This window comes from Sceloporus occidentalis, unplaced genomic scaffold, assembly GCF_023333645.1.
Source record: "Sceloporus occidentalis isolate IW3139 unplaced genomic scaffold, rSceOcc1.0.p SCAF_374, whole genome shotgun sequence".
NCBI classification, from domain to species: Eukaryota; Metazoa; Chordata; class Lepidosauria; order Squamata; family Phrynosomatidae; genus Sceloporus; species Sceloporus occidentalis.
Window position 1 is genome coordinate 112851 of NW_028317354.1, and position 72089 is coordinate 184939.

General features: G+C 40.3%; 1 protein-coding gene across 1 annotated transcript; it reads right to left on the minus strand.

The window, feature by feature from the left end:
- Positions 1–22533: 22533 nt before the first annotated feature.
- MCHR2 (melanin concentrating hormone receptor 2) lies at positions 22534–57816 on the minus strand. Its single transcript, XM_089506276.1, has 6 exons — positions 57661–57816; positions 48423–48628; positions 46437–46646; positions 30563–30757; positions 26088–26207; positions 22534–22858 (listed from the first exon to the last, which is right to left on the minus strand). Exons 1-6 carry the CDS (start codon positions 57814–57816, stop codon positions 22534–22536), a joined length of 1212 nt encoding a protein of 403 aa, XP_089362402.1.
- Between the last annotated feature and the right edge of the window lie 14273 nt (positions 57817–72089).

Here is a 72089-nt window from a genome sequence, read left to right on the forward strand (position 1 = left end):
AATATGACCACTCACAAACCAAAAAATGCTTATTGTATGTTTATGTCTGTCTGTCTATCATTAATAAATCCTTATTCAGGCTTATCAATGTTTACTAAAACCTCCAGCAGCAAATAAATGGTTAACATCAGAAAACAAAGAACCAATAAGAAACAACTCTCCACTTCCTTTACTTTGCTGCTAGCCTCCAGGTGAGCACCCTCTTTACTAGTGTGCTACGCACTGTGTTTATAATTTTTAATTATTATTATGTGTTTTGCCTATTTTATTATTACATTAAGTTTATTTATAAAAAAACGGCAGATTCCGCAGCGCTGTTACAGTCAGTAGAGCAAATTTCACATACAAAAACACATACAATAACAAACTGGCGCAAAGGAGAGGAGGGCCCTGCTCTTAAGAGCTTACAATCTAGTCGGTGGTTGAGGGGGAAGAATTGATTTCCAATGAGGTCTTGAAGCCGCTTTCTGCTGTGCTACTTGGTATGTCGTTTCCTCCCGTTTAACTCCAGTGTAACTCTTAACTATCCACTTATGAGGAGGCCACTGGGGAAGAGGCCACAGCAGCTACGTTTCCGAGGGAGGCCTAGGAATTTATAGGGCTGCCACACAAGTGGTCAGATAAGGTGATTGCATACAGGAGGCAGATGTTTTATACATCAGCATGGAGACATGCAGGATAAAGACATGGGTTACAGCAGGAGATGAGGGGTTCAGACAAAATATGGGATAGTCATACCAAGTGGAAACAGGGGTTACAGCAGGAGATGAGGGGTTCAGACGAAATATGGGATAGTCATACCAAGTGGAAACGGGTTACAGCAGGAGATGAGGGGTGTGTTGGGTGTCAGTGTGGCAGAGCCTGTCCTGATGTGTGTGTTTGGGTGTCGGTGTGGCAGAGCCTGTCCTGGTGTGTGTGTGTTTGGGTTTGGCAGAGCCTGTCCTGATGTGTGTGTTTGGGTGTGGCAGACACCCAAACGCACAGCCGACACTCCCCGCTGCAAGAGTTAAAGGTCCGTACGAGCGACTCTATTGGCAGCCGGCAGGGAGCTCCTCTGGCAGTGTGTGTGGTGTGTGTGTTTGGGTTTGGTGTACCAGAGCCTGTCCTGGTGAATGTGTGTTTGGGCGCCAGTGTGGCAGACCCTGTCCCGGTGTGGGTGTCGGTGTGACAGAGCCTGTCCTCGTGTGTGTTCGGGTTTCGGTGTGGCAGAGCCTGTCCTGGTGTGTATTTGGTCATCTGTTTCCTGGCACCTTACTTACTTACTGCTGGGATAAATTTACATTTAATTTTTACTTATCCAGAGATAAAACACCCTACTGAATTTGTAGTCTCTTCAGAAGACAAAACTTTCTAGGCCCAGAATTCAGTGCCAGGATTTTAAAGGTCCGTATGAGCAACTCTATTGGTCACCGGCAGGGGCCTCCTCTGCAATCAACCAATAAAGTATAGCTGCTCATACGGACTTTTAAAATTCTGGTGCTGAAACATTGTGTAAAAAAACACCAAAATTTCTACCACAAAGTTTGACAAAGGCTGGCATTAGAATTAGTGCATGAAAAGAGTTAAAATACTAGCATTTGAAATATCCTGGGGTGTCTGGTTTTCAAAAATATGTGGTTCGATGGGGGTAAATTGAACTGACCGGCTTCAAAGGTGTCTCAAACATAGCACGTGGGGGCAGAATGAACAGGTTGTTTTTTTTTAGAAGAATTATTGCCCTATAACTTGCAAAATAGCATAACAGCACTGGATATTTCTAAACTCAGGACAAATAGTAGAATCTATTAATCCCATGTTTCATTAGCTTTTGTAGAAGAGTAAAATATTTTTCAAATAAAAGTAAGAAGTGCTTTTTTTCATTTTTCACTATATTTTATCATTTGGTTGGGTAAAGTAGATGATATGATCAATATAATGATATCTAAATAAAGCCCTTGCCCTGGAAAAATACCCAAAACAATATATAACTTGTGTGGGTACAGTAATGGAGTAAGGAGAAAATTACAGCTAAGCACAGCAGAAATGTTAAAATAGCTATTGTCACAAAGGGTACAAAATAAAATCAGCTATTGTAACAAAGGGGTTAATAGTTGCAGTGTTTTTTTTATTCAAAACAATTGTTCTTCCTGTTAGTACTCATGGAGCAAGTGGTAGGCCTCCTAGTTTACCAAACTTCCAACAGAGGATAATACTACAGAAGAGACAGAGGATTGCATTCATTATTTTAAGAACAAGTGAAAATAAATATCAAAATGTCAGATGCTGCAAATAAAAAGGCGTTACAGTGTTCCTGACATTGTTGAGCACCCAATATCAGTCCAAGGGTCTATCATTTAAATGGGAAATTATTTAATAGCTGCGCGTTATACTTCTTAGTTTGAGAAACTAACCAGTTGGGGGAGCTCTATAGTTGGAAATGTCATGTTTCCCTAAATAAAAAGTACAAAACATCTATGGAGGTTTATTTTTGGCATGCAATTTGTCAGGAAGCCATCTTATGTCACTAGTAAATAAGCATTTATTCATAGCACTCGCTTTAACTTTAACTTCCAAGTGTTAGTTTGAAGTATAGTTACTTTTATTTATTTATTATCAACTGCAAGATAGCTATAAATCAGGGGTGGCCAAGTTTTTTCTGCAGTGCGCCACTTCATCAGAATTGTATACGTGCGAGGGCCGCACTCATTTTTCATTTAAATATGGCCTTTAATAAAATATGCAGATTAAAATAAAGTAAATGACACAAAACCTTTACTTTTCCTCTCACTGATTTCTGGGCCTAGAAAGTTTTGTGACTACAAATTCAGGATTCTGGATAATTAAAAATGAAATAGTTCTTTTTATTTTAGGGATACACCGAAATGAAAATTTTGGACCAAAACCGGAAATTCAGGGTTCACTTAGCCAAAACCGAAAATGACCCCCCCCCCCACATACTTTTAATAAAAGTTAAAAAAAATTATATATTATGATTGTTAACAGCAATCTCAGGCATACCCAGATTCCAGTATGTACTGGTTGGCTGGGCACTGTACCAGTAATTTTATAGCAAGACAGGAGGCTTCGTATTTTGCATTAACCTTCTTTACTGTTAACCTCCAGCAGCAAAACAGTTAACAGAAACAATAAAAACAACCAATAAGAACACAGTAACAAGTCTATAAAAGTCTGCACATCTTGGCACTCCTCCTCTTTCTTTGCTGCTTAACCTCCAGGTGAGAACATTCCAGTATCTTCTATTTACATTACTTAGTTGTTTTTTTCTTATCGCCACTACCCTTATCCTTATTATTATTGTTTTTTATATTTCCATTACCTGCGCTTGTGTTTCTCGCGTTTGTTCCTCCTCCCTGCCCTGGTGCGTCGGCCTTTTGTTGGCCACGTGCCCCAGGGCTCCTTTACTCCCGGGCGGATCTCTGCCCGTGGGTTATTTATCTGCCTGCCGCGAGGTGGTTCTTCCCCTCGCGAGCGGTGTGCTGCCGCGTTTCAACCGCGCGGCGGCCCGCCATTTTCGGCTGCGTTCGTCCTCTTACCTGTGGCGGTTCGACTCCTTCCGTTGCGGCGGGCTCGCCCCCTGTGGCGGCTGGTCGTCCTTTCCGCGGCGGTTTTATTTTACCGCGCTCTGTCCCGCCTCTTGGCGCCGCAGTCCTCGCGGCTCTTTCGCCCCGCGGCCGGTCTCCGTCGCCGTGCCAGGGGAGCTCGGGCCGCGTTGCGGCCCATCTCGTCTCCATTCCGCGGCCTTCATTCTTGCCGTGGGACGTCCTATTTTTCTTTGAACGGCGGCCTCGTTCATCGCGGGGCCTCTGTTCCCGGTGTCCCGCGGCGTGGTGGCGGCTCTGGTGTTTTCCGGCGGCCTTCACCACGCTGCGCATCCTTTATTCATTATTTCTTTTGTATTTGGGCCTTGTCGGCCGCATTGTGTGCAAATTTTCTTTTCCTACAGGTGTAGCTTCACACCACAGATTTCTTTTAAAGTCGTTTTTCTTTTATTGTGGCCCAATACTCCCACGTTGGATTTTAACCCTTCAGTATTTCTGGGTGAACCCCCTGCTGCCTAGGGCCTCCTCATTGCCCTCTATTTGCCATAGGGTAACCCCCTTTCGGCCTTACGGTGACCCCACCGCTTATATCAAGGGTAAACCCCTGCGGTTATCATTTGTGGTGAACCCCACTCTGCCACCACGTTACGGACTGTATTCAGCCTCTCCCAGGGGTGACCCCCTGTTCAGCGCTTACTGCCATATTGGGTGAACCCCAGTTTACTGCCGACATCCGAACTCGGATTTTACTCACTCCTGTTATTTTTTGTGTTCCCATAGACACATTTGGAGTGCAATGGCTGACGAATCTCAAACTCAAATTCCTGCCGCTGTCCAAGCCTGGCTTCGCTCCGCCCTGGCTGCGTCTTTCCCTACTGCGTTGGAGGAACGCCATTCTGCTCGCCCTTCCTCGCCTCCCGCTTCCCCTGTTGAGGTGGACAGTGGCGGCCTTGCATCCCCCTGCGGCTACGGCAGTTTCTCACAAGCGCACTTGGGACGAATTGCCCTCCACATCTGGGAAGGGAAAAGCTCCGCTGAAGAAACCCCGCAGTTCAACCTTTCCTATGGTTTCCCCTACTGAAGACCTCACCGACTATGAGGTTCTAGATGAATATTGTGCTGGCTCCTCCGGTCCGGCCTCCCCATTGCGGAACCAGGACTTCGCTCCAGATCCTCCGAAGGTCTCTTTCAACCCGTCTCACGCTCCGGATCAACCTTTTGAGGTCACGGATGATCTGGGTACCCCGCTGTTCGACCCCAGGGCTCTGCGCCATCCTCGTTCCTCGGAATGGACACCATCTGCCCACATTGCAGAGTTCCTGAGGTTCTGGATTCGTCGCCCCCTGGATAAAGAGGTGCGCCAGAGGCTCCGCTCGGAATGTCCTAGACCCACGGTCCGGGACAAAGTTCTCAATACGCCCGAGTTTGATCAGACCTTTGTGACTTTTCTAACCAAGAATGGCAAAGACCCTCGTAAGGGCATTGAACTGGGCTTGCGCTCGGCACAGGATAAGCTCCTCGACGTAGCGGGCCCCTTGACCCAGGTGTTCCAAATGGCCGACGAGGCCATCTCTGACGGCTCTCCCCTGGATCCCCATCTGGTCCGTGACTGGACCCAGAGAGCTTTATGTTTGCTGGGCAACGCCAACTGTGCGATATCGTCTGAACGACGTAAGGCAGCCCTATTTAAATTGGATGCCAAGTTGGCCGAATTAGGTCCCAAGGAACTGGGCGCTGACGCCAAGGGTCTACTCTTCGGTGAGAAGTTCATCAAGGACCTCAGTCAGCACGTCAATCTGTTCACCTCGCTCAACAAGGCCCAGAGTAACATGAGACGTGTCTTTCGCACGGGAACTCGTTTTTCCCCCAGTGCTGGTCGGCAGAGGGGTCGTGCCGCCAGCAGAACGGCCTCGCTGGCCTCTAGACCCCGCTTTCCAGACGCCTCCACCACCTACCGTTCCCAGTTTCGAGTCCCATTCTCCAGAGGTGGATACCGAGGCAGAGGCTACACGTCCACCAGAGGAAGATCAGCCTCAGGTAAGACTGATTCATATATTTCCTCATATTCCTGTCGGGGGTCGGCTCGCCCATTTTTTCCATGCTTGGTCTCGCCTTACGTCAGATCCCTGGGTCCTTCAAACTGTAGTGGGTTTTCGTCTGGAGTTCCTTTCCACTCCTTGTCAGAGTTCTCCACCTCCACTCCCCAGGTTGTCTCTCGATGCGGCCTCCTTGGTCCACGCCGAGCTCTCTTCCCTTCTAGGGAAGGGTGCCATAGAACGGGCGCTCTCCCCTCCGTGTTTCGTCAGCAATATCTTCCTGGTGCGCAAGAAATCGGGGGAGTTCCGCCCCGTCATCAACCTTCGGTCTCTCAACAGACATGTGATGTATCGTCACTTCAAGATGGAGGGTATTCATCTCCTCCGCGACCTGCTAAGGGAGAACGACTGGTTCTCCCGCCTCGACCTCAAGGATGCCTACCTTTCTGTCCCTATCCATCTCGACGATCGGAGATTTCTTCAATTTCGCTGGCAAGGCCTCCTCTGGCAATTCACCTGCCTTCCGTTCGGACTCAGCTCCGCCCCATGGTGCTTCACCAAACTCCTGAAGCCCGTCATGGAGTTCCTTCGAGCGCGCGGGATTCGCTCCATAATTTACTTGGACGACATCCTTCTCATGGCCCAGGACGTCGAGTCCCTTCGTCGCGATACCTACCTTGCGGTTCATCTGCTTCAGGACTTGGGCTTCGTTATCAACGAGGCCAAGTCGGTCTTGGTTCCGACACAGTCTATCCAGTTCCTCGGTTTTTCTCTCGACTCGGTGGCGGCGGTCCTCAGGCTCCCTCGCGACAAGGTCCTGGTCATAAAGAAGGAGATTCGCAGGCTCCTTCGTGGCGGCCTGGTTTCTCTTCGAAATCTCGCCAGAGTCATTGGCTTGCTCTCGGCTTCCATTCAGGCCATCTTTCCGGGCCCGCTCCACTACAGGGCCCTCCAGCGACTGAAGACGCGGCATCTTCGCGAGTCGGCCTCCTACGACGCGATGATCTCCTTGTCAGACGATGCTCGGCTGGAGCTCCACTGGTGGTTGGTCCACATGGATGCGTGGAACGGTCGTGCCATTTTCGGGTCAAGCCCGGATTTCGTCCTGGACTCGGACGCAAGCCTCTCTGGTTGGGGGGCCGTTTGCGGCGACGTGGCTACCGGGGGTCCGTGGACTTCGGGGGAACGCGACCTTCATATCAACTGTTTGGAGCTCATCGCGGGCTCGTTCGCGGTTTGCAGTTTCCTGAAGGGGGTTACTCACTGTTCCCTAGTGTTGCGCATGGACAACGTCTCCGCCGTCCGCTACATCAACAGGCTGGGGGGCTCGAGATCCAGGCTCCTCACAGAGCTCACCAAGCAGCTCTATCAGTTCTGCCTGGACAACCACTTGTCCATCCGCGCGGAGTACCTGCCGGGCAAGGAGAACCTCGTGGCCGACTGGTTCTCCCGGCATTGGAGGGACGTGAGCGATTGGCATCTCCTTCCAAGCGTGTTCCACTCTCTCCACCTTTGTCGCGGTCCCCTCCATCTGGATCTGTTCGCGTCCAGAGCAAATTGTCAGACAGACGCGTTCTTCAGTTGGCTCCCGGATCCGCTATCCTTGGCGGTAGATGCCTTCCTGCAGTCGTGGCCGCTCCAGGGAGCGTATGCCTTTTCCCCCGTTCAACATGATCCTCCGGACTCTCCACTCCGTCAGGCGTCAGGATGTCTCAATCCTTTTGATAGCACCCCTGTGGAGGACACAGCCGTGGTTCCCGTTGCTTCTGGAACTGTCGTGTGCGGATCCCCTGATCCTTCCCTCGTCTTGGGATCTGCTTCGGGATCCGGAGGGGAACCCTCACCCTCTCATCCTCGAGGATCGGTTGACTCTCGTGGCCTGGTCGGTTTCCGGGGATCCTGGCATGTGCCGGGCTTATCGGAGTCGGCTCGAGATCTGCTCTGGGGATCCTGGGCTCCGGGTACCAGACGTTCCTACCTCCAGGCTTGGCATGCCTGGGGTAGCTGGTGTTTGGCTCGACACCTTGATCCCCTTACAGCTCCTGTGACGGCGGTTCTTAATTTTTTGGCCCATCTTTTTTCCCTGGGTCGGTCTTACCGCACCATTAACTTGTTTCGTTCGGCCATCTCGGCAGCTCACGTTCCGGTTCAGGGCTTGGGTGTCGGTAAGGATCCAGCGGTCTGCCGTCTTCTCAGAGGTGTTCGTCTTTCTAGGCCCCCTAGGCCTCGTTATGAGTCCTTTTGGGATGTCTCCCGGGTGCTTTGTTTTTTGGAGAGTTGGCCGGACAACGACGGTTTGTCCTTTCGCCAGCTTTCCGCCAAGACTGCTCTGTTGTTGTGCCTCGTCTCTTTCCGTCGGGTGTCTGACGTTCGGGCTTTTGATGTATCCTCGTTTGTTTTTTCTCCTGACGGGGTATCGGTCTCCGTTTTTCGTAGAACTAAATCCAGTTCTACTTCTGTCTCTTACCCTTATTTTCCTGACCGGCCGCGCCTTTGCGTGGCTCGCTGTGTTCAGGCTTATTTGGCCCGTTCGGCCCCGTTTCGGTCTTCCTCTTCTGGTCCGTTTTTCATCTCCTACGTGCGTCCTTTTCGGCCTGTCTCTGTTCCCACTCTCTCCAGGTGGATCCGGTGCATTCTCGTTTTGGCCGGTATTGATAGTTCCTTTGGGGCTCATTCGGTCCGCGGTGCCGCTGCCTCCGCGGCTTTCTCCGCGGGCTGTTCCCTTTCCGACCTTTTGTCAGCGGCGGATTGGTCACGGGAATCTACTTTTCGGACTTTTTATTTTCGGGCCCCGGCTCACGCCGCTTTGGCGTTGGTTTCGGGGCGTTAAAATTGCAAAATACGAAGCCTCCTGTCTTGCTATAAAATTAGGGATTAATCTAGCCTTGGTGCAGTATTAATCTAAATTTTATTAAAGACAGGAGGCGAGTATTTTCCCGCCCTGCCCTCCCCTGCTGTCTTGGGGTTTTGTTGGGGGGTTGTTGTCGGGCTGTTGTTAGTATATTGTCTCATTACCGTGCCTGGTGTTTTTTCTGTCATGTTTGGCTTATGGTTGCATGGTACTTTCACGATTCTTTGTTTTTCCAGGTCGTCCTCCGGTTGTCTGAGGTTTTTGACGCTGCTGTGGTTCTTCTCAGCGTGGTTTTGTGTTCCTGAGTTCTTCCGGGCTGTTCCTGACTGTCGGTTCAGCTTCTGCGCAAAGAAAGAGGAGGAGTGCCAAGATGTGCAGACTTTTATAGACTTGTTACTGTGTTCTTATTGGTTGTTTTTATTGTTTCTGTTAACTGTTTTGCTGCTGGAGGTTAACAGTAAAGAAGGTTAATGCAAAATACTCGCCTCCTGTCTTTAATAAAATTTAGATTAATACTGCACCAAGGCTAGATTAATCCCTAATTTTTGTCCAATTTTAGTGTGTAACCACACTTTTATTAAAAGTAACACACCACAATTGGACAAAAAAAATCAACAATATGATTTGGCATGATAGGAGTGGGATTGCTAACAGCAAACACACTCTTTTCATACCCAGGCAACCAGTAAATGCTGGAACCTAGGCATGATGGGACTGTGATTGCTGTTAGCAATCACACTCCTATCATACCAAGTCAGCCAGTACATGCTGGTACAGGGTGGCTGTAAGTGCAGACCCCATACTGCTGGCAGCATCAATACACAAGGGGGGCAGCTAGCCAGGTTTCAGCATGTACTGGCTGACTTGGCATGATAGGAGTGTGATTGCTAACAGCAAACACACTCTTTTCATACCCAGGCAACCAGTAAATGCTGGAACCTGATGATGGGACTGTGATTGCTGTTAGCAGATTGCTGTTAGCAATCACACTCCTATCATGCCAAGTCAGCCAGTACATGCTGGTACAGGGTGGCTGTAAGTGCAGACCCCATACTGCTGGCAGCATCAATACACAAGGGGGACAGCTAGCCAGGTTTCAGCATGTACTGGCTGACTTAGCATGATAGGAGTGTGATTGCTAACAGCAATCACAGTCCCATCATGCCTAGGTTCCAGCACTTACACATCCATGCTATCACACACACACTCATTCATTCATATATTCATTCATTCACACATTCATTCCCTCACAGGCATACTCATTCAAACAACCTCCCCCACCCCCTTACCTACTACAGCTTTCGATGCCGCTCACAGACTTCATCAGGGGGCGCGGCCTCCCTCGTTCTCCCCACAGAGGAGGCAGGACTAGAGCAGAGAATAGACCCTCCCACAAGTAAGAAGCAGGGCTTGTGATCCTGGCTGCCGATGTCACGCGGGCCGCACCTAGAGCTCACGCGGGCCGCATTTGGCCCGCAGGCCGCATGTTGGATGCCCCTGCTATAAATAATAGTTATGGTACGAGCCAAAAGGTAGGAATGGCAGAAAAGTTGATCTGAAGGGTGCCAAAATCGATGTACCAGGTAGGCCTAGAAGAGGGCACTCATGAGTAAAGAAAGAAAAGGAAAGATACAGATAAAAAGAGAAAAGGAAATGAAAGAAGGCAGACAAGGGAGAGAAATAAGATGTTGCAGCAATGCTGTGGGAGAGGGATACTTTGCATATAAAGCCAGACTAAATTAGCCTTAAGATTTGTAGTAGGCAAATGAGTAGGAATGGAGAGGCTAACAAAAGTAGTAAATAAAGCCTATGAGATGATGTCATGGACTCAAAACCACAGTAAGTTTCCTCATAAATAACCTTCACTAAATACTAACTCCCCTAAATGACAATAATAGTTGACATGGTGGAATGAATAGAATGGCCAACTAATATGGAAAAGAAAACATGACCGTCTATGTTAGACAAGATCAAAACAGATAACTGTAATCACCCCAAGAGAGATTGTACTTGAGCAACTAAAGGAGAATGTGCAGACCTAAAGGACATATAGCATATTACACACAACATGAAACCAGCCCTAAATATGTCAGTTAAAACTTTTCCAATACAATTCATAACTGATAAATAAGTGCACATCTACCAATAATATGAAACATACCCTAAATAGAAGCTAATATAAGAATGAATGCATACAGGAAAAATCCTCAATCCCAATAAAACAGAAATCTGAGCAGGGGTGTAACTAGAAACCACTGGGCCCTGGTGCTAAAATTGTCCTGGGGTCCCCCAACTTCAATCATCATTGTGCCATCATTGCCCCAAACAACTGTGCTTTCTTTTACCCCCCCCTTCCAACATACACTCTTGCGCGCATATGTAAACACACTTACACAAATTATACACACTTATTTCATCTCACCCCGCTTACACATACATGCTTACACACAAACACCTACGCATACATGCTCTCACACACATAATTACACATTCATGCTCACAAACACAATTGCACATACATGCTCAGACACATACACACAATTACACATTCATGCACACACATAATTACATATCTATGCTCACACACACAATTAAACATCCATGCTCACACACACAGTTACCCATCCATGCTCATACAAACAATTACACATCCATGCTTACACACGCAATTACGCATCCATGCTCACACACAATTACACATCCATGCACACACATAATTACACATCCATACACACACAAATACATATCTATGCTCACACACACAAATGTACATCCATACATATATACAAACACATATACATACATCCATACATACACCTTCCCTCGGTTTCACAGCAGGGTCATGTGACGTAACATGACCCTGATACGTTCCTGTCTCCCTGTGCTGGTTCAAAATAGTTTAGAAAGGACCCTTCCGACCTGGACCTTTGTGCAGCGTTTCAAGACACCACCTGTTAGAGACATGCTGCCTCTAACAAGATGGCGGCACCTATTCAAAATAAAAGAGTTCTCTTTCCAGACACTCCTGGCTGACTACAGGTACTGCAGCAAACCATGCAGGTCAATGGAGCCCAGCTCACAAATCAGTATGTAATCAGTAAAATAAAATAAAATACTAAAAAATGTAAAATAGTTACAAAAATAAATAAAAATAACATTTAAAAATAAAAAAAAGACCTCAGTGATGTCACCATGAAAATAAAATACATATACAAATAATTTTTTTACGAACAAGTCACAAAATTGGCGCTATATCTTCCAAAAAGTCCTGGCGTGGAAAAATATCAGCATCTGAAATACGCTAGGGTGTCTAGGTTTAAAAAATATATGTTTTGAATAGGTAAACTGAATTGGTCGGGTTCAAAGATGTCCCAAATAGGTCATAGTTACAAACTGACCAGATGTCAAAATTACGAGAGAAAGGGTAATGCCAGGGAAGGTCAGAACACAGCAGAAGTATTGGGGTAAGTGACTGGACGGGAAAGGGAGTTTAGATAGAAAAGGGTGATCCACGTGTGGCATGGGGTAGTTGTTTGAACACCACAGTAGAAAGTTCCATGCCCCCCCATTTTGCCCTTTGTCATATTTTTGCCTTTCTTTGCAGGGTGTTTTTTCTTTGGTGACGGCGGACGAGTCCCTTGAAAGTGGCAAGTTGAGTTGTTTGGTTAGAGGTTAGAGTTTAGAGGTAATACCCTCCCTTAGTAAGGGTTACGGTGAGTCTGAAGACAGGTGGTATTCAGCGAAAGGGGGTGGAGTGCTGTCACTATCTTTGGTTTAAAGATTGGAAACCCAGTTGGGATTAGTATGCAGATTTGCATAAGATTGGATAGATTGGTATACAGTGGGTTTATTCAAAGTGTGTCTTGAGAAGAACTCGTTATACAAAATGTTTAAATAAAGTTATGTTGTGACATTTGCTAAAGAAAAAATTCTAAATACAATCCTGTTTGTGTCTTGTGTCATTATTGTGGGTATAGGGATCAAATTGGGTGACCTCCCGGACATAGGTAGTGCAAGGGTCATGAAATTGACTTATGTATAAGGGAAAAGCTTCTAACAAAAACCAGAAGCAGATTCTGCATGCAGAGCATAAGCGCACTGACAGGGGGAACATTGAATAGCAAATACACAGAATACACAATCTTACACAAAAATTAGGATTTGAAGAGAGAGACAATTTATATAGTGCATGCCACATACACCCTATGGGTGCATAGGAAAGCTGGAGACTGCCTGGAACGCACAATGCACAGGATGACACAATGGCCATGTAGCACACATTGGAAGCAGTGTAAGGGTAATTAAGCATTAAGAGTAACACATTGGACACAGAGTAATACACACAAAAAAAACACACAGCGGAAACCCCCAACACACAGTCTAAACACACTGTCTAAACACACAGGACACAGTGTAACACACACTGGTATAACACAGTGTATCACATAAGGATGCAACATAACTCAGCGTAACACACAAAAAGGTCCTTACACAGATGAACACACATACGGCCTAGTGCGACGCATACAGGATACCACATTACACACAGTGTAAAGCACTCAGGACACAGCATAACACGCAGGAAACAGAATACTGCACACAGGACACGCCTGACACAATGTTAGTTCCGGATTCAAAGTGATGTAATTTCAGTGTCAGTGTCTAACCAAGAAGACACTGCAGCGATGTTGTGTGAGAGAGGCATTGGTTGTAACTCCACAACTACATGCTAATTAATCCCTTAATGACAATTAATGTGCCAGGCATGTCACAGAAATTCATGTAGCCCATGACAATTGACGTGCTTGTCATGTCATGGAATAAAACACGCTCGGCCGGTGCCTCGATATCAAGGCATTCAGTAATAACAACAACAAAAATCCCTGCCTAATTGCTCTCAGGAGCGATCATGTTCACTGTCGGTGCCTCTCTGCAGTAATGAGTTTAGGAAACGATCAACAATTGCCTCAAAAGCTCAGCCGGTGTTGCTGAAATGCTCTAAATCTAGAGATTAAGCAGGGGATGAACGGACAGATACTCATCACAGCTAAGAGAGAGACGACACTTATTAGGGTTCTGGTGACATGGTTTGGGTAGGAGGAGGATCTGGAAGGCAATTCTTGACCTTTTAAAGCTATGTTTGAAATAACTGAAATATAAGTAACATCCCATAATATTTGGGGAAAAAACTGACTAGGCGGTATCTCTCTCAGTAGCTGCTGTAAAGGGGGCAACCTGCAACTTAGTCCTAAAACTATCTATAACTATATAATCAAGAGCGTAAGGACATTATGCATCCCTTCACATACCTATTAATCAGGCGCTAAAAAGATTTTAAATGCTCTAAAGCGGGGCATTTCAGAACCTCCGCTATGGGCTACAATCTCAATGGTTGTTTTTATGAGCTGTCCGAGATTGGGCAAGGTTTGGCCAGAGACTCTTGGATAGTATAGGTCAGGGCCTTCCCTAGTGCAGAGTCTTCTTGCAGCAAATCACAGTTCCCAAAATAGGGAATGTATGTAGCACACCAAAATTTTAAAACCCCTGACCATAAACAGCTCACGCAGGCTCTTGAACATAAAAAAAATAGCATCCGATTGAGAAAATTAGGGTAGTACCTCCATCATCTGAAGATTGGATTAGGATACACATATTGATCCAAAATATATTACTTAAGATCTTTAGAGGGAGAGCATAACAAACCAGCTTAAAGGCCTCCTCTTTCCTTAAAAAAATCTGATTTTGCATGACCTCTTCTATCTCAAACCCCCATGAGGTGAACATCTGGGAGTTGAGCTTAGTTGCCACACTGGAGTTGATTAGGGTGGGATCCCGCTATCCTCAGTGTCCATATTGTTCCAATCCTTGTGGGCTGTCGTAAGAATGTTGAGGTCCACGCAAAAACAGGGTATATTGGCCAGAATCTTTGTAAAACATCTTCGTGTCCTGTGCCTCTGTCAGGCCTAAGATGTGCAAATTATTGTGGTGACCCCTAGCCATGCCATGAGGGCACATGATCTTGGAATTTTGTGGTAAATGCATTGTGTAGTGAAGCTTTGTCACTCTCGACCGTGTCTAATCTATGTGTAAAGTAAATCAAGTCTGCTTTTCTAGGTATGTCTTGGAGCATTTTTTTCATATATGTGTCTGATTTGATTCTCAGTTACCTAAAAGTCTATTTCAGATTTTTGTTGTCCATCGTGATAGAGATGTGTGTTGGAGGTAAATTTCTTATTGTTCTGGTGTTACATAGTTATATAGTTATATAAGCTGAAAAAAGACAGTTTGTGGCCTTTTCCAATTTTGCAACAAACCAGGGGGAAAAAAAATCCTTCTTGACCCCAGAATGGCAGTCAGATCTCTCCTTGCATCAAGAAATTGTTTCCCCATAATTTAAAAATTAGATCCCTGAATATTATGTTTTTGCAAGTATTCATCCAGTTCCTGTTTAAATGTCTGTACAGACTCTGATAAAACTACCTCTGCAGGCAGAGAATTCCACATCCTTATTGTCCTTACTGTAAAAAAACCCTTTCCTTTGCCTTAGACTAAATCTCCTTTCTTCTAGTCTAAATGCGTGACCGCGTGTCCTATGCATAGTCCTGTTTACGAATAGGTTTCCAGACAATGGTATGTATTGGCCCCGAATATATTTATGTAATGCTAGTGTTCTTTGTTCTCCTTCTGTTGCTGGCCCTCCTGCAGGTCCTTGCCATCTGTTGGCCTGTTGTCTGATGGCACTGCTGTCAGGATTAGTGCTAGGACTTGCAAGTAGCCGATAGCTGTCTTGGTGTGTTGGCAGTCTGAACAAGTCACCCTGTAAGCCCACTTCTGCTAATGAACACTTTATCCTGACAGACCGGTCTGGGTTATATTACCAGAACAGTGTACTGTTTTAGATATGTTCTCCACATCTCACCTCAGCTCATCAAATAGTCCAGACAGGGCCCTGATTAATCGCAATTATACTAGAGTGACCAGATGTCCCGGAATCACTGGCCTCCCCGATTGAAAAGGCGTCCTTTTTTTGACATGGAGGAGAGGGGCGCCAAGCGGTCGGTCATGAATATGATTTCAGCAACCGCTCGGCGCCCCTCATTCTCCTCCGCGAGGCCTCTAGCTCAGTCCTGGTGCCGGCATTTCTTCCTAAGCTCTGACATCATATTCCAGCGCTCAGCATAGATGTATAATTGATTTGTGGAAAGGCAAAGATGGCACAAGCAGGGTGTTTATGAGTCAAAGATGGTACAGGCCGGGCTGTTTGGGGACAAAGTTGACTCATGCTGGGCTGTTTGGGGACAAAGATGGCAAGTCCTATGTATGTTATCTGGGTGCTGGTCAGGTTTTATGTGGGCAGTGTGGATGCCAGGCTGGCTTTGGGGTGTGCAACCTATGATCTATGCCTGTAATTTAGGGGGGTTTATCTTTACTTTTTTAGTTTTTATGTGAATTCCAATTGATCTATACATGCAAAGCTATTTCCATGTGTTTATTTGATCTATACCCCAGTGCTGAATTTGCAGTGATTTCCAGTTGATCTATACCTGCAATGCTGGGCTTGTGTGTTCTGTTGATCTATGCCTACAAAGCTATGTTTCCATACATTATTATTGTATACCTGCAAACACAGAATTTGTATGTCTGATTCTATGCCTTCAGTGCTGAGTTCACATGGGAATTTCAATTGATCTATCCATGCAAAGCTGGGTTTGTGTGTTAATGTGTTGATCTATACCTTCTATGCTATGTCTCCATACATTATTTATGTATACCTGAAAATATAAGGTTTGTATGTCTTATTCAGTTGATCGATACATGCACATGCTGTTTTATGTGTTGTTTATTTGCTCTATACCTATTTTTTAGTGCGGGAGCTGAGGGAGTGATTGCATGCTAGGGAGTGTGGAGCAGGGCCCAAGGAAGATCCTGCTGCCATTCAATATAAAATGTATTGGCAGCAGGGTCTAACATTTATATATATTGGGAGCAGGGGCTAATAATATATATCGGCATATCGGCAGCAGGGTCTAATTTTTATATACATATTGGCAGCAGAATCTAATATATATATATATATATATATATATATATATATATATATATATATATATATATATATATATATATATGTAGGCAGCAGGGGCTAATAATAATATATATTGGCAGCAGGGGCTAATATTAAGGAAACTACCAGTTCAGCTCATGGTCTTTACTTCAAAGAGATAAGTACATATTATGTGGTTTAAAATGCAGGTCTAATGCATATATACCGTATTTGCTCGATTATAAGACGACCCCCCAAAATCTAAATATTAATTTAGGAAAAGAACAAAAAGCCTGAATATAAGACTACCCTATAGAAAAAAGTTTTACTAGTAAATATTAATGCATGTAAACAATTTTTTCATATCTAATAAAAGCTATGATTGAGAAAAATATATATTTTTTTTATTTCCTTTTATTTGCCAACCTGCCCCCCCAGTTATGCACATCTGCCCCCAGGGTTGCCACTCTGCCCCCAGAAATGCCTTATACCCCCTATTTGCCACTCTGCCCCATGATGTGCATTTTAGCCCTCTATATGCCAGAGTGGCATATAGGGGGTTAAAAGGCATTTGTGGAGGTATATATATATATATATATATATATATATATATATATATATATATATATATATAACTGCTAACAGCAATCACACTCCTATCAAGCCAAGGCAGCCAGTACATGCTGGAACCTGGGGATGATAGGAGTGTGAGTACAGCCTCCCTATGCCATGCTACCACCACCACCACCCACCTTACACATCCATGCTATCATACACACACTCATTCACAAACATTTAAATACTCATTCATTCCATTAATCACACATACTTCACACATTAATCATAAAAACCTTCCCCCACCCCCTTACCTGAACTGCAGATCTCTCACTCGAAGACTTCTGCAGGAGCCCGGCTGTGCCAGCAACTTCTCTGGCCCCGCCCCCAGAGGAAGGAGGGGGGAGGCAGAGTTATGTGTCATGATCCTACCCAGGCTGCGGAGCTGCATATCTCACTCTTGTTTCAGTTTCCCTGTTTTGCTTGAATCCATTCCTGGATTTCCTTTTGTACTGTTCTGTGCATTCCTTGCTTCGGCTTCAGCTCTTTGCTTTTGCTTTGTATCCTTTATAAGGTGTGCCCCACCCGTGTGTTCTGCAGTCTAAAGGTATGTTTCAGTGCTATGTGTTTGGTTTACATGTTTAGTTTGTTTCGTACCTTTGTCAGCAGGGATTAGCGTTAGGACCCACCGTCATTGGAGTACTTTGGCGTAGTGGTGGGCTAAGCATACTATGTCCATAAGATGTGACAGAATCTCCAATAGTTATCAAACAGTCCTAGGCTAGTTTCTGTATTTTTGTGTATCAGTCTGTCCCTTATCCCCGGTAGAGGGATGTCCTGTCCTGTTCATGTCTTGTTCCATGTAGTGCCCTGTATCATGTATATCTTGTCTAGTAATGTTTATTCCTTGTCTGGTTCACTGTCGTGCCCTGTAACATGTATGTCTTGTCTGGTTACGTTTCGTGCCTGGTCTCCCTCTCCCTTGCTTGTTATGTTTCTGCTATACCTTTTGCTTAGCTTCCATACTCCCAGCCTGCAGCATCCTGCACGTGATTCTAATGAAATGCTTCATGCCTGCTCCAGGGTGCCTGCAGGATACCACTTCACTTCATTCTGGACTGCATCCGCTGCCATATCAGGGCGCTGGTGTTTGGCTGCTCAACCCTAGGTGCTCAACACCTGGGTGAGTGTAGTCACCCTGCAACCAGGCCCTGTCCAACTCCACTACTGCACCATGACTCCTGCATACAATCTTCGGGCGTGCTGGGTCCTTTCAGTCATCTGTTTGGACCCAGTCCGTGACATTATGTGACACTCTTCTAGCTTCCTGTTCTCCTGCTGCTAGAAGAAGAGACGCTGCTCGCGACCAAAGCACCGGTAAGCAGCCTGGCAACCTGATTAGAAGACAACTTCGATTATAAGACGAGGGGTATTTTTCAGAGCATTTGCTCTGAAAAAAACCTTGTCTTATAATCGAGCAAATACGGTATATATATATATAGATATATATATATATACTAGGGCTGAAACAACGAATCGATAAAATCGATAACGGAAATCGTTGTCGACGATTTCCGTTATCGATTAATCGAGTGATCGATTCGTTGTTGGCTCCTTTTACTTACCTCCGCGAGCGTTCCCCGCTTCCGCTACACGCTCTGCTTTTAGTTGCGTGACGGATGTGACGCGTTCCGGAGGTAAGTATTCTTCATGTCTGTGCGAATCGCTCCGTTCGCACAGAGCGGTTCGCTCTGTGCGAGTGGCTCCATTCGCACAGAGCGATTGGTGGGGGTGGGGTTTCAGGGGATGCAGGGCAGAGTGGGGGTGGGGGGGCAGGGCAGAGTGGGGGTGGGGGGGCAGGGCAGGGTAGGAGACTGAGTGCAGGGCAGAGTGGGGGTGGGGATGCAGGGCAGGGTGTGAGTGTGGGGGCAGGGCAGGAGACTGGGTGCAGGGCAGAGTGGGGGTGGGGGTGCAGGGCAGAGTGGGAGACTGGGTGCAGGGCAGAGTGGGGGTGTGGATGCAGGGCAGGGTGTGAGTGTGGGTGCAGGGCAGAGTGGGTGCAGGGTGTGAGTGTGGGGGCAGGGTGTGAGTGTGGGGGCAGGGCAGAATGTGGGGGCAGGGCTGGGTGCAGGGCAGAGTTGGAGACTGGGTGCAGGGGCAAAGTGCTGGGTGCAAAGTGCCAGGGCTGGGTGCAAAGTGCTGGGTGCAAAGTGCCAGGGCTGGGTGCAAAGTGCCAGGGCTGGGTGCAAAGTTCTGGGTGCAAAGTGCCAGGGCTGGGTGCAAAGTGCCAGGGCTGGGTGCAAAGTTCTGGGTGCAAAGTGCCAGGGCTGGGTGCAAAGTGCCAGGGCTGGGTGCAAAGTGCTGGGTGCAAAGTGCCAGGGCTGGGGCAAAGTGCTGAGTGCTGGGTGCAAAGTGCCAGGGCTGGGTGCAAAGTGCCGGGTGCAAAGTGCCAGGGGTTGGGCAAAGTGCTGGGTGCAAAGTGCCAGGGCTGGGTGCAAAGTGCTGGGTGCAAAGTGCTGGGTGCAAAGTGCCAGGGCTGGGGCAAAGTTTCTTGAACAGTAATAGTCCACCTCTTTTCAGAATGTTTGGGGTTACCGTATTTGCTCGATTATAAGACGAGGTTTTTTTCAGAGCAAATGCTCTGAAAAATACCCCTCGTCTTCTAATCGGGGTCGTCTTCTAATCAGACCTCAAATAGAGTCTGATTAGGAGACTAAGATCCAGATCCCCCGCACCGCTGCAGGGGACCTGGATCCTCCTGTCTCACCCCCCCCCCCCCATCATACACACACTTACCGGTGCTTCCTGCTGTATTGCCGGGGCAGCGGGTTGACGTCTACGCGATCCGCGTAGACAACGTCCGCTGCAGCCGGAAGGAGGTGTGGCTAGCAGCGGGGGTTGTCTGCGTCCGTCGCGCAAACCTTCCCCGACTGTCAGAGATCAGAGTTCCCCGCACCGGTGCGGGGAACTCTGATCTCTGACAGCCGGGGAAAGTATACGCAACGGACGGATACAAACCCCCGCTGCCAACTCCACCTCCTTCCGGCTGCAGCAGAAGGCGACGTCAACCCGCTGCCCCGGCTGGAAGCACCGGTAAGAGAGGGCTGAGAGGGGAGGGGAGGGGAGAGTGTGTGTGTGTGTGTGTGTTAGTTAAATGGGGGTATAGGGTGTGTGTGTGTGTGTGTGTGTGTGTGTGTGTGTGTTAAATGGGGGCATAGGGCATTTCTGGAGTGGCGTTAAGGGGGCATTTAATAGAGCACTCTGCCTCCTGAAATGCCTTATACACCTATATGCCACTCTGCCCCATAATATGCATTTTAACCCCCTAAATGCCAGAGTGGCATATAGGGGTATAAGGCATTTCTGGAGGCAGAGTGCTCTATACAATGCCTTTTAACTCCCTTAATGCCACTCTGCCTCCTGAAATGCCTTATACCTCCCTATATGCCACTCTGCCCCATAATATGCATTTTAACCCCCTAAATGCCAGAATGGGATATAGGGGTATAAGGCATTTCTGGAGGCAGAGTGGCATATAGGGGGTCAAAAGGCATACCATGGGGCACAGTGGCATATAGAGGGTTAAAAGGCATATCATGGGCCACAGTGCCATATTGGAGTGGCAAGCCTGGGGGCAGATGTGCGTAACTGGGGGACAGGTTGGAAAATACAAGAAATAAAAACAAAAAAAATATTTTTCTCAATCATAGCTTTTATTAAAAAAAATAGTTTACATGAATTAACATTTACTGGTAAAACTTTTTTCCTTTAGGGTCGTCTTATATTCAGGCTTTTTCTTTTTTTCCTAAGTTAATATTCAGATTTTGGGGGGTCGTCTTATAATCAGGGTCGTCTTATAATCGAGCAAATACGGTATTTTGTTTCATAAATATTGTGTTTGGGTTTTTGTACTTTGAAAATATTGTTTTTTATTACATCATAACAAAATAAGAATGTTAATGTAAATTTTAAGTTGTTTTTTAACATCCAGTTCATTAAATAATTTTAAATAAACAAAACATTTGCATATTGTTTTTTTTTTATCCGATTAATCGATTAATCGAAAAAATAATCGGCCAACTAATCGATTATTAAAATAATCGTTAGTTGCAGCCCTAATATATACACCTGTGTGTGTGATCTCATGCACTTCATAGTGTGTCCCCGAATGGCAGAAATAAAATGAGGTCAACCTAATAGAGTTACTTGTATTTTTCAATTGCTGTCAGTATTATTTAATATATATTTAATAATTATATTTGTGATATGTGAAAACCACAAATTAGAACATGTTTACACTGTTTAAAAGTTACCTTTTTTGATCACAACAAATACTGAAAAATATTTATAAGGGGGTGTAACCAATGGGAGGGACTTAATCAGGAAGGGGTGTGGTCAAATAGGGTATGTATAAGGGAGGGGCATCATGACAGGGGCCCATGGCCCTGGATAGTCTCAGTCCATTTCTCCATCTATCTGGTCGTTGGGGAAACATGGCACTTTGTACCAGGGGGAAGAAGATGTCCCAACACACACCTTGTACTCACCTCCCCAAAAACAGAACCACTTATAAGGCCAGTGCCCATAGTCTGTAGGGAGGAGGTTGGCCCTGAGGCCCCTCCAAGAGTCCAGGGCAAGGAGGCTTCAGGGACAGTCTTTATAGAAAACTCAGAATAGACTAAAAGCATCAACAGATAAAAGGAAATCTATAGCTCCTTTATTTAAGATAGATGAAGAAGTTTGGCTGCCCATATCTAATTTAAAACTTAAGTACCCACCTCAGAAAGTTACCCCTACGCTTATTGTCCCACAACATCATGTCAATAATTTATCCTATTTGTGATAAACCCATTCAGTTTTCCATTTTTCTTTATTTAAACGTTAGGTAAACATGTAAACGCTTGTCTAAATATTATCAATACAATCAATACATGTAATAATTAATTAGGCTATTACTTTGTGTTGCCTGTATTTGTTGTTTATTGGAAAAACAAAAAAAAGAATTCTACAAATACAGCATATTTGGCTGGATCCAATGTTAGCGATAAATCTTTCACAAGTAATTGAACAGAAGTTTATTGAAAACATCATCCTACCACAATGTTTTTAGGTGGTAGGAAATGGTATATGGAGAATCCAGGAATAAATTCACTGTAAATTGATTATTTTTATTTACATATTTACATTTCCCCTTCTCAATTAACAAGATTGTACAAATGTATGGGTCAAGTAACACCAATTGAATAGATGAGTTAATTATACACATAAATCATATCATATCGCCATTGATTCTGCTAATGATATAATTTAAATATATATATAAAACAGTTAACCTTAGTCCAAATAATAAGTTAGATATACCTAAACGTCAACATATTTGGCATGTTTACCCCTTAATCTCTACTCTAATTTTACACCACTGTGCGTGCACAGAATGAGACATGAACTCTTCCTCATGTACATACATTTACATATATATATACAAAAATACATAGTTTGCAAAAGTCCCTAAAAACTGGATTTCAAAGTATTATCAATATTGTTCAGTTCACGGTCTGACATTTTTATTCTGACTTTAGTACATTCATGAAGTCTCTTACGAAAGTTTCCACTAAGGAGAACATATAAGAATGGATTGATGCCGCTGCTTGCATAGCTGAGGCAAATAGAGCAGTAATAGCTGACATAGAAAATGAAAGATGGTTTGGAAATGTGAAGGTTCACAATCTGTATTACATGATAAGGGGCAGCGCTGACTATGAAAACTCCCACCAACACTAGAACCATCTTAGTAAGCCGCAGAACTCTCTGTCTCGGTAAACTGTTGTTGTAACTGCAAGAAAAAATACAAAATATATGATACATGTATCCTCATTTTAAACCACACATCAAGTATGTCAATTTATTTGTATGTCTTTTGCTTGAATTTGTATACGTTTTTCTGTGGCTATGTTTGTTACATTGCTTACCAGTGAAGACTCCTAGCAGCTTTGCCAGTAGGAAATGTGTTTCTGTTTTAAAATTTCCTACGATAACACCAAATACAGCAAAATAAAAGATAGAAAACAGAATGACCTAAGCAAGAAAAATGAGGAAAATAGAACGAAGACAGAAAAAATGAGGTAGCAGCAGCTGGAGGAGAAATAACTTTCCTTATATTTAAATTAATATGGTAAGATGGACCATTCATCATAATATTGATTATTGATAATAACATTAATATTATCTGATAGTTTTATATCTATTAATCATTTTATAAATGAACTTTTACATGGATAATGAGGTCTGTATATGGGTATTCAAATAATATAGGGTCATATTTTTCACTGTCCTTTGCCTTGTTCTTTTGATGGTTTGGTAATCATAGTAAGTATATATATACATTGTAAATTAGGGGTACATATAGATTGTTATCATGGTTGCACAGTTAGTGTTTGTGAACCCATGGTGAACTACTGATCCACTGGGTATTTTGTCTGACAGTATCTTTTCTAGCAGTTTGGGTAACTCTACCTGAAATTAAATCGATACATATGATAAGAGTACTTGCTTGTATTGGTTGTATTTTTATATAAAAAGCAGGGACCTCCTCACCTGTTGTTTCTGTGCTACGATAAATAATACTAAAAATAATAAAGTTAGTCATATTGTATTTTATACCTTTATTATATGTTCATGAGATTTAATGGAGGTTTTGCTTCTAATTTTTAAGATCTCTATAAAAAATATGTTTTCGGGGCAGAAGGAAGGCAAATCAGAGGGAAGCAAGGGGCACCAGGCAGCAGTGAGCAGAAGACAGACATGGAGGACAACAGGGGCAATATCCAGGCAATGGAGGGAAGCAGAGGACAGCAGAGGCAAATGAGAGAGGCACATTTTCACTCCTCACCGTGGGAATTGAAATGCTGGGTGGAGCAGGGACCAATGAAAGTGCAGCATGTGCACTATGATTGGCTCTTACTTTAAGCCCCGCCCAGCGAAACAGACAAGGCAATTATATATTATGGATAGTGGATCTCTGTGAATGTGATTGACATAAAACATTCAGTCTCCATTCATCTATTTGATTTATATCAGTTTTATTTATGTAATGCATTTCCCACAATTTTCAAGATTCTGAGAATAAACTGATACTGATAAAGTCATACTTAAATGAATGCAGTCTCGTAAATGCAGAACTACAACAACTGTGACATCATGACCAATTTCAACATTATACTAATATAATAAACCAAATGTTTGCCATTTCAATATTGAGAAACCCAATAGCCTAATATACAGTAATTATTATAAACAAAATGAACTTTCTCAGTGTAAATGTTCTGACATATAAACTTTACTTGACATTACAAACTTCTTAGTAAAATAACCAATTATGACTCTCATAGTCACAGAATTTATGATGTTAGTTCAGCAGCCTCCCATTAAATAAACGTCATTGCTGCCAATTGAAAGCACTATAATTAAATAGGATGGTAAAAATAGAATCAATTTAAATTTGTTGTGATTATAGAGTCTGGACAATAACGACATTTTTAAATACTGGCATATGACATTTGTTTTTTTTATTAAATACAATTATAAATTAAGGAATAGATTAGAGTTTGTGACAAGTATCATAAGTTGAACATTATTGGTAAAAACTCAGGGTATGGGGTATGTATTCAGCGCTGTCCTCAGCATTACACGTTAAAATGTTTGTAGTACAACATGCGCCAACGCTCTAACATGTTTCCAATCCAAAATAGCAAATGATAAACAAATGGATGAGACAAGGAGTACTCTAGGAATCAAACCAACCTATCTCCTATGTATCCTTCAGGACAAACCTCAATCCACTGGATATACGATGATAATGTAGTATGGTCAGTTTACATGACTTCAATCAATCAATTTAAAAAGAAAGAGATCACGTTAACTAAATAATGGGGTGTGGGTGTTAGAGATCAACCCCCTTAACGAGCCTGTTCATTACTGTACAAAGAATATTTGAATGAAAAAGTAGGGTTAATTCCATATCATCTGCCAATAGATGGGTCAAAACAATTAGTTGTTCTCACTCTACTTTAAATATCCTATTCAGAGAAATATTGGTGAAGCAACACATTAAGTGTCACTCTCTAAATAACAATATACTTCCCTCAATCTCATTCTAATTTAACTCAATACCATATCATTTTAGGTATCACAAAATACTTCCAAAAATGACACTAGCATCTGTAAAACACAAGAAATATTGTTCCATGAATGAGGGGTATATGAGAAGGAATGAGTGGTAGAAGAAAATGCTGTATGAGATTGAAGAACAATTACTTCCAGCAGCATACCAGAAAAATAACAGACTCAATTGCATGTCAGGTGGAGACAAAAATGATGCCAGGAAGATATATGTATGTAGACTGTGTACTATTATTATGTGCTTTGTGGCATTGTATCACTGAATAGTAGGAAAGAATTAAATGATTGAATCCATGAATGGAAAAAACAGCAAAGGGAAATGCATGCATTGGAGAAGTATAAGTATTACTATATTACTATAAGCAGACTGGCAATAATGTATTAGTGAAATGGAAAGAAGGAACATTTCAAACAATTTACATTATTTAAGAGCCAAACCAAATGCATGTGCATGATTAAAAGATGGAGGGAATGATGCTTCGGTACAGGTCACACAGTCATTTCCATTGCGCTGTTTAGTAGCAGCCATATCCTTGTAAATTGTAGATATTAATCCCATTGGGAAACATGGGTAGGACATGTTATTTGGGTACATGAAAATTGGTTTATGTGGTCTGTACATTAAAAGAGGAAACAATTAAATCCCTCTATGTTCATGTGATAAAGAATTAAGTGATGGAATTAAAACTGGTTGACCAAGCTTTCTTTTTAGAAATATTTATTTGCTTGTTTTTCAGAATAACACATGGATTGTAAAAAATGACAAACAAAATGTGAAATCTTTCATAATAAACATACTTGTGGTTGCTCTTTTCACAAACAGTTAAAATTATTTTATTATTTATATATCCTTGTGGCATTGTTATTATTATTCACGCTCTTACCGTCCTGCTGTTTTATTTTGATGATACATCTCCCACGTGTAGCACAGAATTAAAATATAACACGCCACTATAAGTGGTAAAGGAAAGAAGAACGTGGTGATAGTCAAGTACAGGGTGTACCTGGGGGGGAAAAATAAGAAAACAATCACAGTTTTGAAGTTAATTAACTAGAAGTGCTCAGACATATTTGTTTTGGTGATCAAAGGGTTTTATTACATGATCAATACAAAATAGCTGAACCAGTACAAAAAAACATGAATTGCTATGATTCTCTCCAATGGTTTAAAACATTGCAATTATTCAAAGTGTCACTGAACATAGCAAGGGCTTTTTCCCTTGTTTCATTACATTTTAATAGCAGACATCAAGCATTAAAGCAAACTAACCAGAGATAGTTAACCTGTATCAATTTACTGCTATAAAGCTTCCATAAAGCATACCTTTCAATTTTTTAAAAGGCAATGAGGGACACTTCTATTTTAGGGCTTAGTGGTATGATTTAATGCATACGACAGCTGTGTGGTCCCTTGCAGGTAATGTGTTTGCTGAACACATCTCCCTACACGTGATCTACTCATTTCACGTCAGCACAGGAAACGCTGCCAGCAGGGATCTTTTCAGACCCTTGTGCACATGCACAGAGAGCAGTCCCATTGATTTTTATGGGAGCATTTTCCTGCCACAGATTGACAACTTCAAGCAGCCAATCAGTGGGAAGAATCGCCAGACCACTGAGAAGGAGGGCAGCTGCAGGGCTGCAGCTCACAAATCAGGTAAAAGTATATTAAAGTATTCATAAAGTAGTTTAATATGCATTCTTTTTTTTACTGGGGCTGTCAGTGAAATGAACAAGGCTTTAGCAAGCTTTTATGTGACATCCCATCCTATGAATAGCTGCTTATGTCATTAAGGTATTTTTGAGACAAACAAATTATAAACATTTTCTGCAAGTTTTAATACTTTTTAGGACATTGTGATATAGCACTGTGATTTATGCATGCCCATCAAACCGACAAACCTCCTGGAAAAAGGTGGAAACTGGGTATGAACAGCAAATTGCTACAGGTTGAAAGGTTGGCTCAGTTGTAACGAGAGTGGCAGCTCACAATAGCAGCACTAACAAAAGGTGCTTATCCTCATAGTTATGGCCTTCACATGGTGAGTTCAAATGGTTTGCCCTGCAGTGTGCTATTTTTGGGAGTGGATTCAATTCAGCAGTAATGTTTATTGTATCATTGTGTTTACTGGATTGAAACATGTACAGTATATCTGTAACATGAATCTTCATAATGCTAGTTGTGGACAGCTTTGAGAGCCTTGAAATGCAGGCAAGTTTGAACGATAAAAGAAAAGATATATTAGAAGACATTCAAAAACTTATATTGCAAAAATGAATGTACCTAATAATCAGTGGCACTGATAACTGTCGAGTATAATGAAATGGTGGACACACCACAAATATTTTTAAATAATTAAAATGTATTCTACGTCTATGATGAAATTGAATGCAACACAACAGGTCACAGAGTTGTGTGTGTTTGAACACGTTGAACGCTTTGTGCTGCTGCGTCTATTCATGGAAAATTAAATAATAATAATTAAAACTATATTAAAACAAGTAGGCAGAGTGAGTTAATAACATGATGAGGCATGGTGAGGCAGGACAGAAAATTGATAGCTCAGCTTAAGGTTAGGTTTCCACTTAATTCAGCCACACGGCGTTTTTTTTGTGAAAAAACGCTGCGGCCAGATGTTAGCTGTTCTTCAATAGGAAATCGCACAATGCCATATCCACTTGGCGTTTTTTTGTTTGGCGTTTTTTCAGTCCTCTTTGGCGTTTTTCTGCTTTTTTGGGCTCTGTGGCAGTTTTTCAAAATCGCAGCATGTTGACACTCTGGCGTTTTTTGCAAGGAAATCTTGGCGTTTTTCTCCAATAGAAGTCTATGGGAGAAAAAAAACGCCATGAAAAAGCCATGTGGGTTTTGCCTTGGCGTTTTTTATGGCGTTTTTTCCACAGTTACAATGCTGAGGATGGACCCAGTATCTGTGTGAACTACGAGAAATAGGCTGGAAACAAACAGTTTCACACAAAACAAAGTTCATATTGAATTTTACACCATTTGGAGCAAACATGCCATTACAAACAAACATACCCGACTGGATCCTGCGTGCCAAAAGCAGCAGCAAACAATTTGCACCATCATTTGGGGCCAATCTTCCTAGAGGAGCAGACATTCGGAATAAAGCATGCCTTACAAACCACAGAAAAGAGACAAAAGGGTCCGCCGGGGCGTGTTTAAGTAGAACTCTACCAAGGAAATGACATCAGGAGAGGGCAGATACTTGCCATTTATCCTAATCCCCTTTAGCTGGGTGACAATTCTAACGTGTAAAGGCTGGAAAAACTGCCTAAGGTCAAAAAAGCAAAAAAAAAACTGCCTTATTTTTCACTTTTAAAAGAGGCATCTCCCATAAGAAGTAATACTTATAACTAATAGTTAAATAATGTTGTATCCCAAAATGCACTACAGTAAGGCTAGGTTTCCACTTGGGTTTTTGTCCTGCATTTTTTTTCTTGATGAAAAACGCCAAGAAAACTGCCACTGCATTTTTCTGCGTTTTGGCGTTTTTTTCTGGACTTTTTTCTGGCGTTTTAGCCTTTCTGTGGAAATTGCTTTTTTTGACCTTAGGCAGTTTTTCCAGCCTTTACAAGTTAGAAGTTTCACCCAGCTAAAAGGGATTAGGATAAATGGCAAGTATCTGCCCCCTGATGTCATTTACTTGGTAGAGTTCTACTTAAACGCCCCGGCGGACCCTTTTGTCTCTTTTCTGTGGTTTGTAAGGCCTGCTTTATTCCGAATGTCTGCTCCTCTAGGAAGATTGGCCCCAAATGATGGTGCAAATTGTTTGCTGTTGCTTTTGGCACGCAGGATCCAGTTGATGTGTCGCGTATGTTTGTTTGTAATGGCATGTTTGTTCCAAATGGTGTAGAATTCAATATGAGCTTTGTTTTGTGTGAAACTGTTTGTTTCCAGCCTATTTCTCGTAGGACACACAGATACTGGGTCCATCCTCTGCATTGTAACTGTGGAAAAAATGCCATTAAAAACGCCAAGGCAATAAACCCACATGGCTTTTTCATGGCGTTTTTTCGCTCCCATAGACTTCTATTGGAGAAAAACGCCAAGATTCCCTTGCAAAAAACGCCAGAGTGTCAACATGCTGCGATTTTGAAAAACTGCCACAGAGCCCAAAAAAGCAGAAAAACGCCAAAGAGGACTGAAAAAACGCCAAACAAAAAAACGCCAAGTGGATATGGCATTCTGCGATTTCCTATTGAAGAACAGCTAACATCTGGCTGCTGCGTTTTTTCACTAAAAAAACGCCAGGTGGCGCTATTGCCGTTTTTATGGGCGTTTTTAGCTAAAAAAACCAAGTGGAAACCTAGCCTAAAGATAAAAAGTTAAATAAATTTAAGTAACAACTTGATTTAATTAGAGACTATTTTACAAATATGTCAAGTCCATTGTGTTGTGATGTTTTTCGTTCAATTAATATTTCTATGCACTCAAGTATTATGTAACTCATTTAGCAGCATGAGGATGCACCATTACAACTAAATAAAGAGGACAAATGAGCCTTGTAATGGCTGTAATGGATGTAATAGTTAAACCTTAACATTTTGCACCAAAAAGGGACATTTCTCGTCGGGTTAACACACATGACATAAGCCCTGCCCTCTTCACATTTAAATACAGAATGAATGTCTGAACTCCAATTTGAATTTTTTTTCCAGCAATATAAACACTAAAGAGATGAAAAGTGATATTCCCAGGTACTGCAAAAATAAATGCAAAGCTTTACAGCCCTGCGTCCCGATCAGTGAGCTGAGGGAACAACAGAGTTTTATAATAATAAAACTAGCATCTACTAAAAGAAGAATTTAATAATTAGAATAAAATATATTTTATTGTCATTAATCAATAAAAAAATGAATGTATTTTATTGTCCTTGATAAGTGTCTGATTATCCCAACAATAAGTCAGTTCTAGCTGGAGAGTTGAGTGTCAGCTAAATTCCAATGCATCCCTGACTTCTAGCTAAATTCAGTGAGTATCCAAGTCAGACATACCATAAATCAGGGTACAGATTAATTTCTCTCTCTTAATCCAATCTTGAATTGTAGGGGGAATTTTGAGATTTCCAAAACAAAGCAATAAGTGAGAATGGTTGGACTCCCTCCTTTCCTCACTCTTTCTGGATGCATTTTGATTGAAAAACAAAAAAATAAAGAGATGCAACTGACACCTGTGTCACATCAATGCTGGTACCTATCATTGTCACTCCCATAATTCTCCAAATTTTGGTGATGCAGTGTTGAAAGGAAGGCAGTTTCCTTTCTGCTTTGTCAATGCACATAAGATAAAACATCAATTTCTGCAAATTTTCTGCATAATTCATAATTTCATACTTACCATAGAACATCATTAGGTGTTGTTAAATCAAAAGCACAGCTTTCCAAACCATCTTTGAACTGAATGACTTTGGAGTAGACCCAAACAGGGAATACCACAACAAATGAAGCTGCCCAAAGGAGTATGTTTACACGAATAGTTTTTGATATCGTCCTCAAACTTGTCAGGCGAAATGGCTGTACAAGGGCCATATATCTATAAAGAAAGGTAATGTTAGTAGAACATGGAGGGAGAGAAAAATAACAGTTGCACAGGAAACTCAAAAGAATATCTGTCAAGCTGTTAACCATTTAAGTGCCCTGATTCATGTGAAGGGCTTTCAGTGTGCATAAATATTAGACTTGTGTATGAGGCCACAAATCATTTCAGATTTTTGGATAATTCATTTTCAGACAACTATTTTTATTTCCTCCCCTTTTTACTTGGAAACTAAATTTGTTGCCCAAAAATAAGTCTCTCTCTCCGTGCCATCTCACCAAATTTAGTCTGCATCTTCTACTATATCCCTCTAGGTATCTTTGTGCCCCTTGCCCTTATCTTCCTAGCCCTCTCTCTGTACCTATTCCCCAAGGTCTCCTTTGCCCTCCTTGCCCTTGCCTTGCTCCTGTGAAGCTGCGTGCAGTGTACTGAAAAGAAGCTGAACCAGAATTATAATATAATCCTTGCTTGTCCGCTGGTAAATTACACAGCTTTCGCTATAGGCACTGAAATGGTTAATTGTAATTTGCATATTATTTCTGCTCTGTTTGGTAGTTCTTACAAGATGTATTAGTTTAATAAAAATTTTCCCCGGCACGTGTATATTTAGCTCTAGTACCCAGCATTGTGGTAAGACATATCTACCTGGTGGCCAAGTGGAGATAAAATAAAGCATCTGACAGCAGATAAGACCTGTAACGGATGCTAAACCCATTTTTTTCCCCTGAAAATTATTGAAAACGTTATATTGACTCACAGGGTTTAAATTGTAATATTTTGTATATTCACCCTCTTGTTTCCATTTCTATGTGTATTAAGAATGACTGATTAGTCTACATTTATCGCTGTTGTGTATTCGTCATTGTTGAATGTGTGAGGAGATTAGTCTGGTGCCAATGTTATCTGCATAATCCAATGCCATTGTCTAATGTGTTAATTATGTTAATCTTTTCCTGTCTCCTGTGTTTGTCAATTTTCCCTTCCAGGTAAAGCAGTTAAGTAAACTAGTCATTTTGTCTGGTGTGTTGTGTCGTGACTGGTGGTACAGCTCTTTGGAAGACTCTTTTTGTCCAGAGGAACACTTTTATTCTGAGAACTGGTGTTACTAGCCATTGTGTAGCCAGCTTTTGCTACAAGGAAGGTGCCAGCAATGGCCACGGAGGCCCCCCTGGTTGACCACATAGTTTTAAGGACAGGATGAAGCCGTAATGATATTCACTGGGAAATAGGTTGGGCTTAATAGTTTACACTTCATACATACTACACCTGGGATCCATGTTGTTTAACTCTTTATAAGTGGATAGATAAGAATTACACTGGAGGGAAACTGGTGGGAAACTGCAACACCACCTCCATGTGCAGTTATCAGACCACATCATCCCTTGTCCCTACTCCTTCCTATAAACCCTTAAATGTTTTTACGCTTCTTTTCTTTTGCCCTATTCCTTAAACATATCCCATCTCCCTTGACAACACCTCCACAGTCCACAAATCTCCTTCCCTTCTCCTTTCCTCATACCTTCCTCACCATTTACCACTCTCAGGTGAAGGCATTCTCACAAATCATAATCCCATTTGTTATCTGTCTGCTCTCTGAAAACCCACGTTCAAGAAGCGTTCAACCTTTCCTCCTAACTCAACCATCATTCTAATCAAGCTATCTGAACGATCAACAACTTCTACTGATCATCCGGACCTTATCAGCTCATCCACATCCAAGCAGTCTTTTTCTACTGTTTCCCTTCCCCATCAACCACATATGCCCTAGCAGGGTCCTCGACTACTTTTGTACCTCTTTGTTATTGGGTGTGATTTAAATTATTCCACTGATTGTATAGCTGGTGTTATATAAATAAATGTAATGTAATCATATTTAGGGCAGCTGACTGAGGAAAATTAGTTTTCCACTCAACCCACTGCTTGTTAATTTTTGGCCTCCACAGGCAGTGCTAAAATGTAATTCTAGTAGTTTGAGGTCCACAGAACCCCTGAGAAATGTATTTGTATTTAATGTGAGACATTTTTACTTAATGTATTAAATATTTACTTTACTGGGGGAGTAGTGGGCATGAGGAACATCCTCTCGCATTGCAATAGTTAAGTATACTATTTGTTTCCTGTATGTAACCACTTTCACCTTGTCCTTGATTCTTTCCAGGGGAAGCTGTATTTGCTAATACTTAATAAGTGCCCGTTAGATTTATGGGACTCACAAATGCTTAACAAATTGACTCAAATGTAACATCTTCTAATTAACTGGCAACTGTCCCACGAAAATGTGTGATTGGGAAATGACTGCAACAGGTTTTGCCCTTTGTATTTGGGCATTTTATTGTTTCATCGTTTCATTGGGGGCCCTCCTTGTTATCATTGATTTGTACAAATTTCATTTAGAATAAAGTTTGTATGTTTTCGAATGCACACGTCTAATAAATGTGTCAAGTGTTTGCCCATGTTAAGTTTTAACTCCTGGTTTGAAAACTTTTCTGGGACCAAACACTCACCAAGTACATCATGAAGAGATGTCCTTACAGGACCCATGATGAACTTGGTATGTCACTGGCTTAAAATGTTCCTATGTCATTGAGATCACAGAGGCATAGCTGTTACTGACCGTTCCATAACCAAAGTGGTCAGTCTACAGCAGATCTGGCGCACTTCCAGGCATATGATCACCTCTTCACCCAATTATAGACATGAAAACAGTCAGATGACAGAGGGAATGCGTGAAAGGACTGTCAGAAACAGAACAGAAGCAAGACCCTGATTTAAAAAAATGTTTTTAATTTGATATATTTTAACTTGATCCTAAGGGGATAATATTGTGTAGTTATTGGGGAATTAGATACGATTAGGGTTAAGTATGAGTTAAAAGTATATAAAAAATTAAAACCTAAAATTGTATAAAACATAAAATACAAATTATATAGGAATATATGGTAGTTTCCAAATCAGTGCAAGTTAGTAAACACATGTTTTGTATTTATCTTATTTATACTAGCTGTGTATAATTTTATAACTGAAACTGTGAATTTCTTTTTTTTTTTTAATCCCACTTAAATTTTATTCATACAAATAATGCCTTATATATATAAACATGATTTAAGAAAAAGTCCTACTTGTGCAGAATGAAAAAGTATAAAATTTATGTGTGTGTACCCTTTTTCACTCTCAGTTTCAACTGGCTCCTCAAGTGTTTTTGTTTCACTTGGATTTAGATTCATTCTCACTAAATCAAAAGATTTTAATTGTAAATGTTTTTTTAGTGGCTAAGATCAGTATGGCTAGGCACTGGAAAAAAGAGGATACAATTAGCTGGAACGTAGTTTTTAATCAAATACAATATCAATACTCAATGGAAAAAGGATATTTTTTAAAATCAATAATATCAGCAAATTCGATAAAGTTTGGGAACCTTGGAAATTAGCCCTTCTAGCTGGTCTGGATGAAATCGCTAATTAAAAGGGGTTTAAAATACAAAATAAAAAAATTGTTAAGCTTTCCTTCTTTAGTTTCTTTTCTCCTAATCTCTTTTTTTTCCCTTTTCCCTGGGCGGTATAGTTCATCTTATAGCAGACAGATAACTTGCCTTGATAGAAAGCCTTAGGCCCCCCCAATGAGGATGTTTGATGTATGAATGGGTCAGAATGATTGTGTAATGTTGGGATCTTTATATGTTTAACTCAGTAGGAACCACTTACAATGTTTCAAGCCGATCAAATAGCACCTGACATCTATTGTTCACTTCCATCTCTTTCTCTTTTTATGATCAAAAATCTATGTACAATAGTTATCATCTCTGATATGTATGAAAAAATGGCTTGTTTTTGAAATAAAATTTAAATTAAAAAAAATAATAATTTATGTGTGTGGTTATGTATATACAATTTATACATTTATAGTAAATAGGAAACAGCAAAATAAAAGATGGCGAAAGGTATAGCAAAAACACCTAAATTGCTCTTATAGTGTAAAATAGCCCTAGTCCTTAATGGGTTAAATTAATGTGAGTAGCAGCAGTTAATCATGTCAGCAAAACATCAGTGTTCATTTACTATGTATGATATTGTGTGTTACAGTGTTCTAAAGATTGCATGCACCAATACTGATGTGATAGAATGCATTGGAGTTCATGCAAAATGGGTCTGGAGTGGATTTCTTTTAGTCATCAATATGGAGCCCATGGTGATGACTAAAAGAGATTTCATAATTTTTTTTAAATCAATTGATATTAATATACACCAACAGCAATATTAGTAGTCAGTTTGTCTTCCGCCTTGATGAGAAAGGTTGTATACCAAGAATAGCACCCCTAATTCATCAGAGAAAAGGCCCACTGGCCCAAAGAATCATTGGCCCAATTCCTTTACTTTGTGTACGGTATCAACATTTCTATGGATTTCTGCAATAGCTGATAATTTAAGATAAGCTTCCAGAGGAGTGTTGTTTCTCATGGCAAATAAGAAAAAATACACGTTTGTATGAAAGAGTATTCTTAAATACATAATTTAAACTACTGAAACTTGCATGTTTTAACAATAATATACTGACAAGACATAATTAACAGCTTAATCTGAATACCATTGAATTGTGGTTGCTAAATTTGCCAGGACTCTCTGTTCTATTTTGCTCGGTTGTATTGAGTAATTTAATTACTTTCATTTGTTGTTAGTATATTTTGGCATGCATTGTTTTGGGGGTCACACTTTTGGAAAGAATACTGCTAACACAAAGTACTAATTACTAAATCACAGTTTCATTTACCTTTATATACAGCAACTATTTCATTATGTGGATAAGAATGACTGTTAAATTCACAGACATAATAAATGCACTTTTTTGCATAAGACAGCTAAAGAAAAATGAAAAATACCATGCAAATAAATATAATGTGTAATTTGCCAATAAAAACGGAAAAAATACCACTGGGAAAAATAAAATCATTCTAAAAATGTTTTTAAACTTTTCAGATGCAGATCATATAAACAGTTTTACAGCCCATATTTATCTTGTTATATTTGGGGCATCAATTAGCAAATATAACAATTTGGGATGATATTTAAAGTTTTACCACCAAATCAGTAGTCAACTTCCCTTCCTTCCTTGTTATCTGTACTTATGTGTCAGAGTAGTACTTAGAGTATTTGGCACCTGGGGCGGATCTTGTGTGTGGCACCCCTCAACAAAAAAATTAATGTTGGCAAGAATATTTATTTGTAAACTGTATGTCAACTGGAAAAAAACTAGAAACCAGAAAAAACAAATTATTAACTTATAAATAAATACATTTAAAAAAATAATGTTTACTGAGGTGATGTGGTGCAGCATAACTCCCATCACTATATACTGAGCCAGACATTGATGGTGGAACAGCGTAACTCCCATTACTATACACTACACCAGACATTGTCCTAGTAGGCCTCTGCCCTTCAACAGCCTGCCTGTGGCACCTCTGCCCCTGAAGCAGCCTGCCTTTTCCACGTTTGCCCCTAAAACATCCTCCCTATGCCAACTCTGCCCCTTTAGCAGCCTGCATGTGCCACCTCTGCCCCCCTTACAGTGTGCAAGCTCCCAAGTGGTAAGCTTCAGGCCCTTGTTTGGTGGCTACCGGGCACCCCCCTGATCAGTGGCACGTGAGGCGGAACTCCCAACCCCCCTCCTTAAGATACACTAAAGTCTGATGAATTACGTTTTCTTTTACATCACGTGGATGCAGTAGCGTACCTAGCGGGGGGCGGTCCACCCCGGGTGCCGCTCGTCAGGGGGGTGCCACGGGCTAGGGTGACCACATGTCCCAGATCCCCGGCAGCCTCATCACTTTTCTTTTTTCTTTTTTTTTTTTACACGGAGGAGAGAGAGGGGTGCCTAGCAACCGCTCGGCACCCCTCAGTCTCCTTCGCAAGGCCTCTAACTCCGTCGCGGTGCGGGCATGTCATGCTGAGCGCCAAAATATTTCAGTGGTCAGCAGTGAAGCAGCGCAGCGGCAGAGCAGGAAGCAGCGGCAGAGCAGGAAGGTAAGTACAAAAACCTTTAACTACAAAGGGGGAGAGGGGGGGTAGATAGAGGAGAGGGGGTAGATAGGGGGAGGGAGGGGGGTAGATACTGGGGAGAGAGGGGGTAGATAGTGGGGAGGGAGGGGGAAGAGGGGTGTAGATAGTGGGAGGGGAGGAGGGGTAGATAGTGGGAGGGGAGGGGGGGTAGATAGTGGAAGGGGAGGGGGTAGATAGTGGGAGGGGAGGGGGGTAGATAGTGGAAGGGGAGGGGGTAGATAGTGGGAGGGGAGGGGGGTAGATAGTGGGAGGGGAGGGGGTAGATAGTGGAAGGGGAGGAGGGGTAGATAGTGGGAGGGGAGGGGGGTAGATAGTGGAAGGGGAGGGGGGTAGATAGTGGGAGGGGAGGGGGGTAGATAGTGGGAGGGGAGGGGGGGTAGATAGTGGGAGGGGAGCGGGGGTAGATAGTGGAAGGGGAGGGGGGGTAGATAGTGGGAGGGGAGGGGGGTAGATAGTGGGGAGCGGAGGGGGTAGATAGTGAGGAGGGAGGGGGCTATATAGTGAGAAGGGAAGGAGAGGGGGTTAGATGTGAGAAGGGGTAGAAAAGGGGGAAAGGTAGATACTGAGAATGACTGAGAGAATGAATGAATGTGTGGATGAATTGTCTGAATGAGGGAGATAATTAATGAGGTGGTGAGAATGCATTAATGAATGTGTAAATTTGTGTGAATGAGAGAGAATAAATGATTGTGTGAATTAATTATGTGAATGAAAGTGTGAATTAGTGAGTGACTGTTAAAGTGTTTGTGTGTATGATATATGTAAAACTGATTTGCGGAAAGGCAAAGATGGCACAAGTAGGATGTTTGAGCCTTGGGGACCAAGATGACACAGGCAGGGTGTTTATGGGACAAAGATGGCACAGGCCGGGCTGTTTGGGGACGAAGTAGACTCATGCTGGGCTGTTTGGGGACAAAGATGGTAAATCCTATGTGTGTTATCTGGGTGCTGGTCAGGTTCTATGTGGGCAGTGTGTACGCCAGAGCTGGCTTTGCTTTGTGCAACCTGTGATCTATGCCAGTAGTTTTATCTCTTGCTATGTTTCCATACATTATTATTGTATACCTGCAAATATGGGATTTGTATGTCTGATTCTATGCCTCCAGTGCTGAGTTCACATGTGAACAATAATAATAACAATTTATATATATATTAATATTGGTATTGAATTTTTTGTCCTATTTTGCTGTGTTACTTACTTTAAATAAAAGTGTGAGATTTTTTTTATGGTGGGGGTCATATTTGGTTTCGGACAGGTAAATGCTGGATTTTCGGTTTCAGTCCAGAATTTTCGTTTCGGTGCATCCCTAAGCCAGACAATGAAGTGGTAGGCCTACACCACATCAATGTTTGGGTTAGTATATAGTGATAGGAGTTATGCTGCACTATTATCAGTGTCTGACTCAATGTATAGTGATAGGGATTACGCTGTACCACCGTCAATGTCTGCCTCAGTATATAGTGTTAGGTGTAATGCTGTACCCCCATCAATGTCTGCCTCAGAATATAGTGATAGGTGTAATGCTGTACCACCGTCAATGTCTGCCTCAGTATATAGTGGTAGGTGTTATGCTGTACCACCGTCAATGTCTGCCTCAGTATATAAAGATAACAGTAATGCTGTACCACCTTCAATGTCTGCACCAGTATATAACCATAGAAGCTATGCAGTTTTAAAGTGTTGGGGGGGGGGTGCCACATACAGGATCCGCCCCAGGTGCCAAATACTCTAGGTACACCCCTGCATGGATGGCCTGGGGCACGTGTGTCACTTACCTGGGGAACACATGGCACCATAATGCATCCATGGAGGCCCTACCTCGCAACTTAAATAATCTGCTGCTAACCTCTTGATGCCAAATACCACAGCACACCTTCAGAGGTCTAATGGAGTCCATGCTTTGACAGGTCCTACACAATAATAGGCTGGTTGTCATAATGTTATGGCTAATTGGCGTGCTTCACATGTTTTTATCCCATGGAAATAATTCTTCAGTTTCCAAAAATCACTACCTGCATAATATTTATTTATTTTACTTTTACTCTTACTCTTGATGATTTACCACTTCCAATTAGAATATATGTTAGGGTCAGTTAGTGTCTACTGTATTTCTGAAATCTCCTCATAGGCTAAAATCTTGGCTTCATATCCAGGGTTTAAATATTCAGAGGGGTCAGGTTTCCTATATGTTGCAGCAGCACTGCATAATAATACTTTGGAGCCCGTAGAACCTGTATCGGGTTAGCCTAGTGCTGGTGAAAATACATCAGGCTTTGTTTGCATGCCACTCTGGTTGGGTTTCCAAATGTCCTGTACATCACCTGTTTGCTCTGTGTCTTGTGGCGACAGGTATAAAACATCTGCTTCTTGTACCTGAAAGCTGTTTCCACTTCACTGAAACAAGGTCAGCCTGTGAAAGAATGACAGCAGGTGGTCGGGCTATAGAGTAGACAGCTGTAGAGCAATTATTACTTATGTCAGGGGTGTCCAAGTTTTTTCTGTAGTGGGCCACTTCATCAGAATTGTATACGTGCGAGGGCCGCACTCATTTTTCACTGTGAGAAAATATGGCCTTTAATAAGATATGCAGATTAAAATAAACTAAATGACACAAAACCTTTACTTTTCCTCTCACTGATTTCTGGGCCTAGAAAGTTTCGTGACTACAAATTCAGGATTCTGGATAATTAAAAATGAAATAGTTCTATTTATTCTAGGGATGCACCAAAATGAAAATTTTGGACCAAAACCAAAAATTCAGGGTTCACTTAGCCAAAACCGAAAATGACCCCCCACCTTTAAAAATAATAATAAAAATCCCACACTTTTAATAAAAGTAAGTTACACACCAAAATTGTACAAAAAAATAATAACAATGTTAAATATATATATATATTTTTACATTACATTTATTTATATAGCTCCAGCAGATTTTGTAGATTACGTAGTCAGTAAAACAATTTAAAATCACACACAATGACAAACTAGTACAAAAGGAGAAGTGGGCCCTCCTCATGCAAACTTACAATCTAGTCCTTGGTTAAGGGAAGTGAAACAGTAGGAGAGGACTACTAGATAGGCAGGTTTTTAAAGAGCTTTTGAAACGTGCGTACAATGGAGAAAGTCTAATAGCACAGGATAGGGAATACTAGAGAAGGGGTACAGCATGTGTAGAAATCTTGAGTGAGAAGAGGTAATGACGGTAGAAAAAAGATGCAGGTCATGAGAGGAACAAAGAAGGTTTTTAGAGATGTATATGTATAAGAGGGTAGAGATGTAGGGGGTGCAGAGTTCAGTATGTCAGGGTAAGAAGGTTGAATTTTGTTCTGGAAGATATCATGAGCCAATGGAGGAGCAGATAAGGAACCGTGACAGAGAAAGATTAGTCTAGCTGCAGTGTTAAGCAGTGAAGGGTAGGGTGGGGAATAGCAATAATTCAGATGGGCTATCACAATATTTTTGGATTTTTCTTGTGTGAGGAATGGCCACATTTGGGGAATGCTTTTTCAGGTGAAGGTGGGAGAATTTGTGATGGACTGAAGGAGAGAGCAAGGTCAAATGTGACACCAAGGCAGCGAACTGGGCCAGTTGGTCAGATGGCGGAGTTTTAACAGTAATAGAGATATCTAGAATTGTGGACAGATAGGATAACCATTATATAAACATAAAGCCCAGTCCTTGGAATGTTAAGCTTCAGGTGGGTGCGACACCCCCCATGATACAATTCCGGAAACAGTTGGTGAGGTGAGTTGGAAAAGAGAGTGAAAGGTCAGGAGAGGAAATATAGCTTAGGGTGCCGTTCGTGTATAAGTGGTATTGGGAGCCAAAGGAAGATATGGGTTGTCCAAGGGAAGAGGTGTAAATGAAGAGGAGAACATGAACATTGGTAAGTTGAGAATTGCGTAGGTGGAAATAGGTTCTTTACTTTGCTGTTCTCAATATGAAAACATAATAATACCTTAGCTAAGAATACAATTCAGCCATTCAATTACGCCAAGCAAGGCTGCTCGCTTGTACAACAAAAAAATCAAATAATGTAAAATCCAACAAGAATACTTAAATCACATAAAAAATAAAAAGAAACTGCGATATTGAAAGTTTAACATGGTGTAACTGCACTTCTCTCTTACTTATTCTTCAATAGAGAAACGGTTCTGAAACTGGTATGTAAGGCAAATGAGACAGACTCACAGAGCATGGTTAAGGATTTTACATAGAGACCAGTAATCCTTGCTCTTTCTGTTATATTAGTGTACTGTGAAAACTTCAAAGTATAAGATCAGATATCATAGGGATGTGTGGGCAACAGGTGACCAGAACAGTTTGATTTGTGTTAATCTGTACCCAGAATTTGATAGTTGTTGATTACTCAATCATTCAACCAATGTAATTAAGTTAAATTAACAAATACAACATCAAGAATACTTTCTTAATTGCATTTACCATTTCAGTGTATGTCACAATATGCAAAAATTAAAGGGACAGTCAAATGTCCCTGACACCTACTAATAAAGAAGACTGAATTCTAAAATACTCTATGAGTACTTTAATATGCATTCTCCAAAAACAAAAAAAATAATGCATTTGAGCGTATTCTGCAGAAGTGACTGAATGTGACAGCGCTCAAAGTGAGTGCTTTCACATTGAGGGTATTTAAATACCTAAACTTTGGTTTAGTTTAAAGTGCTCTATGTTTCAAAAGAGATCCCTGGGGTCTGAAAATATCCCATATGGGATATGCAAATGTGAAAGCAAAAAAACCCAAAACATTTTAATAAAGTAAAACATACAAAATGTGTAAAAACAATAAAAACAAAGATAAATCACACTTACTATCCTGTACCTCTCATTTAAAAAAATTAAAGAGGGAAATTACTGTTGAACAAGGACATGGCAGAAATGTTGAGAATGCTATCGCTCCCAAGTGTATAATCATGAAGGAGTTAGAAATATAATAGGGTCCCTGGGACAACCTATTAACTGTGTCCAGTGGAGCAGAGACTGAAAAAAATAATAATAACCTTTTGAAGCTAAGTGAATTATATAAGAAATATATTATGCTATTCAGGTTATTATGCAAGCGTCAGATGTGCTAACCCTTAACTCGAATTTTATGACAACAGAACCATTCAAAAAAGGAAACCATCTCAAACCTACATAGGGAAAGATTACTACCAAAGCTACCTCTAGTTTGCTAATTTGATGAACAGTGGCGAAAAAGTAAACAAATCCTTTGGAATTACCTGGTTTTCAGCATTAATTGTTCATAAAATGTGATCCCTTCCACATATATGTTACAAGTATAGACAAACACAACATGCTTAAGTTAAGAACAGACAAACAGTGATAATATTTAATGTATTTATTGAACACACCCATTAACCATTCACAACGCTGGTGGAAAAAGTAAGTGAACCCTTGTATTTAATAACAGGTTGAACCTCCTTTGGCAGTAATAACCTCAAACAAGTGCTTACTGTAGCAGCAGATCAGAACTACACAATGTTCAAATTTAGACCGTTCTTCCTTACAGAACTGCTTAAGCGCAGCCATACTCATGTCTCTTTCGGTCATTCCCTAGCATCTTTAATGGGTTAAGGTCTGGGCTCTGACTGGGGCATTCCAAAAGTCACATTTTCTTTTACCTTCTTCGTTAGTACATTTACTTTGAAGTTTAAGGTCATTTTCCTGCTGCTTTACCCAGCTTCTACAGAGCTTCAGCTATCCTGAATGATGCCTTAATAGACTTGGAAAGTATCCCCAAATCATGATGCTCCCTCTGCCTTACTTCACTGTTGGGATAATGTTCTCATGTTGGTATGCATTGCCCTTTTTTACAGCATACATAGTGTTGCTTTAGTTTCTTCAGCCCACAAACCATTTTCCCAGTAGCATTGCAGAGTATCAAAGCAGTTTTTGGCAAACTTCAGTCGCTCACAAATGTTTTTTGGAGAGGAGCGACTTCCTTCCTTCCTGCCATGGACTCCATGCCTGCTCAATGTTTTACATTTTTATGCTTTCTTATGTCAAAGTTGCTCTACAACACCCCCCCAATCCCGTTCCATTGATTGGACTCCAGGTCTGCTAACTCCTGACTCTAATTAGATTTTGTTAAGTGATTAGCCTAGGGGTTCACATACTTTCACCAACCCACACTGTGAATATTGAATGGAGTATTTAATATGGACAAGAACAATAAAATCATGTGTGTGTTATTAGTTAAATAGTTTGTGTTTGTTCATTAGATGCATATTATATTTTAAAACAATTTTATATATTTTTTGAATTCTGTGTTCACTTACTTTTTCTTGCTACTGTATTTGTACAAACATATGTAAAAGCAGTATGTGATAAAGGGATTTAATTATTTTTACTAAAAACCTTCTGTGACTACATTTTAGAAATTAATAACAGCCTGTGTTCAAAATGTGTGCTTTAAGACATAATTACATATTTAAAATATGTATAAAAAGGCTGTTGCAAAATAAGTGTAATCATGCCCATCCAAGAGCACTCTTTACAAAATGCATGTTAAAATGTAATTTAGGTAAAACAATTATATTTACATACTTAATGTAGTGTGTTTTAATGCAAAAAAACCCATTAAATTTCACGCCTTATTTTGTGTCTCGCTAAGCTACCCAATTTATAATCTGACCAGCCCCTCTACGATCACTTGGGAAGGATCCTCTGATCTCCTTTCATCAGTGCATATGGATGTCGATCAAGGTCTGTGCTGTTGAAAAGATACTGACTATCAAGAGTCTCTCTCCATCTGCACAACACAAGCTCACATCCTTACTACCGAATGCACAGTCACCCTACCCCATACACATATCCACTACACAATGCAGTAACACAATGCTAAGCAATCCACAGTTACCCTACCATATATATATATATATGCATGCTACTGTGTACAGTCACACTACCCAGTACACATGGATACTAAACAATGCAGTCACACTACTGTACGCCAGACAATACATAGTGACCCTATCCTACACAAAGTCACAGGACCCCAAACAAATACACGCATACACAAAACAGCCAATGACCCTACTCTACGCACAGGCATACTACACACCACAGTCACATTTACCTAGACAGAAGCATGCTAAGCATCACACCTTGACAATACCCTATACACAGTCACCCTACACTATACACATGCAATTCTCAGCGTCACTGCGCATGCTACACATTACACAGTGACACACGGCTATAAACATGTATACTTTATAAAGTCCTGCTACTCTATGCATATACGGATTTAACAATATATAGTGACCCTATCCTATGTACATTCATGCTACGCTGTATACACACAGGTTGTACTACCCTATACACATACAAACCTCACTTGCTTTACATATATTCTTCAAATTATATATCTAGCCTGAATCCCCTATTGCTCTTTTTATCTGTATTTTTTTGGAACCTATCCAAGAGTCGATTTCTGTTTCTTAGATTTTATTGGAACCTATCCAACAGTCAATTTCTGTTTCTTAGAGTTTATTAAACCCTTACTGACTTAAGTGGTAATTTAGTGTTGGACAAGTTTTATGAGATATGTATGAATGCACACATTATGCAAAATTATGTACAATTAAAGTTCGTACGAAGATGAATGCACAAGGCTAGTTGAAATCTTCTATTGAGCCAATATTTAAAAGAATGTAGAAGTTATTCTGGCAATTTTTGTAATGTATCTCTTTTCTATGCTTGACGATAAATTGATCACAAAATATGACAAAATGCATTTTCCTCTGGAGTTTGCTGAAATATTGCATTTTATAATAGCGGTGTTATAGAACTGCAAACTTCATCCAAGAATGCATGCTAAATAATTAATCGCAGTATGCACCACATTGAAACAGGATAAAAAGGGCACTAGAAACCTTGCAACCCTTACGCTTCATACACAATGTTCTTGCAACTTGAGGCACAGTAAATGGTGGTCCCAGCCGAATACATCACTTTCCCTGTTCCTTTGCTGGCTTACAACAGCCATACCACAGAGCACTGAACCTAGGAGATCCAGACACTACTTTTGAGAGGGATAAGTATCCTTGCATTGGATTACATAATGTTTAGCAGACTCTTACAGTTGGGTGATGTTACTGCAGACTTTAGCAATTCTACCACTCTACAGGTCTACCCATGACACTGGGTTATGACAATGGAAGCCAGCACGTTGAATCATTGAAATTGCAAATTACAACTGCTCTCAAACAAAAAAAAAAATGAGCATTATCAAAAATCACCAGATTTAGAGTGCCATCTGAGCAAACAGAGTATGGATGAATAAAGCATAAGGAATAATCCACTGTGCAAAGTAAACATAGCTCTCAGCAGTACCGACCTGTTTTCTCAGCAAACAAAGGAAACACACATAGGCACATGTATAGCTTATTAGGAAAAACAAAACAGATACCTAAAGAGATTCACTGGGACATAGAGGCAGTATATTTAAAAGCAAAACTAAAACTAGAGAAAAGGATTGTTGGAAAGGAGGTAAAATTTGCATGAAATGCCTACGTTTTAGACTTGTAGGAGCTTAAGTTGATAAAATAACAACCTGAAATTGTTCAATAAATATAAATAATAACACAAGTGATGGATATAAAAGTGAATGGCTTGCAGTGCTATTAACCATATACAGTTATGGTTTTATCTGAGATATGAAGTTCCTCTTCAACCCTTTGTTGAGACAATGAGCTGTTTACAGCTAACTTCACTTACATATTCAGTACTATTGTAAAGCAATAACTGATTAGTTCAGACATGAATAGTTATCATTAACTAGGCTGAAAGGCAACTTATTAATATTATTTTGGGGTGTACAGACTACCTAAAATATGAACCCATGAGAGTCATTACAGTCAAAGGATACAGTATTAACACACTTTTTGCACAACTAGTAGCACTCCTGTGTGGAATTAGTTTTTTATCCCCTCTCAACAGGCTGTATATTCCCTGAGGGCATTTATTACTTTTAAACCCGCCGTTGCACCAGGAACATAGTGGGATGACTGGGAAAGACAAAGGATTTATCTATTACATTGATATTGATATCCCAATTGCGACAGTAGTTTACTTTTGGTTTAATTTTAGTTTAATTTTCATCCACCTGACTCTCCTGCAGTTGGATCTCAATGAGTTGAGCGCTGATTTATGGAATACAAGTGCAAGTTGATGATGGGTGTATGTTGAAATCTAGTTCAACTTTTGCAAGCTTGCTGCTGCATGCTCTGGCTTTGTAGTGAAAATGCATATTTGCCTGTACTTAGTTGAGCTGAGTTTTAAGATTCTTATGTTTTTTTTTCTTCTTAACCTATTACAAATGAATTGATTTATACTTTCTGTGTATATATGGAGTATTGTAAACAAATTTTATATCTTTACACATATATATTATTCATTTTATTTTCAATTTATATGTTGTTTCTGGCTAGAATATGGTTAGCAAGGTTAAGATAACATGACTTGTTAAACCTTTAACTGTCATTCCGTCTTATGGCCATAACCCACACAAAAACTCTATTGATGCATACAATGAAATATTTAAATGACATATATCTGTCAACCCAATGTAAAGCCATAGCATTTATATTAAACTTACCTGTCTAAGCTCATTGCTGTCATAATGGCAGTACAGGCGAACTGGTTACAGGTGTCCAGAGACGTGATTATAGTACAGAGAGCACTTCCAAACACCCATTCTCCTCCACGAGCCCACTGATGGATAAGAAAGGGCATTCCAATAATGTGAACCAGATCTGCCACTGCCAGATTACAGATGTAAATGTCTGGTATTGTCTTTCTTCTTGATCTAATATTCAAACATAATAATTCATTAAAGCATGTAGCTCAGTTTCAGACAAATGAACCTATATGAAATCTTCAGTCTTTTTTGTTTATTTCAAGGCGTTTAACTGTATATAATGAAGCAAAATTGAATAGTTACATAAAATAACCTGAAGTATGATTTCTAACACAATCCAAAGTAATCAGGGACTACTATAGACATCCTTCAGCAAGAGAGAACCTGTCCTGTCTAGCAGCCCCACTGTCACACTTTTACAGACATTGTGGATCATGGGCCAGTCAGGAGAAATCAGAGGTCAGAAGAGACCTCAGTCACAGCTTTCACGTGGCCACCTTGTGACAATTAAACACAAAACTAGGATATGACGTCACGGCGTTCTGCTTCACTACATCACAAGTTTAAGGTAGGTAAATTGCCTAGCCATGTCCCTAGCACTACACCACCTATTCTAGCTCCATCATACCCTACTTCTAGCTATGCATCTCACAACAATAGTGTCCCCCTTTGTACTCCTGAAATGTTGGGGATATACTTCTTACATATTTGAAAAATTAACTGGGTAAAACTAGACATAAAAAGATGTGCAGCCAGTGTGATTATTCTTGCTTATTATTAATGTTGCAGTGATAATGAGCATTACATTAACTATAGTATATTATATGGCATTGTATGATTGCATGTCAATGCTAGCTACAGTGCTACAAATAATTATGTTTTATAAAATAACCTAAATAATTATTGTAATTGCAATGAAAATAATTATAATCATATTTAAATATGTGAGCAAATGAAAAGCTGTTTATTTTGGTTTTGAAAATGTGATTAACCTCATTAAAATAATAAACAAATGAAACACTTCATTAAATGCCGAACGTTTATACAGTCATTTTAACAGGTCACTTTTTTGGATAACCTAAAAAAAATCCAGAAATGTTACAAATCTTGTACATAATTTCTTTTATTTTCCAGTAATAATGTTTACGTAACAAAAGCAGTGAAGCAAAACAAAAATCAAGGATACATTTATATTTTGTATTGTATAACTTAATTGGTAATTCAAGGTGAAAAAGTATGTATTGCTCATTCATTTCAAGTCTTTGGATTTATGCACAGAGCAGTGAAGGAAATCCATGGCAACTGGTTTCTGTGTATAATCATGAGAGTCATCATTTATGATTCAGCACTAAACAAAGCTTATGCTCCATATGAATGTTATTTGAATATCAATATATAAATATCACCAATGACTTGTTATTGTAATTATTTGTTGTCGTTATTTGTAAACACCTACATATAATATAATGCGGGAAAATGGTAATCGATGTTCTCATTTAAAAGAGAGATGTTCAAATTCAGAATTTTCAAGTATCTATACTTGCTGGGGTAGAGTAAAAAGGTTTTGACCAAGGGAAGCTTCATTGGACTTATTGGAAAAAATGCAGAACATTGATGAATGGTACAGAGTGTGGGTGCTGCTCATAATACAATAAAAATTGTTATTTAGAATGGGATTCTTTAAGAGTATGCAATGCTGCACTTTATATATGATTTATATATTGATTGCAATACAGAATGTTCTTAGTGATATACTCATAAATTTAACCAACTGCACATCATTTAAGACAGGGCGATCTAAGTTAAGGCTCTGCACTGATGTTGGGGTTCCTTATACAATTACATAAAGACCATACACTTTATTACAATCAGCAATGTTTAAAGCCTACCAAGATGAGATTCATTAATTATGTGTATATATATATATATATATATATATCTTACCTTATTATTGTAACCAAAACCAGAATATTGCCAACTAATCCAGTTGAACAGATAATGCCAATAAACGAAGGTAGAATAACCGTCTCCGCAGTATTGATCAAACGGAAATCGTTTTTTCTATCCCATGATTTATTGAAAAAGTCACTTGTGCCATTCCAAGAAGATATCTCAGTTTCATTCTGTGCCATGTTTTCTACTCCTTTAACCTGTAATGATACAAGTTCAATTCATATGTTTTACATATGCCATCCCAATGTCTTCTCATTTTTGTTAGGAATCTAATGCACATTTTTTTACATATATTAGATTTCTCGCATTTAATATATAGCTTTCCAGGTACGTATTATTGTGTATGAGTATTTAGTTTTAGTAAACCTCACGTTACCTTATGTGTGGCCATCACAGACCATGTCAAATATCTCTGGTGATCTTGTAGGCAGGTACTTGAGCCATCTTCTGCTGTTATGTCTAGTTTGAAATGCATTCCATCCTTTTTACTCTTATTTTATCAATTATTTTACTCCATTCAATTCTATTCAAAAATCCTTATTTCTAGCAATAAGTACATCCTTTTTGGAGCATAAACATTTAAAAATGTTGTGTTAGTAGTTACGTTGTATGTCCTTGAGTGATTTTGTTATTACTTTGTAACATTTTTGCTGTACCAAGACATTTATGATGGTTCCAGATCATTTAAGGTAGCCTTATAGGTGTTATTTACTGCCATTGGATCCTTTACATGTGTAGTTCTGGTAAGAAATGAATACCCAGAAATTCTATTATGTCCCCCGATATCAATCCTGTGTGACTATAAGAAACACCCCTTGATGTATATGGTAGCTTTAACAACCAATGTTTGATATATCGTAACTAAGAGATAATATAGTTCAGAAAGAAGATAAGTCTAAACTTTCTCTCCAATGATCTGTAAATCAAAAGTGAAGTCAACACAATTAATTCATATGGATATAGTTCTTACATTCACTAGGTGCATGTGCGTTTAAAACATGGACAATCCTAGGTGATTCCCCAGAAGGTCAAACGGTAAAAAAATTATATTATTATTTATATAAAACAAACAAACTATCTCCAAGTAAATGCAGCTTTAATAATACAAAATATTGCAACGAGGAATCATAACAGTGCATAAGAAAACCAGTGGCGTCGGCAGGGGGGGCCAGAGGGGGCCATGGCCCCCCCTAAATCATGCTGTGCCCCCCGGTGTGCCCCCCCAATTGAAACGCCGTCTTTTTTTTTTTTTTTTTAATAGATCCGGAGGAGAGAGAGAGAGGCGCCGAGCGGTCGCTGAGGAATAAGTTCTCAGCGACCGTTCGGCGCCTCTCACTCTTTTCCGCGACCGCGAGGCCTCTGCCTTGGTCGCAGTGCCGGCATTTCAAGCCGAGCGCCGGTATATGATGTCATATCCGGCGCTCAGCAATGAAGCCGCGCACACTGCGGCAGAACCAGGAAGACAGAGACCTCGCGATCCCGCCGCTGGACTTCTACAAGCCCAAGGTAAGTGAACTTCAAAGGGGGGGGAGGAGGGTAGAAAGTTAGGAGGGGGTTAGAGAGTGAAAAGAGGTAGATAGGAAGTGAGAAGAGGTAGATAGGGATACATTGGGAGGGAGAGAGGGGGTAGATAGGATAGATTGGGAGGGAGAGGGGGTAGTTAGGATAGATTGGGAGGGAGAGGGGGTAGTTAGGATAGATTGGGAGGGAGAGGGGGTAGTTAGGATAGATTGGGAGGGAGAGGGGGTAGTTAGGATAGTTTGGGAGGGAGAGGGAGATATTAACATATATTGGCAGCAGGGGCTAATATTAATATTAATTGGCAGCAGGGTCTAGTATTTATATTCATATTGGCAGCAGGGTCTAGTATTTATATATATATCGGCAGCAGGGGCTAATATTAATATATATTGGCTGCAGGGGCTAAGTTTATATATATATTGGCTGCAGGGACTAATAATATATATTGGCAGTAGGGGCTAATATTAATATATACTGGTAGCAGGGTCAAATATTAATATATATCGGCAGCAGGGTATAATTTTTATGTATATCGGCAGCAGGGTATAATATAAGTATATATCCGCAGCAGGGGCTAATATCAATATATATCCGCAGCAGGGGTTAATATTAATATATATCAGAAGCAGGGTGTAATATTTCTATATATTGTCATCAGCAGGGGCTAATATTAAAGAATGAGAAATAACTGCCTAACGTGTGTGTGTATATGTGTGTATATATATATATATATATATATATATATATATATAGTGTATATGTACCGTTTTATAATTGGCCCCCATACTTTGGTTCCTGGCCCCCCATGTGCCCCCCCTAAATATGAAAGCTGGAGACGCCACTGAAGAAAACAAATGTCATGCCATTCTGTATTAAGACATGTCATATATGTTTGGTTTGCTGAATTGTTGACACAAAAAGTACTTTGCATATAACTAATGATGGGATTTTGCAATAAAACAGAAGCCTCACATATGTTTCATGACATTTTAATATACAGCTACCATATGTTTCATGCCTATCAAAAGTGCTAACATTGTGATAATGTCAATCATGTTTATTTGTTGATTCAAATGGAAAAAAAGAAAAGGACAAACTGCAGGCAGAAAAAAATCTTTTAATGCGCATCAATCATTTGCCATGTAGCAGACTTTCGGATCGTCTGCAAAAAAAACATACCTTACCATTAAGAACTTCTCTAATATCACTAATAAAAAGTATATGTACAGGTCCCAATACTGATCCTTGAGGTACAGCACTAACAACAACTCTGTCCTCTGAATATACACAATTAACTAAAACCTTCTGCCTCCTGCCACTCAACATTTTTGTTATCCGTTCAACTATTTTGACATCCAAACCCAAAGTGTCCAATGCCTTAATGAAATCTAGGCAATATCAACAGCTCCTCCTTGGTCTATTATCTTAGTTTCCACGTCAAAAAATAAATTAAGTTAGTTTGACAGGATCTTTCTGTGGTAAACTCGTTGTTTCTGATCGTGCAAACCATTTACTTCCAGATATTTAACAATCCTATCCTTTAGCTCTTTCTATGTTTTTCTTATTGACGTCACAGGCTTTCACTATGCCATTGGATGGTACTGCCGTCCTATTAAATAGTAGACACTGAGCTTTATTCAATGCTAAGGAAAAACATAGCACAGTTAATTGGATATAATAATTGTATAGATTGCAATGGAAATAAGTGAGATACAAAATCGAGATATACTGTATTAATGTTTTTTTTAAATAAATGAATTCTTCTGTTGCCATCTACATACGGAAGGATTGCTATTCAGTAACTTGTGATAGATTTAACTCTTGCATTCATTCCAGTCCATTGTTCCTACGTTTGGAATAATGTATATCAGGAAGTGAAAAGCACCCATCCATCTAATGTCTTTAATATTTGCTCTATTGACTTGATTGGGGCAATGAAACATGTAAAAAGAATGGATTTCGAGGTCATTCTGTGTAAGCGCCATACAGATAAGAAAACAAAACACTTCTGCATAATTAGCTCTGTAATTCTGTCAATTCAGAGTGATTTATAGTAGTTTTTTTTAATCTTTCTTTTAAGCAACCTGCAATTACTAGTGAGGCAAGGCTAAACAGTACTCTGTGACATGGACCACAGTGGACATGCACTATAGAGGATAAGTCAATCTCAAAAGGATATTCATACTGATTCTTGTACATCAATGTATATAGTTAAATTGCTTACACGCCAAAGATTAACAAACAATTCATCCATTTTCTACATAAAATCATGCTTCATTTTCTCCAAAGAGACATACTCAAGAAGTATTCAAGAGAAAAAAATGGCTGTTCTACATATGTCAGTACAACATGTGATGAATAAACTAATGTAAGTAAAACTTTTTCTCATAAGCCACAGACAGTAACTCGGCTTATCGTCTTTTAGATAATTATTGGATTGCATATTCAAATTATTATGAATAATCTGAGCTCTACCCTATTATACACTGATCAACCATAACAATCTGACAACCTGCCTAATATTGTGTAGCCCCGCTTTTGTCGCCAAAACAGCCCTGACCCGTCGAGGCATGGACGCACCTGTCCATCCATGTGATGTAAAAGAAAATGTGTTTCATCAGACTGGGCCATCTTCTTCCATTGCTCCGTGGTCCAGTTCTCATTCTCACATGCCCATTGTAGGTGCTTTCAGCAGTGGACAGTGGATCTTATTTAGCAATTTGAGCTTCAGTAGCTCATCTGTTGTATTTGACCTTGGACCACTTTTGCTAGGTACTGACCACTGCAGAATGGGAACACCCCACAAGAGTTGCAATTTTGGAGATGCTCTGACCCAGTCAGCTAGCCATCACAACTTGGCCTGTGTCAAAGTCGCTCAGATCCTTACTCTTGGCCATTTATCCTTCTTCACTTGCTGCATAATATATCCTGTTCACTAACAGGTGCCATGATAAGATTATCAGTGTTTTTCACTTCACTTGTCAGTGGCCATAATGTTATGACTGATCCGTGTATAAATGTTTTACTTACCCAAGGATTCTAAAAAAAAAAAATAAGTAGCAGCTGCTCATATAAAAAATGTGAATCATATCCAATCTGGTTACGTATTTCTCAATAAATCATCTTAAGGATGTTAATATAAAAATTAATTTTCTTTTGGAGCTCTCTTTCAGTGAATTAATCCTTTATTCATGATTACTTTATTACTATTTTTTTTTATCCTAGGGATAATATTTGCAGCCACCTAGGGCTGAAACAACGAATCGATAAAATCGATAATAATAATTTTCATTATCGATTAGTCGAATCGATTTTTATCGATTTTATCCTTATATAATCCGACCTCAAACAGAGATCGGATTATAACACTAGAATCCAGAACCCCCGCAATGCTGCAGGGGACCTGGATTCCCTGGCCGGTCTCTCCCCCCTCCCATACACCCCTCTGACTCCTCCCCCCTCCCATACACTGCTTTGCCTCTCTCCCGGCTCCCTGGTATTTTGTGAACCTCCGTTGCTGACAGGCACTTTCACTGCAGCTTCATAGAAGCCTCAGCGTAAGTGAAGGGCAGTAACGGAGGCTGTCTGTGCACATCGTGCAGACCCCCACCGGCTGACAGAGAATAGAGGTCACCTGCAGAGGATCATCCTCTCTGTCAGCTGGTGGGGGTCTGCATCGCACAGACAGCCTCCGTTACTGAACTTCACTTACGCTGAGGCTTCTATGAAGCTGCAGTGTAAATGCCTGTCAGCAACGGAGGTTCACAAAATAGCAGGGAGTCGGGAGAGAGGCAGAGTGATGTATGGGAGGGGGGAGGAGCCAGAGGGGTGTATGGGAGCCACCCTCCCATACACCACTCTGGCTCCTCCCCCTCCCATACGCCACTCTGCCTCTCTACCCGGCTCCCTGGTGTCTTGTGAACCTCCGTTGCTGACAGGAGGCAGAGTGGAGTATGGGAGGGGGGAGGAGGCAGAGTGGATTATGGGAGGGGGAGGAGGCAGAGTGGAGTATGGGAGGGGGAGGAGCCAGAGTGGTGTATGGGAGGGGGGAGGAGCCAGAGTGGTGTATGGGAGGGGGAGGAGCCAGAGTGGTGTATGGGAGGGGGAGGGGGCAAAGTGGTGTATGGGAGGGGGGAGGAGGCAGAGTGGAGTATGGGAGGGGGGAGGAGGCAGAGTGGAGTATGGGAGGAGGCAGACTGGAGTATGGGAGGGGGAGGAGGCAAACTGGAGTATGGGATGGGGAGGAGGCAGAGTGGTGTATGGGAGGGGGAAGGGGCAGAGTGGAGTATGGGAGGGGGAGGAGGCAGAGTGGTGTATGGGAGGGGGAGGAGGCAGAGTGGTGTATGGGAGGGGGAGGAGGCAGAGTGGTGCATGGGTGAGTTATAGTGGTGTATGGGGGGTATAATGAATTTCAGGGAGGCAGAATGGCATATCTGGGGGAGTTAGAGTGGTGTATGGGGGTATAATGAATTTCAGAGTGGCATATCTGTGGGAGGCAGAGTGGTGAATCAGGGAGAATTTCAGGGTGGTGCAGGGCATTTATGGGGAGCAGAGTGGCATATCAGGGTGCACAGTGGCAAATAGGGAGGTATAAGGCATAAATGGGGGCAAGTGGCATATTGGAAGTTATAAGGCATATCAGGGGGGCATAAGACATATCTGGGGGTAAAAGGTATATCAGGGGGCTCAGATGGATATCACTGGCATATAAGGAGTATAAGGCATATCGGGGGCACAGTGGCATATCAGGGGGCACAGTGGAATCTCTGGCATATAAGAGGTATAAGGTATATATGGGGCAGAGTGGAAAGCTGGGGGTCAGATGTACATAACTGGGGGCAGTTTGGTAAATAAAAGAAAATATAAACAAGGCTTTTTTTCTCAGTTTTTATTAAATATGAAAAATAGTTAACATATGAATTAATATTTATTAATAACTTTGTATTAAAACCTAGTTTGAGAAACACTGTGTTTGGGTTCTTGTAGCTTTTATTATTATGTCAGTAAAATAAGAAGGTGAATAGAGAGAGGCCATTGCAATAAAGAGATAAAAGTGTAAATTGTACGTTTTTTATTACATTATTTTAAATTAAAAAAAATTGCGTTTTTTATCCGATTAATCGATTAATCGAAAAAATAATCGGCCAACTAATCGATTATTAAAATAATCGTTAGTTGCAGCCCTACAGCCACCTAAAACATTTTTTGCCTGTACCTTCAATCCCCATTCTGAGTGTATTTAATTTAATATTTTTAGTATTCAATTGTAATATTTTTATCATTAAGCAGTATACAATCTTGTTATGAAGGGGAGGAATATCAGCTATATAATTTGGAGTATTATATTAAATAAAAATGTATTTATTTGCAAGTTATTTTTCCATTTATAACTGACCAAATCAGGAGACATGTTGTCACACTAACACTTTGGAGCACACGATCAAAAACTCCTGGTACCAGTACAAGGAGTTGGCACAAAAAGACATGTGACTAGTTAAGTGAAAAATCAATGACATAGCAGTTATGCAACTCGATGTCATAATGCTGACTTTCTACAACAATATCTCAACATTAATAATTCACAAACACGCAGTACATGCAAAATTCCAATATACAGCATAAGCAATATCTCCAACAATACAATAAACACAACATTCAGGTGTTGAGTAGGTGAAACGAAGTTACTATAATAATAAGGAATGACTTTCCTTATTTTGAAGAAAGTATTCCACTTAACTGCATTGGTGTGAACCTTAGGGGCACATGTATTTCTTATACACTAGCTCAGTCACTGAACTAATTTTATTAAAATTTCTGATGCAGATAATAATAAGAGCTGCAAAACTGACACATTTTAGATCGTTTTGTACTAGACTCATGCGCCTTCCAACATTTACGGATAAAAGGGCACAATGTGTGAAATAATTATACAATGAATTAGACATAGCAGTTATTTATACATCTTTCTTCATCTTCTTCTTATTTGTATTATTATTATAATTATTATTATTATTATACGCGCTGAGTTACGCAAATCTATATGTGGCAGATTGGGAAGCAAACCACATTTGGGACAACAACCCTTTCGGCGCGAATCTGGTTCTCTGGAAGAGATATATAGATGATGTCCTTATCATATGGAACGGACGGGAAGACCGTCTATTGGAATTTATTACATATCTAAACAATAATGAATATAATTTAAAATTCACCTCTTGCATAAACAAATCTCATATAGATTTCCTCGATCTCACATTGTTCGTCGAAAATAATACAATCAACACAAAAACATTTTTCAAACCTACGGATGGAAATGGATTTATACACTTTTCTAGCCGACATCACCCTAACTGGATAAAAAACATTCCAAAGGGACAAATTACTAGGATTCGCAGAAATTGTACTAAGGATCAAGATTTCCTGGAACAAAGTAATCATCTTCTGAGTAAATTCAGTGAAAAGAAATATCCAAATGACCTACTTACCAATAGTCTAGAGGCTGTCCATAAAATTAAAAGGGAGGATCTTGTACATAATAATAAAAAACAGAAAAATAGGGAAGATTTTGACTTCTCGTTTATTACACAATTTAATGATCAGGCTCCATCTATTAAAAGGGCCATCAACAAATGTTGGCCCATACTCCTTGAAGATACGGTGTTACGAAAACACCTCCCAAATAAACCAAAGATTATTTATAAAAAACTGGCAAATTTAAAAACACTATTGGCCCCTAGCGCTCTCCCACCCATAGAAAAAATAAATAAACATTTTCTTGCCGCAAAACCTCCTGGTTTCCATCGTTGTGGCTATTGCAAAGTCTGTAAGACTTGCTATAGACAACCAAAGAAAACAACATCATTCACCTGCACAAACACTGGAAAAGAATACATCATCAAAAACTTTATACGCTGTAACACTAAAAATGTTATATATTTGCTACAATGCACATGTGGAAAGCAATATATTGGCAGAACGACGAGAGAACTTAAGGTTAGAGCGCTTGAACACTTAGGAGGGATCCGTAACAACAACATCAAACACAGTGTCCCCAGACACTGTAATACATGTAGCTCCTTTTCATTACCGAATTTTCAAATTATAGGGATAGATTCAGTAACGGTACACTGGAGAGGAGGCAACATCATCTCTACGCTCTCAAAAAAAGAAACACAATGGATTTTCAATTTCCAAACATACAAAAAAGATGGCCTTAATACAGATCTGGATATCATTACTTTTATATGAGTCTAGCCTTGCTTCACATTATATTTTATTTCCACTATATTTCAAACTGGATCATCAGTAAGAAACAATCCCTGTGCTTCGACTTTGTCCTTTTACTAATGTTTTGTACACTTCCACTTAGATATATGTTTATACATGTATATATATATATTCTCTTTTATATATATATATTTTTTTATTTTATTTTATTTTTTTTTTGGTACCTTATATATATCTTTTTGGTTCCAGTTTTTTAACATATTTTAACCATATTTATTTATTTATTTATTTTGTATTATTTACCTTTTGTATGTACAAAGGAATTTTTTATTTATCCATACATGGATAATCTATCTCTCTCATACACCTGTCTAACACTGACACACTTACCTTATATGACCTATATCTCTCACATTTATTTATTTTTTTGAGCTGTGAACATAATTATGTATTTTTTTCCCGCCCCTTACCTCCTTTATACCTCCATGAGCTTGGATCTCCAATATAGCTCACAGAATAATTTTCCATAAGCTCCGATATCCAGCTCCTGAAAAGAGATCAAGCCGAGAACTGCCTCAGCGTATACGTTGCCTAGATACACCTCGTTATACACAGAAGACCGAAAAACGCCCATCATTGACGCATCAACATCTGAATGTAAACCACGCCTATCCAGAGAAGAAGAAACGAGGAGCTTGATTCGTTGCTAGGATACGACGCAAGGAAGTGATGACGTTTTCTCCCAACATGCACCGTGACACTGTGAGGAGCTTGATCCGTTGCTAGGATACGACGCAAGAAAGTGATGAAGTTTTTCCCAACATGCATCGTGACACTGTGAGGAGCTTGATCCGTTGCTAGGATACGACGCAAGGAAGTGATGACGTTTTTTCCCAACATGCACCGTGACTAAAAGCATTCCGGAGGACATTTAAAGCGGACGGCTACAATCAATTTTTATTCTATTTTTACTCACCACGATTGCGGATTATCATAGCGAATGACATCAATTGATATTTATTTCTCCTGAGGAAGCCCAGTGAGCGGCGAAACGCGTTGAGAAGTTTTTTAATCTGCATGTTCCTGATCCACTTCAATGGACATTTATTTTGAATAGCGACTTGAATTCAACCATCCTGTAAGTGCTTTTTTTAACTTGCGCATATACTATTAAGGAAGATACTGCACCATATGGTTGTTTTCTTTATTTTATGCTCTTAGAGATTTTAAAGAATAAAGAACAGTCTTCATACCTCAGACGAGCCTGTTGTGCTGGCACTGTTTGTGAGTGCATTTCACACCTTTTACATAGCTTATTGTTCTTGACAATATTACACTATAAGATTATTTCTCTTTTCTATGTACACATGCGCCCCGAATTTTGCTGGTTATTATTATTATACAACAGGTTTCAAGGCACCATCCACGATTTACAGTTTACTGTTAGTTATCAGCAAAAACCCACCTAGTAATGACAGGTTAGAAGTGGGAACATTAGACAGTGGCACCCACTGCTTATTAGGCAATGTAGCTAAGTCAAAAGATGGAACCAGACTTGGTGAAATATTATACACTGAATGCAGAGGTAGAGAGAGAGATACAAGCTGCATTTTTTTCATTTGCAACCCAAAAATCCTAAATGCAAAGAATATAAAGAATTACCTTACACATATGCCTAGCTAACTCTGATTGTAAAAAATAAGGATTAGACACATGGGAGGTACTTTGGATTAAGGAGTGGGCAAGAATGAGGCAAGCCATGGTGGGTCATAAAAAGGGAAAAGGGGTATGAAGTCAAAGGCAAGGTATCTGTTTTTTAGTGTCAACAGGGAAGGATAATACTCAGGGCAAGACTGGGAGTTAAAAATATTCATCTTAAAAGTCACCTTAAATAATATACTGTATATATGAAAACACATAGTTCATGTAATGGGCTGTGACCAACTAAGAGATCAGTTTGTTCAATTGTGAAAAAATCTTAGGTATTAAATTGATATTAAACTGTTTTCAAAGGTATTTCAATAAATTACCGAAAACAACTTATTTAAAACAGAGAAATTACCTTCACAGCCAGGGCCGGCCCAAGGCAAAATGCCGCCTGGGTCGAATTTTAAAATGCCGTCCCCCCCCCATATCTACCCTTCCTCTCCCTCCGTTCCCCCCCCCCTTGTACTTACCTTTCAGCAGTCCTGCAGCGAGTCTCCCTGTTCGGTCTCGGTGCCGGCTTGTAATGCTGAGCGCCGGAAATCTTCCGGCACTCAGCATTACAAGCCGGCACCGAGACCGAACAGGGAGACTCGCCGCAGAGGAGAGAGAGAGGGGCGCCGAGCGGGTACTGACAGCTTGGTAAGCGGAAACCACTCGGCGCCCCTTTCTCTCTTTCGCTTTAAAAAAAAAAAAAAAAAAAAAGGGCTTGGGGCGGCAAAGTGCCGCCCCTTCAAAAGTGCCGCCTGGAGCGGTTGCCCCACTTGGCTCCATTGTCGGGCCGGCCCTGTACACAGCGGGTAATAAACATTGCAAATGTTTTAGAGCTAAAAATGTAAGACGGAGGCTGAGGGAGGAGGACAGGTGTGAGCTGCATGGATTATAAAAGAGAGTGAATGTGTGTATGTATAAGTATGCATTGTTAGAGGGACTGTGTGTGTATGTAAATGTATGGTTATAGATTGCGTGTTTGCGTATGTTTATGTGTATGATGTCAGAGTGTGCGTGTGTGTATGTATGCTTACATGCATAAGAAAATGGTGTTTGAGGGACTGTGTGTATATGCATGTGTAAGTGTTATGTGGCATGTGTATGCATATGTAGGTTTATGGTGTTTATGTCGCTATGTGCGTATGTATGTGCCATTGTACTTTTATGTTGTAAGAGTGTGTGTGTATGCATGTATGTGTAAAGTGTTAGTGGGTATGTGTATGTATGTTTATGGTGTAACCGTGGCTGTAGGTCTGTATCTGTTAGTGTATTGCTGTCCCTAACCATCATCATACCTTAACATCCTAATTCATTCCAAAACCCCACCACAATCATTATCCCCCAATCACCACATTCATACCTCCATCATTTTATTCCTCCAGACCATAATTTCCATCTCTTACCATTAGAGCCCCAAATTTCACTACATTCATCCCCCTCCATCTTCATGCTCCCTAACATAATTTATCATTATATCCCCATCATCTTAATACCCTTCCCTTAGTATGGTCCTATTTATAACATCTCTTTTGATTACAAAAAAAGTCTGGGTTTATTTCAAACGTGCACACTCCAAAAAGCAATCCGTTTGATCACAAATCAAGGCAAATGCAGAAAAGAAAATAACCAATCAAAAGCCGAGCTCAATTTGAGCGCTCAGTAAACATAAATAATTCCCTTTCTAATCCAGGGTAGTAAACTATTAAACCCAGCGCAATAAACATATGTTTTCACCAACCTTTAACTCTTAGCCATAATTAGTGCAACTATCAAGCTTATATACTTATAAATAAATAAAACAAATACACTCTCATTAAATTACTATTTTGTTGTGCTTTTTGAGATTATTGATTCACATCAGCTGTAACCATCAATGTGAAAAAGATACGAGTGGCCAAGGAGAAGGCCTCAACCTGCTCAATACATGAGACATAACATAAATATTTACATTGGTGTAAAGTTTTTTCAACTTTTGTATGATGTTACATGGAGACATATTGTCTTGGATTATGTTCATCAGTATGCAAGGGTATATTTATGATTCAGTAGTTTTATGATGTTGGTTTATTACTAACAATTGTGGAAACAGTTTTTTGGGATTATTAGCTGCACTTCATCACATTTATATTTGATTTGTGCATCACTTATTCACTTATTCATTCAATATTATGATGAGTGGGTGGCTGTTGCAATTTGAGCTTAGATAATCAGACTGATTATACACTAATATTTAACATAATATTCCGTACAACAGCAGACCTATATAATTTCCTGGTGAGTGGGTGGCTGCTGCAATTTAAGATAAGAAAGCTAGTAAGCATAGAATTTAACTTTCTTTATATAAACTTCTATTAATCAAACATTTGCATTTTGGCACTCAGTGAAAGGATATTATTCTTTCCTATTGCCTAAAGTATTCTAGAAGCACTGTAATAATGGAAACTTATATCCATCCCCTGGCAAAATGTTCTTGTTTAAATGTAAGTTAGTCACACAAGGAGCATCTAGCGCAAAACATACATGGGAGTCAGGCAAATAAGCACTATCATGAACAGAATTTCCCTAAATGTCTCTAGATGTTGACTTAGCCAAAGAATAGTTTCTAGAGTAAGCTAAATTTTAAAGGGCAAAAAAAGCTGTTCCTGTTGAAAAAAGTTGCCAAGAGCCCATACCACCTTAGACCACATGGAGTGCCACTGAAATACATTTGGGTTTTTGAAAAGTGGACAACTTGCTAGAACACCACAGCAACATGGAAAAAAGAAATGGCCCACCAGTTGAGTTCATGAGAACAGTATCAACACATACTGAAGTTGTCACCTATGTGTGTTGTTCTTAACATAAACGTATGCATTGGTAGAATCTCTGAAAAGAACATTCCATTCCTAAGCAAGATCCTTAATTAGGATATGCATTAAAGTAGTCATATGAGCATGGAGTGGTCTGTTATACACCTCTCAGACCATTCACTGAGCCAGCTTTGGAGCTGTCTGGGGCTATGTATCTCTGAACTGTGTTGAGTCCTGAAAACCTAAGTGAGTCTTGTAGAGTTGTTAAAAAGTTCACATTGTATTAAAGAAGACTCTGAGGGAATAGCAACCAGGAACTAGTTGCACTCTTGGATTCAGCTAGAAAGAAACTGGGTACATTAAATCTATGGTAATATGATTACACACTGAAATTGCAAAACAGACTGAGATCGTTGCTGGATAGCTCTAAAATGTTGAAAAGAAATTAATGCTTAAAGGCTACACTTTTAACAAACAATAGAATGTACTTTATACAAAATGGTTTAATTACAGCCTGCAAGGGCTTAATTTTCATGTTGGGCTGATCAAGTCCAGGTGTCATATTGTTTTTTTCTGTAATGAGCCCTTGTACCAGTGTAAAATAAAATAAAAAAGTGCCAAGAAATATATATTTTACCCCCTGGGTCACTTACATTTATGTTTAATTAGAAGCTGCAATGTTTTTTGTTTATGGAATAATATTAGCGATTGTTAAGTATAAATTCTAGAATGGAAAAAAACACAACCTCCTTAAAAACTGCATTTACAAAGACCATTATTATGCTTATACCGACAACGGAGCTGTTTATTTGCCAATATTTTAGAAAGCACGGTTTACAGGGGCGGTAAATCTTCACAACAATGCATTAAATAGATTATTGGTGGACACAGAACTTTCAAAAATATGCCAAACATTCACTGTGTGAGTTCTTATCAATTTTTTGTAAACACTATTAAAAACACAAAATATAAGGTTAAAACACAACAGAAAATACTTTCTTTACTGTAGTGCATACAAGTAGTGCTCGTAATAATAAGGAAAAAAGAGAAAATATAATAGTGTAGCCAAGTAAACACGTGATGATTTCTCAAACAGTGGTAAGTATTACACTCACGATTTTTCTCTCATATTCAAGCTTTTCTCAGTATCTTTGCATCTAAAGTGGATACAAAAAACAAAATACTGTCTGCGCTTCTCACCCTAATAAAGTTGGCAACAAATATATAAACATAATATAAATGAGAGGTTTTGGTTATATGAATTGGCCAAAGCATAATTAAGCTCACCCGCCACGTCAAGGCACACTCTCAATAGGGTGAGAACCTACTCTCACCTCCTACATACTGGGCACACAAAGCAGTTTATACTGCTACCAAAACCAGATTAATGTGTTGGGGGAGGTGCAATTAAACTTAGCTTACTAGCTAACTAGCTTAGCGCACCGACATTTTTTCTTTTCCCTGTTTGCACATATTTGAGGTTGTTGGCTCCTCATCAGTCTGATTGCAGCTTTCTGTCCAAGGGTTAAATGGGAGGTTTAATTGCACCTCCCCCAACACATTAATAAGGTTTTGGTAGCAGTATAAACTGCTTTGTGTGCCCACTATGTAGGAGGTGAGAGTAGGATCTCACCCTATTGAGAGTGTGCCTTGACGTGGCGGGTGAGCTTAATTATGCTTTGGCCAATTCATATAACCAAAACCTCTCATTTTTATTATGTTTATATATTTGTTGCCAACTTTATTAGGGTGAGAAGCGCAGACAGTATTTTGTTTTTTGTATACATTGTACAGCCAACACGCTGTATTTGCAGCATGCTCACACTGTTTGGTAGGCCTCATATTATACATTTGTATTATTTGAGCCTGAGACTAGCTTAGCGCACCGACATTTTTTCTTTTCCCTATCTAAAGTGGATAGATGAAGAGAGAAAACATAACAGTTTGATACCTCCTGATGAAGCCACTACAGTATTACGTTGGTACAGGTGAGGAAACCAGGATGCAGGAGAGCGCGGTCACTAGGCAAGCAGAGGTCGGCACCGGGTATCAGGCAGAGAAGGGTCAGGCAATCCGGGTCAGGAGCAGAGAGGTCAACAAGGTCACAAGGCAAGCAGAGGTCAGCACCGGGTATCAGGCAGAGAAGGGTCAGGCAATCCGGGTCAGGAGCAGAGAGGTCAACAAGGTCACAAGGCAAGCAGAGGTCGGCACCGGGTATCAGGCAGAGAGGGTTTGGGCAACAGGTAAACATACAGCTTAGTTGTAAGAACAACTGAGCACTGAACAGGTATCAGTGCTCAGCTTTTAAACCAGCCGCCCTTCTAAGTCCCGCCCCCATCAGTGACGCCGTCCAATGGACGTTCCGTCTCCTCCATTGGAGACTAGAATCTGAAGGGGGGCGTGGTGTATGATGCCGTGGGTGTCTATCACTGCGCGGCAGTTCTTTCATGTGAACCGCCGCGTATGAAGACACACCGTTGCGGCATAGGTCCTGGAGGGGTAAGTACCGAGTACCCGCTACTCGTGGGTACTCGGGAGAAGCACTCCTCACTGGAGCGGGACGCCACGAGCACCCGGGCGACGCGTCCCGGACGGGACCATGACGCTGCGGGTACTCGGGCGACACGCTCCGTATGAGATCCCGTCGCAACGGGTACTCGGGCCAAACAGGACAAATTGGAAAGGTGGAAACAACACCGATGCATGACTTTATCGCACATTTTTAATGTGCTCGACTTCTTGTAAGTGCATTTTACTATCACTCTCATACAACTGGGCAAGACACTGCATCGTGTTTTCTGTTAACTCTCTTCATCTATCCACTTTAGATGCAAAGATTTTGAGAAAAGCTTGAATATCCGAGAAATATTGTGAGTGCAATACTTACCACTGTTTGAGAAATCATCACGTGTTATTATTGGCTAGGCTATTATATTTTCCCTTTTTCCTTATTATTACGAGCGCCCCGAAGTGGAAGTACGTTTGTTGCCAGCATCTGGAGAACGCTGTTCTAGGGCAGTGGCTGTAACATAAGGGGAAGTATTGCACAGAATTTTTCATATTTCAGCTATATGTTTTTCGAGCACGTTATGGTTTGAACTGGTACCCTTGTCACTTTATTGTATACGTGCATACAAGTAGGTAAAGGATATATTTGAAGATCACATAAAAGTAGAAATCGAGAGATTTTGCGATGTAGTGTTTCTGATCTCCATATGTTTGGCTTGTAGGATAGAATTCCAGGGACATGCACAGAAAGCTCTTCAGTTGATTTCAATAGGAGCCCTTGCTTGTCAGTGATAGTAACTATGTTACTATGCCTTAAGCAGCCAAAACTGGTACAAACAGTAGAGCACATAGGATGCAGTACACTGGAGCCCCAAAGCTGCAGGTTTTTTCTTAAGGTAAGAGTTTTCTCTTACGTTAATTTTACAAAGTACTTTAATATGTATTTTTCATTTGTGGAGACAATAGACTGTCACTTTAAACATGAAAGGTACAAGCATACGCCTATGACAACAAGAACAAGGATCAGGTAAGGTTTATATAGAGGAGAAAATTAACAGAGTATAAGAGCTATATGGGTCTTTCCGACAACAAATGTTGTGTTCTAAATATTGGGGCAGCTAAATCTAGATTGGCTCTAGCACGGGCCTGGGTTTTGCTCTTTTCCATTGTTTGGCTCTTGCCCTGCTACAGCTGGCTAGCCCTCTATTAAAAGGAAAAAAAATAATTTTTTTACGATAGGTGAGAATAGCTTATTTTATTAATAACTTTATTACAAGATTTATGTCTTGTAAAGAAACTTAAATGAATGATATGTTCTTTGCATCATCTTTATTCATGTAACTCACAAATTATATTGCTAACTGGTAAGCCTTCTGGGTTCAAATGAATGCTTTGCTCACCTTGCTGGCTGTCTGATAAAAATAGAAGACATTTTTCAAGATGATTGCTTATCCATTGAATGCACCATTGTGCCTTTTTATTCTTCATTGAATTGTATAAGTACTGTAAAATAAATATATCAGTCCGACCCTTCTTCAGTCACCGCCCTTGAACATGGCTATCAAGTCATTGTGATGGAAATGTACTGGGAAATTTCAAGTAGATTTCAAATCTAAATATATTTAGCATGTGATTTGCTATTCACTACACTTCTAACCTAGTAATCATTTAAGGCAGTAGTGTAAGAGTAAAGGATTAAAGCGTTGCAGCTACTACCCAGTCCTGCAGCAACACAAAGGACGTTGGACTAATGGGCAATACTGTTGCCCATAAACAAAGAAAAGCAAAATCACATATTTTTACACGTGTGCATATTGTGGTTTGCATGCTATATAGTAACTGCAAGGTATATAGTATTTGATAGAAGTATGAGAGATCACCCCTCATCCCATATGTGATCTCTGCCTGCCCTGGCCTTTTGCCAGAAAACCTGGTAATGATTCTCTACTGCCTGACTTGATCATTGACTATTTTCTAGAATTTTCTTTGCACCTTGCATTTTTTTAAAGTACACATGAAAGTACAACCTTCTGAACTAGCTTGGAAGCTCTACCTCTGAGCAGCCAGTATCTGTAGGTAACACCTCCATTCTGCCACTATATCTGTAGAAATGTCAACTAGTTCAACAACTACCAACTACATTTATAAAACTGCTTCTGTTGTAACAGTCCATTCATCCTCTTCTAACTGCTGAATTACATGGGACAGACATATCCATTTTTTTCATTTGGTGAAAGACTTCTTGCCTTTTCACAATGACTATATACAACACTATTATTTGGTTGTTCTTTGTTTTAGTGAAAAATATCAGTAATTTTCCCAACTATTAGTTTTTATAACACAGCAAACCTGTGTAATGGTTTTTACAGACTCAAATTATCAATGCATATGTAGCTAAATCTCATGTTATGTGTATACAATGTATTAATCACCCTTGGATTAATTGCTACCCGTTTGGTAGGGGGTCATTTAATAGTGGATGAGAAGAAGCAGAGATAAATTCAGGGCCGCAAAAACAATCTTATTGGTTGTTCCGCCATATTTTGCTGATATCAGCCTTTATAACACAAAATATACCCTTATACCATAACACATATTTCACCGTTAATTGTGGCCAGAAAAAGATGTCATATCCCTAGGAAGACAAAGTAGAAGTTTATAAAATAATTTGCAGTTGGTTGTAACTCCTTCGATTCTCTATGGATTATAAAGGGTAATCCTTGAGTTTCTTTGCAAGACAGGCTCAACTAGACCTGTATAATGCATAGTTCAATCAAAAAACTGATTTTCAAGTAAGTTCTCTGATTTAAGTATGCTGTATGCAGAGCTATCTAAATTGTTCTCGGTTGCAGAAGCTCACTGGGGATGGACCCTTGTAATTTAAAGTGAAGTCATTGAGTCATATACCTACTCTTACTTTTTAATGAATAATCATCAAATTGTATACGTTAGAAAACTTGTACGCCTATTAAACCTATCCCATAGTAAAATGGTAGACTATTTACATAAATCTTTTTATATTACATACTCCAAGTTCTCATAAACAACATTCCTAATATATTTTAGATTGTGTAATCATAAATGTTTATCATTTGATCTGCAATAATACTGCACAAAGCTAGGAACCGGCCATACTAGAATTTTATTTCATTTTATCCTTGAGTATTTTGTAAAAGAAACAGCTGAGGAACAATCATGTGAGAATAAAAACCTAAATGTGAGAATAAAAATTAGCAACTTTGTGCTTTTGTCATTTGTAAAAAGTAAAAACTAAAAGCTGATTAGGATTAGTATACATAAAAAAATGCTAATGCTAATATAGACTACCTACTTTAATTTACCCCTTAGTAACCACATGCAATTACGCAAGAAAGAGCATTTTATGGTACTTTTGCTCTTTTGTTGATTTACTTTGTAATTTATGTTTAAGCATGTTTTATTAATTTTCAGCAATGGCATTTCCAGAGACATTTGGGCCTATTCACTCGGTTATTCAATCAGTTAAGAGTTAACTCAACTATCCAGATTCCATTTAAAATGCACGTTGTCTGCGAGTGTTTTTGCAGCTTTAAATTTGGGAAGTTCCTGGAAACTGCATGAGAGTTCACCAAAAATGTGGTACAAACATGAATCCCCCTTCCCAACGCCATACATGCTGTAAAAATAAATAGTGATGTGTTTGTGGTGGGGCATTTAAATTAACCTGGGGAGTATAGCACCCAAGTGTACCAGCTAAACACCCCTCCTTGATCGAAGCATAGAGGATAAACGTGTATAAAATTACTCTATGGGAGGCACAGAATGCCTCCCCTCGCTCCATTATGTTCCCAGTGGCATGGGAGGGTAAACATGAACCAGATGTCCTTTGGAGACAGCTGTACCTCTCTTTTCTCCAACTTTTTCCCGACAGTGGGATGAGTATGTATAAAACCCCTTGAGAAAATCAAGGACCTCTCCCCCTGCTCTGTGGGGAGGGGATGAGGTCCATCCTAGCACCCTTTGATTGACAGGGTGGTCAATGAAAATCACTGTGTATCCACTTGGCATTTAAAGTGTACACTCAGAGCCTGAGGCAACAAAGATTGCAACTTATCTTTCCAGGGCCCATCTAATGGTCATTGGTAGCACAGTAGCACTTATATATAATCCCATGAGCTAGAGACTACATTGTTTCATGGATGCAGTGCAGCCTCCATAGACTTAAATGAGGTCCATGGAATTCAATGTGCCCCATCTTCTCATAAAGGTCTTCTTTTCAGCAAATACATGGCCTGATCTTAAATTCTATGCCTTATATGTCTATAATTTTAGAAATTACAGAAATTTGGCAGAGCAGTCTATAGGTTTTTGGGAGCATATACACATGAACAATAATAAATATAGTATGTGGTGTGTATGCTTGCTCAAACCTAACTCATAACCTTGAGTGAATTAACCAAACTAAGCAGTTACACCAAGCCGGTTCTGAATAATTTAAGGGTACTAAAATACACAAAGCAGAGTCCCTGGCAATCTATGGGTGGTAATGTGTGTATAATAATGACATGAAGTAGAATACAAATTATGGTCACAGGTGAAAAAAGAAATTACTGATAACCTTTACAAACACATGGTATTAAAGGTGCACAAGACCATTGAATATTCATGTTCTTGATAAATATGTTTATCACCCTAAATAAAAATGACATTTAGAGCAATTAGAAAGGTGCTTGTAATAATAAGCATCAGTGCATACTGATTACAAGTCCTATTTTTTAAACCAAAAAATCAGTAAAAAAAGAAACTGTCCCACCATTTCTTTTACTGATATAACTAATATACAAATAAATATAAAATTAGATTTCAGAGGCCCACAATAATGCTTCTGTATTACTTACATTAAGTCTAGTAGCATTGAAACAATAAATACCTGTAAAAAGTACAGATAAAGACACAATGGAGAGCATTTTTCCTAGGCTTCCCCAGGAATATTCCTTAGGGGCCAATCATAATCCTTAATTAAAGGCATATTGTGCATCTGCTGCAGCACCTGGACTCCAGAAACAGGGCTCCAATGTGTGGAAGTAGGTTGAAGAAAAGCCAGAGAACATGCTTGCAGGAAAGCTAACTGATTCAGGACCTGCACTGAGAGGTGAGTTGGGAATTAGTCCACCTTCTCAAGACTGCCATGGTTTGGAATAATATTGAAAAGAACAGTCTACTGCTCACATCAAACCAACATTGAATGCATATCAAGCTACTTAATAAGTAGTAAGTAGTTGATTTCACTTGGCCATCTCCACAATTCTCACAAGTTCCAGCTGCTGAAGAGAAGTAAATTACTACAGGAAGTACTGCCATTAAAAGTTTCTTATGTCAACGTATGCTGTTGGTGCTGTGCAGTATAGTACTTAAAGGTGTATGAGTTTTGTTGATGTTCTATGTATACTTTTGTATTATTGACCGTACACATTATGCCTGTACATATTGGGTTATGTTATTGATCCTTCTGTTCTGTGCAGCATTGCAGAATGCCTTGTATATGATATGTATGTTCTTTCTTGGAATAAACCCATCAAGATTGAGACAGCTTTTTGTAGATCAAATGATTAGACTCATGCTTCATCAACGTTATGATGTGCTCAAAAGCAGTGTCAAATACTGTAGGCATATGCAAATAAGAGAACCAGTGTAACCATGGGTAGAGAATCAAGATGTGACATTATTGTGTCCTTGTCCTGTAATGCAAGGAGTTTTACTCAAGATAAACGTATGTGAGCAACAGTGCATGGGGTGGTAGGAGAGAGAGGTCATGACCATCTAGCCTCACAATTTGCGACCTGCCTACTTTTTTTAGTTAGCATAAGCTCTACTCTCCTGCAAGCAAGTGTATGATTGTTGGGATATATGAGTTATCTTTAGTGAATTTGCACTTACAAATTCACACACCGTTTAGGGAATAGGGGCCATTGTTCAATTTATCTGCTTGGAGCTGCTTGCACTGCACACAAATGTTACAAATTTAACAAAACCAATGATCTGGCTTGGCTCATATAGGGTAATAAGCCATGACTGCCCATCTGTAGTGTAATGACTTCATCTTAAATATTAAATAATATGTTACATGCATGTGTTTTGCTGTTCACAGCAACTTTTGATATGAAATGCAATGTAATATCTGTTATTTGCAAGAATTACTGGTTGAATGGATATTATGCAGGCCTCTATCAGCAGGAAACACATAAATTCCATTCTACAGTCTCAGTAGAAGAGACTAACTGCTGTTTTGGTTATGCCTTCCAGGCAAGGGGCCATTAGTAAAATTGCTTATCTATAATGCCCCTGTACACATGTAGGGAGGTAAGATAAGCTCAGTTTTCTACAGCTACTAATTTAAGCAGTGTGATTGTTCTATGAGAATCTTTGAAAAGTCAAGTTTAGCTTACTCTTTCAAGCAATGTTTTACTTGCCAGAAAAGGTTTTTTTCACTCCTGCAGGTAAGTAGTGTAAGCAGGGGCACAGGCAGGCTGTTTGGGGGACTGAAATGCTGTCTGGAGCAAAGATGGCATAGCCAGGCACCTTGGGGGCACCGACAAGCTGTTTGGAGGCAAACATGGCACAGGCAAGCTGTTTGGTGGCAGAGATGGCACTGTGGGACATGTTGCTTGATGTCAGGGGGCCCAGGGGAAATTTTGATAGTGGTAGTCTGTCTTGGCAGAGGGGGGGGGGCTCTGGAAGAGGCATAACTCTTCTTAACTTTTACTATTGCACCAGATACTTCACCTGTGCCAGCAGGTAACCAACAATATCCCTTCTGTTATGTCTTCACCTCTAAACTAATTACTCAAAAGTTTCATTATTTGAATACAAGTTGGTTTTCAGGCATTTAAAAAGTTGCTCCTTACCTCAGAGAAGGAACTATGGCAAAAACATGCTATGTAACCATGCTATATATAAAAGGAGGAACTCCAGCATGCATCATTCTAATTCTAAATCTAATATTTTTTCTGTAGCTTGACTCATCTGTTTGAACAAAAGAACACAGACCTTAGAGAGCAAATCCAAAAGGTCAAATATGCCACATCGGGTGCAGCAAGAATAGATAAAATGCTTACGAATGAACTCCCAATGTATCTGTTATTAGCATCATTATTAGAACCAGCATTGAAATAGCTACAAACAAATATTATATATATATATATATATATATATATATATACAGCATATGTAGACCAATAAATAGCCAGATGACCTAATGTGATCATCACCCCTATTACTAACATGCATACTGTAACCTAGCCCTACCTAACATTTAAACACACCAAAAAAAATCACTGTCCACTATCAGTATCTCAACACTACCCCTTATGGTATCACCTCACCTCTAAACATACCACTAGATATAATCACTCAACTGTTTAATTAATTATTGTTATGGCTTGTTTAGATCATTCTCTAACCCAGGGAAGGAAAGACACCAAAAAAGCATTAAAACTGCCACCAAAACTAGTGAAGGAACTCTGGCAAAAACCACGCCATGTATGAAAAAGGAGGCAATCCAGTATGCAGCATTCATCCTGATATGTACAAGTAGAGAGGAAGAATAAATGATCTGTTCCTGTTAGATTGGTGGTTGCAGTTACCCACTTAGAACTGTCTTTGTAATTCTCAGGCAATGTGCTTTCAGAGAATGTATATTTTGTAGGGTTTAGGGGTAGCTCTCCCTTAAAATCAAGAAGCGCATGTTCCTTGTTCTACTGTAAAACTACGTTTTTGAGAATGACATACCACAAGTATTTATGTGCTCAGGAAAATCTGGAGATGATTTGTTTTGCATTTTCTTTCCTGTTCCAGTAACCTAGCATCCCAAAACATGCCAAAAGATTTTTGTTTGTCAGCAAAATATGTTTTTTCCTGGGAATATATGGGTTGTAGAGGT

What these genes read in the sequence shown, in the direction of transcription:
- MCHR2 (XM_089506276.1), bottom strand. Translation starts at nt 57,816, where the DNA reads ATGATGGGCGTTTTTCGGTCTTCTGTGTATAACGAGGTGTATCTAGGC. An exon ending in ACAGCAATGAGCTTAGACAG is followed by an intron (nt 30,758 to 46,436) that starts GTAAGTTTAATA and finishes CTTTCTTTATAG; the next exon opens with ATATATGGCCCTTGTACAGC. An exon ending in ACACCTAATGATGTTCTATG is followed by an intron (nt 26,208 to 30,562) that starts GTAAGTATGAAA and finishes TTTCCCCCCCAG; the next exon opens with GTACACCCTGTACTTGACTA.